Here is a 72,089-nt window from a genome sequence, read left to right on the forward strand (position 1 = left end):
TACACCACTAACGTAAGTTTTCTAAACTCGAGAGTGAGGAGAAAAAGAAAGAGAAAATCGAGAGTGATAAAAAGAAAGAGAAACCCAAGAGTGAGAAAGAGAAGAAATAGAAGAAAAAGAAAAAAAATTTGTCTTAGCCAAGGTAAAGTTAAAAAGGCATTTTTAGGTAATAAACCTATGCTGGTCATGATGTTTAAAGATGCGTATTTAAATCATTTAGCTAACCCTGAAGAGCTTATATTGCCAAGTTCTATATCTTCTCTTTTGCAGGAATCTGATGAAGTCTTTCCGTAAAGGATTCCTAGTGGTTTACCACCTATTCGAAGGATTGAACATCAAATAGATTTTATTCCAGAAGCTATAATTCCTAATAGGCCTTCATATAGAAGTAATCCCGAGGAGATAAAGGAACTACAAAGCCAGGTAAGTGAATTGCTTGGAAAATGATACATTAGAGAAAGCATGAGTCCATGTGTTGTACCTGTGTTATTAGTACTTAAGAAAGATGGTTCATGGTGTATGTGTGTAGATTGTAAAGCTATTAATAACATAACAATTAAGTATAGGCATCATTTTCCTAGATTAAATGATATGGCTGATGAATTACATGGTGCATGCATGTTTTCAAAAATTGAACTTAGGAGTGGGTATCATTAAATTAGAATGAAAGAGGGTAATGAGGAAAAAACCGCATTTAAGACAAAGTATGTTTGTATGAGTGGTTAGTAATACCTTTTGATTTAACTAATGCACCTAGCACTTTCATGAGATTAATGAACCATGTCATGCATCCATTCATTGGAAAATTTGTGGTTGTTTACTTTGATAATATTCTTGTATATGGTAGAAACTTGGATGATCATGTAGGACATCTTAGGTTAGTTTTAGAAATACTTAGGAAGGAAAGATTGTTTGCTAATCTTAAAAAGTGTGATTTTTGTACAGATGAGCTTGTACTTCTAGGATTTGTTGTAAGTACTATAGGAATTAAGGTTGACCAATCTAAGGTCAAATCAATCCAAGAGTGGCTGAAACCTACTAATATCACCCAGGTAAGGAGTTTTCATAGTCTAGCTAGCTTTTATAGGAGATTTATCAAAGATTTTATTACCATTGCAGCACCATTAATCGAAATTGTCAAGAAGAATGTGGGATTCTAATGGGTAGAAGCACAAGAGAATGCTTTTAATTTGTTGAAAGAAAAATTAACTAATGCTCCTGATGCGAATCCACCCGAGAGTGTTCGCCCGACAACCCGCTGGGGTGCTGACCCAATACAAATGAAGGTGGGACCGATCACTAGGGCCCAAGCCAAGAAGTTCAAGGACAATCTTGTTGTCTTCATACAAGTAATAAGTCATAGTCAAGAGGGGTTGGCCATATCTAAAGAACCAAGGCCTGTTTTACTCATGCAAGCAATAGAAGCCAAAACGGGCCCGAGTGGCGGTTTTGGTACATTTTGGAGTCCGGGAAGCATGAAATGGTTCCAATGCTTTATGGATTCAATACATATGCCTAAGAGGTCATGGGATCAAGTTAAAGCAACCTCAAATGCAATCAAAAAGGGCTTGTACGGACAGCATCAACAATTTGGCCGAATTTGATGTATTGCTTGCTGGCTTTACTGTATTAGCCTTTTCTTATTTTTCCAAGCATGGGCAACGTGTAGGACTTCATATTCAGTTTATTTGGCATCCTAAAAAGCATATAGAAGCTGATTTGAAGCTCAAAGAGGTCAAAGATTGATCAAAGTCAACTTGATTAAAAGGCTAGCATTTTTAGTTTCCTAATTTGTTTTTACTTTTTGTTTTAGGAAACTACCATTACTTTTTGGCTTTTATTTATTTATTTTCTGGACAAATAACTTTAGGAAGGTTTTTATTTTATTCTTTGCATTGTAAATTAATTAATTCCTAATTTAATATAAAGGAATTAATTAATCAAACTTAGATTAGGAAAGGAAGTATAATTTCGGCCAACTAGGTTTCTTTATGTGTGTGGCCGGTTTTTCCTTTGTTTTTAGGGTTTTATTTCATGGCTTTGTAGCCTATTTAAAGGTTTATTTTTCAATATGAATACAACTTTGAATTTGATTAAGAAAATACCTGTGAGATTAATTATCTCTTTGTTCTTCGAGAACACCTAAAACACCATTAAAGAATTGGTTGTTTTAGCTTGACTTATCAATAGGTTTTCCATCCCCTATTGTGGCGTCTACATTATACCAAGGTTTCTAACCATAGGTTGGTTAGGGGTTGAGGTCCATTCCATTAGAACTTGAACTTAATTAAGATTCGGGCTAATATAATACGGTTTTAGGAGCAGGTCGTCCTAGGTTCGTATTAGCTCCTTTATTGGTTTTACCAAATTTTTCTAAAACTTTTGAAATTGAATGTGATGATTCTGTTATAGGTATTGGAGCTGTATTGATGCAAGAAAGAAGATGTATAGCATACTTTAGTGAGAAGTTGAATGGAGCGGAATTGAATTATCCAACATATGATACAGAGATGTATACATTAGTCTAAGCTTTCAAGACATGGCAACATTACTTGATGCCGAAGGAATTTATGATTCACACAGATCATGAATCCTTGAAGTACATCAAAGGCCAAGGGAAGTTTAACCAAAACCATAGAAAATGAATTCATCTAGACTTTTCCTTATGTCATTCACTACAAGAAAGGTAAAATAAACATGGTAGCCGATGTATTATCCCGAAAGTATGTTTTATTTTCAATCTTAGATGCTAGATTGATTGTTTTGAACAATTAAAAGAAATTTATGAGCACGATAGAGACTTTGGTGAAATGTATAAAAATTTTGCTAAACATGGCTATAATAAATTCTATATCTTTAAGAGGTATTTGTTTTGGAAAAATCAACTTTGTGTGCCTTGTTGTAGCATTAGGGAATTGTTAGTTAGAGAATGTCACGGTGGGGGCTTAATGGGAAACTTTGGTGTTACAAAAAATTTGTCTATATTGCAAGAACATTTCTTTCCACCAAACATGAGGAGAGATGTAGAGAGGATGTGTGAAAGGTGTTTGACTTGTAAAAAGTCAGAATCCCAGCTTAAGCTGCATGACTTGTACATGCCTTTATCAATTCCTTCTCATTCGTGGGTTGATTTATCTATGGATTTTGTACTTGGTTTACCTAGGTCTTGGGTGGGCAAAGATTCAATTTTTGTGGTTGTTGATAGATTTTCTAAAATGGTACATTTTGATTGCATGTAATAAAATTGATGATGTATCTCATATAGCTAACTAATTCTTTAAGGAAGTGGTGAGACTTCAAGGTGATACAAACCTAGGACGACCTGCACCAAAACCCATATTATATTAGCCCGTATCTTTGCCTTTGAAGCTGCCTTGACTTGATTCCATGGCCTCTTAGAGATATGTATTGAATCCACAAAGTGTTGGAACCATTTCGTACTGGCCAAACTCCATAAATGCACTAAAACAGCTACGAGGGTCCGTAGCGGCTTCCACCACTTGTATGCTTAAAATAGGTCTTGGATCTTCAAGTATGGACAAGCCCTCTTGAGAATGAATTATCCCCTAGATAAAGGCTGCAAGGTTTTCCCTAAATCTCTTAGCTTGAGCCCTAGTAATCAGCCTGGTCTTCATCCGAATTGGGTCGGCATCCCAGCGGGTTGTAGGTTGTGCGGGTTCGGGCGGATTCGCATAATTCCCCTCCTCTTGAAAAGGATTTTTCCTCAAATCAAAATCATCACCTGCAGTAAAAGGAGACAAATCTGCAATATTAAATGTATCACTAACATTATACTCACCCAGCAAATCAAGTTTGTAAGCATTGTCATTTATCCGCTCCAAAACTTGAAAAGGTTCATCGCCACGCAGCATAAGCTTGGACTTTCTTTGCTCGGGAAACCTCTCCTTTCTTAGGTGCAACCAAACCCAATCTCCAGGTTCAAAGACAGCTTGTTTTCAGCCTTGGTTAGCATTCCTTTCATATTACTCGGTCCTCCTCTTAATATTTGCCTTAGTCTTTTCATGAATCTGCTTCAAAAAATCAGCTTTTTGTTTTCCATTTAGATTAGCACGTTCACTTAAAGGTAAAGGTGTTAAATCTAACAGAGTCAAAGGATTAAACCCATAAACAATTTCAAAAGGAGTAAATTTAGTGGCTGAATGCAAAAACCTATTATAAACAAATTCAACATGCGGCAAACATTCTGCCCAAGTTCTCAAATTTCTACTAATTAATGCTCTCAACAATGCAGACAAAGTTCTATTCACTACTTCGGTTTGTCCATCAGTTTGTGGATCACAAGTAGTTGAAAATAAATTTTTTGTACCTAAATTAGCCCCTAAAGTTTTTCAAAAATAACTTAAGAACTTAGCATCCCTATCCGAAACTATAGTCCTTGTCATTCCATGCAATCTCACAATTTCTTTGAAAAATAAATTTGCAACATCAAATGCATCATCAGTTTTATTACATGCAATAAAATGTGCCATCTTAGAAAATCTATCCACAACAACGAATATTGAATCCTTACCTATCCTTAACCTAGGCAAACCAAGAATAAAATCCATAGACAAATCTACCCAAGGATAAGAAGGAATCGGCAAAGGATGGTATAACCCGTGCGGTTTCAAGGTGGACTGGGTCTTTCGGCATTTCAAGCATCTTTCACATATTTTCTCCATATCCCTCTTCATGCTAGGCCAATAAAAATGTTCTTGCAGCAAGGATAAAATTTTAAAAACACCAAAATGACCCATTAAACCACCCCCATGACTTTCCCGAACGAGTAACTCCCTAATGCTACAATTAGGCACACAAAGTTTGTTTTCCCTAAACAAATACCCCTCAAATATGTAAAATTTATTGAATCTATGTTTCAAACAGGTTCTAAATATTACTCTAAATTCACTATCATACTCATAAAGTTCCTTTAATTGTTCAAAACTAAGCAATCTAGTATCTAAGGTTAAAAAGAGAACATACATTTGCGATAATGCATCGGCAACCACATTTCTTGTAGTGGATCACATATGGAAAGAACTCAATGAATTCAATCCACTTGGCATGCCTTCGATTGAGCTTTCCTTGACATTTAATATGCTTCAAAAGATTCATGATCTATATGAATCACAAATTCTTTTGGCATGAGATAGTGCTGCCACGTTTCCGAAGCCCTCACCAAAGCAAACATCTCCTTGTCATATGTTGGGTATTTTAGTGCAGCCATTTAATTTTTCACTAAAGTAGGCTATGGGCCTTCCTTCTTGCATTAATACAGCTCCAATACTGATGTGATTTTGCCTGAGGCCGCTCAACCGATAACCCGCTGGGGTGCTGACTCGACACGGATGAAGACTAGGCCAATCACAAGAGCTCAAATTAAGAGATTTAAGGACAACCTGGGAGTATTTATACAGGGGGTAATCAATCTCAATAGAGCTTGTCCATACTTGAAGATACAAAGCCTATTCTAAGCATCCAAGTGGTGGAAGCCGATACAGACTCGGGTGACGGTTTTGGTACATATTTGGAGTCCGGAAAGTATGAAATGGTTCCAATTCTTTATGGGTTCAATACATATGCCTAAGAGGTCATGGAATCAAGTTAAATCATCCTCAAATGCAATCAAAAAGGGCTTGTACGGACAGCATCAACAATTTGGCCGAATTTGCTGTATTGCTTGCTGGCTTTACTGTATTAGCCTTTTCTCATACTTCCAAGCAAGGGAAACGTGAGGAAATTCACAATAAGATTATTTGGCATCCCACAAAGACTATTGAAGCTGATTTGGAGTCCAATTGGATCAAAGAAGGGTCATTACCAACATAGCTGAAAATTACCTTTTTTAGTTTCCTAATTTATTTTTACTTTTTGTTTTAGGAAACTACCATTACTTTTAGGCTTTTATTTATTTATTTTCTGGAAAAATAAATTTAGGAAGGTTTTTATTTTATTCTTTCCATTGTAAATTAATTAATTCCTAATTTAATATAAAGGAATTAATTAATCAAACTTAGATTAGGAAAGGAAGTATAGTTTCAGCCAACTAGGTTTCTTTATGTGTGTGGCCGGTTTTTCCTTTGTTTTTAAGGTTTTATTTTGTGGATTTGTAGCCTATTTAAAGGCTTATTTTTCAATAATAATAAAACTTTGATTTGATTAAGAAAATACTTGTGAGATTAATTATCTCTTTGTTCTTTGAGAACACCTAAAACACCATTAGAGAATTGGTTGTTTTAGCTTGACTTATCAATAGGTTTTCCATCCCCTATTGTGGCATCTACATTATACCAAGGTTTCTAACCACAGATTGTGGTTAGGGGTTGAGGTCCATTCCATTAGAACTTGAACTTAATTGAGATCCGGGCTAATATAATACGGGTTTAGGAGCAGGTCGTCCTAGGTTCGTATCAAATACCTACACCCGAAGCATCACATTCAATTTCAAAAGTCGTAGAAAAATTTGGCAAAACTAGTAAAAGTGCATTACATAATTTTTCTTTCAACAAATTAAAAGATTTTTCTTGTACTTCCCCCCAATTAAAGCTAACATTCTTCTTCACTACTTCATTCAATGGTGCTGTGATGGTGCTAAAGTCCTTGACAAATCTTTGATAGAAACTTACCCAACCATAAAAGCTCCTAACTTGAGTGATAGAGGTTGGTATCAGCCACTCCTTGATCACTTGAACTTTAGATTGATCAACTTTGATTCCTATACCACTGACTACAAATCCTAGAAAAACAAGCTCATCTTTGCCAAATTCACACTTTTTCATGTTAACAAACAACCTTTCTTTCCTAAGAATATTTAAAACTTGCCTAAGATGTTCTATATGCTCATCTAAGTTTTGGCTATACACTAAAATATCATCAAAGTACACAACCACAAATTTACCAATAAATGGAAGCATAACATGATTCATAAGTCTCATAAAAGTACTAGGTGCATTAGTTAAACCAAAAGGCATGACTATCCATTCATACAACCCATATTTAGTCTTAAATTCATTCTTCCATTCATCACCTTCTTTCATCCTAATTTGATGGTGTCCACACCTAAGATCAATTTTGGTAAACATGCAAGTACCATGCAATTCATTAAGCATATCAGCTAATCTAGGAATTGGATGTCTATATTTAATCGTGATATTATCTATAGCCCTACAATCAACACACATTCTTCAACAACTATCTTTTTTAGGTACTAATAAAACAGGAACAGTACATGGACTCTGATGTGATTCCGTCCGAGCCCGCACAATCGACAACCTGCTGGGGTGCTGACTCGATACGGATGAAGACATGGCCAATCACTAAGGCTCAAGCTAAGATGTTTAGGGAAAAATTTGCCGCTTTTATCCAGGGGTAATTCATTCTCAAGAACACTTGTCCATACCCGAAGATCCAAGACCTATTTTAGGCATACAAGTGTTGGAAGCCGATACGGACCCGGGTAGCGGTTTTAGTGCATTTATGGAGTCCGGACAGCAAGGAATGGTTCTAACACTTCATAAACTCAAATAATATCATTAAAAGAACATGGAATCCAGCCAAGGTAGAATCAAAAGCATCTAAAAAGGACTTGTACGGACAGCATCTCAATTTCACCGAAAATGTGCTGTTTTGGTGCTGACTTTGACTTTTCTTCTTATTTGACTTATTCCAATCAAGAGGTAACGTGTGGGAATCATTATTAATCATATTTGGCATCCTAAATGGCATAGGGAAGTTGATTTGGAGCCCAAACAAGCTGAAGATTGGTCAAAGATACCTTAGTAGTCAAACTAATCAATTAGTTTTCTAATTTGTTTTTGACTTTTTGTTTTAGGAAATTAGTCTTTTATTTTGATTTTTATTTATTTATTTGCTGGACAAATAAGTTTAGAAAATTTATTATTTTATCATTTCAATTGTAAATTAATTAATTCCTAATTCAAAATAAAGGAATTAATTAATCCAAATTAGTTTAAGAAACTAGGAAAAATTAGGCACTTTCCTTTTCTCTACTTTCCTTTTCTTTACTTTCTTTTTCTCCACACTTTAAGTCCGGTTTTGAATTAAATTTTTTAGGATTTTTGCTTTGTAATCTTAGCCTATTTAAAGGCTTATTTTCAATGAGAAATCAAGCTTGAATTTTATACAGAAAATTATTTGTGAGATTGAATTCTTTTTGTTCTTTTGAACACCTAAAACACCATAAGTGAATGAGTGTTTTAGTTTGACTTATCAATAGGCCTTCCATCACCTATTGTGGAGTCTTCATTATATACCAAGGTTTCTAATCACAGGTTGGTTAGGGGTCAAGGTGACCATTAGAACTTGAACATAATTAGATCCGGGCTAATATAATAGGGGTTTAGGAGCAGGTTGTCCTAGGATCGTATCATTTGGTATCAGGTTTGATCTATCTTTATTTGCTTTATTTATTATTTTTTTTTTTTTGGTGTTAATCTGCAATTTTAGCATTAGGTTAAGGTTGCTTCTATCATCATACACGTTCTGCATCATTAAAAAAAAATAAAAAATTCATTCCTAGTTGAATTAGGTTTCCTAGTTTATCGTATTTTTGTTTCCTAGTTTATTGGTTGTTTTTCATCATTATTCTTGTTAATTTTGGCTTTTGTTGATTTTTCTTTCCTGTTTTAGTTTAAATATTTGCATTCATATATTCAAAAAAAAAAATTGAAGAGTGGGGTTTGCGGAATTAAAAAAAAAAAAATCGCATAATTTGAATTTTTGATTGGGAGGTCACGGGTTTGGTATTTGTTTTGGAGTTGGAATTGCAATTTTAGTAATTATTCTTGCTACTGCAGTTGTTTATGTTCGTGAGTGAAAAAAAAAAAAAAAGGTAAAGCGGAATTAAAAAAAAAAATTTCGGGTTTGTTGAATTTGGTGTTGAAATTTGAGTTTGAGATATTGTTTGATTTGGAGATTTGATTTGTGATATTTTGAGTTTCTAGATAATTATTCTGTTGGATATTTTAATTTTGGTGCTTAAATTATTTGGAGTAAAATTAGTTAAAGGATTTGATACAAAATTTGAATTACAAGAACAACAACCAACACTTTTCTATATTTTTGTTCTCTTTGATTCTTGTTCGTATTTGAATTTCTTTTTCTAGAATTTTATTCTTGAACTCATAATCTATTACCATCTGATCCAGTTCTTCAAAATTCCAAAGTTTTCTCATTAATTTGTTTTATTTTACCTAGAAAAGCCGAAAACTAGGTTTTGTTGAATTCCTTCGGTATTGCCTATTTTTTTTTTTGCTATTATTTTGTTGATAAGTTTAATTAAAACATACTTGTGATCTAATTACTTTTTTTTGGGTGTTTTAATTAGAACTTTGAGATAATTCATTGAGAGGAAAAAGGCAAGAGAGTTTGAGCACAAAAGAGGGTTAAAAGCCGAAACTAGTGTGCAAACACGAGTGTCGAGTTCTTAATTGAGTGAAACACGTGAGGAAGTGATATTTGGTGAGAATTTATTTTATTTTGCATTATTTATACTAACATTGCAGATTCAAGGGTGAGAAGAGGAGATCCACCTTTGAGAATTAATGAAGAAGAGTCTGTAGGATTCCATGGTGGTTCCCGAGCTTCGGGGAGTGGTGAACAAACAGACATGAGGGCTATCTTCGAGTAACTATAGTGGATGAATACTCAAATTGATCATTTAAATCAAAGGATTAATAGGTTAGAAACATCCCAAGGAGTACCGAATATAAAGATAGATGCTCATGGAGGCCGAGGTCGAGGTCGAGGAGGCCGTGGGCGACCAAGAGAGGAGTTTGAGGAGGAAAATGTCGGAGATGATTTTGAAGAAGGAATGGATGAAACACTTGCTGTCCAAGAGAGGCTAGGCCATGGGAGGCATAGGAGATAGGAAGTAGATGATGATCTTGGCAACATCAAGATAAACATTCCACCATTCATGAGTAAAAATTATCCGGAAGCTTACTTGGAGTGGGAGGAACAAATGGAGATGATCTTTGATTGCCACAACTATTCGGAAGCCAAGAAGGTGAAATTGGCAGCAATGGAATTTGGTCATTATACACTCCAATGGTGGACTAATGAGCAAAACGCCCGAAGAAGAATTGGTGATGACTTGATCAGTACATGGCGACAAATGAAAGGAGACATAAGGAAGCGATTCATACCATCACACTATCATAGGTTGCTGCATCAAATGTTTCAATCTTTATCTCAAGGAAGTAGGTTCATGGAGGATTGTTACAAGGAGATGGGGATGCTTATGATGAGGTTAAACATGAATGAGGATAGAGAAGCAACCATGGCAAGGTTTCTTGGTGGTTTGAATCTTGAAATAGCCAATAAACTAGAATTGCAACAATATGTGGAATTGGAGGAGACGTTGCATTTGGCTATTAAATTAGAGCATCAATTCAAGAGGAGGGGTGTAGGCTCACGGTTTGGAGGAGTTTCTAACAGTGGAAGATCAAATCCAAGTGCTTGGAGAAGTAATCCCATCTTTGAAGCAAGACAAAAACCAAAACTAGGTGAAGAAAGCTCCATTTGGCCAAAAAGGGAGTCCAAAGCCGAATCTGTCCAAGCACCTAAACATGAGGTAAAATCTGATCCTAAACCATCAAGATCTAGAGAAATTATTTGTTTTAAGTGCCAGGCACAAGGACACATCGCTAGGCAATGCCCGAATAGAAGGCTGATGGTGTTGAAAGGCAGTGGTGAGCTAGAATTGGAAAGTAAGGAAAGTGAAGATGAAGCCGAGCAAGAGGAGGAGGACTTAGAGGATGAGGCCAAAACTTTGAATGCATCCAATGCCAAATTAAACTTAGGTTTTAGAAGGGTACTTGCTATATACAAGGATGAGGACCATGTTCAAGGAGAAAACATCTTCCACACCCGATGTGAAATCCAAGGTAAAATTTGTTGTATAATTATTGATAGTGGGAGTTGTACAAATGTAATTAGTAACATTGTGGTTGATAAATTAGGCTTAACAACTATTAAACATCCAGAACCATATAGATTACAATGGTTTAATGATAGTGGTGAAATGAAAGTGAGTAAACAAGCCAAGGTAAAATTTAGCATAGATAAATATGTGGATGTTGTTTTGTATGATGTTATGCCTATCCATGCCGGACATATTCTATTAGGTAGACCATGGCAATTTGATGAAGATGCTACTCATTATGGTCGAGAGAGTTGTATTGTTTTTAGATTTAAAGGTAAGAAGGTCCAGCTGGAGCCATTGATCCCGAAGGAGGTTTTTAGAGATCAACTGCAAATGCAACAAAGAAGGGAAGCCGAAAGGTTCAAAGAGAAGGCTAGTATGGTACCAAGGGTTCCACCATCCATTCAAGAGGGGAAAGGTGAGCTTGCTATCCAAGGTAAGTCCTCTAAAACCCAGGTTGAGTGGAAAAATTTAAACAAATCCGAGAGTAAGAAAATTGGAGCAAAAGCCAAGAGTGATGCAAAATTCAATGAATTCGTGAGTGAGAAAGGAAAAGAAAGAAAAGAGAGGAAAAATAGAAATTTTTATCTTAGCTTTGGTGATGTTAATAAAGTAATTATGAATAAAAAATCATTGCTGGTCATGAATATTAAAGATACTTATTTAAAGATGTTTTTGTAGCATAGAACTTTATCTGCATTATTGAAAGCTTTACTTAGTGGAAATTTGAAAATTTGGGAGATATTATTTGCTAAAATTAAATAGTGTGATGAACTTGTATTCCTAGTATTTGTTGTGATAGAGTTTGACCCAGGAGATTTGTTTTGGTTTCAACCAAGGAAGGAGAGGTTTCCCGAACAAAGAAAGTCCAAGCTTATGCCACGAGGAGATGGATCTTTTCAAGTTTTGGAAAGGATCAAGGAAAACACCTACATGCTTGATTTACCGGGTGAGTATAGTATGAGTGCTACATCCAAAGATGCTGATTTGTTTCCTTTTGATGCAGGTGATGAACTATATTTGAGAACAAATTCTTTTCAAGAGGAGGGGAATGATATGATTTCGCCCGAGGCCACACAACCAACAACCCGTTGGGGTGCTAACTCGATACGGATGAAGACCGGACCAATCACTAGGGCTCAAGCTAATATTTTTAGGAAAAAATTTGCCACTTTTATCCAGGGGGTAATTCATTCTCAAGAACACTTGTCCATACCCGAAGATCCAAGACTTGTTTTGGGCATACAAGTGTTGGAAGCCAATACGGATCGGGTAGCAGTTTTAGTGCATTTATGGAGTCCGGGCAGTAAGGAATGGTTCTAACACTTTATGAAATCAAATAATATCATTAACATGGAATCCAGCCAAGGCATAATCAAAAGCATCTAAAAAGAACTTGTACGGACAGCATCTCAATTTGGCCGAAAATGTGCTGTTTTGGTGCTGACTTTGACTTTTCTTCTTGTTTGACTTATTTCAATCAAGAGGCAATGTGTGGAAATCATTATTAATCATATTTGGCATCCTAAATGGCATATGGAAGCTGATTTGGAGTCCAAACAAGTTGGAGATTGGTCAAAGATACCTTAGTAGTCAAACTAGTCAACTAGTTTCCTAATTTGATTTTGACTTTTTGTTTTAGGAAATTAGTCTTTTATTTTGATTTTTATTTATTTATTTGCTGGACAAATAAGTTTAGAAAATTTATTATTTTATCATTTCAATTGTAAATTAATTAATTCCTAATTCAAAATAAAGGAATTAATTAATCCAAATTAGTTTAAGAAACTAGGAAAAATTAGGCACTTTCCTTTTCTCTACTTTCCTTTTCTTTACTTTCTTTTTCTCCACACTTTAAGTCCGGTTTTGAATTAATTTTTTTAGGATTTTTGCTTTGTAATCTTAGCCTATTTAAAGGCTTATTTTCAATGAGAAATCAAGCTTGAAGTTTATACAAAAAATTATTTGTGAGATTAAATTCTCTTTGTTCTTTTGAACACCTAAAACACCATTAGTGAATGAGTATTTTAGTTTGACTTGTCAATAGGCCTTCCATCACCTATTGTGGCATCTTCATTATATACGAAGGTTTCTAATCACAAGTTGGTTAGGGGTCAAGGTGACCATTTGAATTTGAACATAATTAGATCTGGGCTAATATAATATGGGTTTAGGAGCAGGTCGTCATAGGTTCGTATCAGACTCATAATCCTTTATCAAGTAACTCGCTTACCTGCCTTTGTAGCTCTTTTGTTTCTTCAGGATTACTTCTATATGCAGGTCTATTTGGTATGGAAATCCCTGGAAGAAAGTCAATTTGATGTTCAATCTCTCTAATAGGTGGTAATCCATTTGGATTTTCATCCGGAAAGACATCTCCAAAATCTTGCAAAAGAGAAAGAATTGAACTTGGCAATTCAAGTTCTTCAAAGTTAGCTTGATCATTAAAATAATTACTTTTATACATCATGACTAGCAATATTTCTTACTCAAGATAGCTTTATTAATATCCCCAAAACTCAAATAAAAAATTTTATTTTTTCTTTCTTTTCTTTCTTTTCCTTTCTCTCTTTCGGCCTCCACACAACTTCCCTTTCTCTCGGGAGTCTCATAATGGCTCTCAAGTTTCTCCATTTTTCTCACCCCACATTTGGCTTTCTCATAATTTTTCCACTCAATTTGAGTCTTAGAAGACTTACCTTGAAAAGCAAGCTCGGACTTACCTTCTTGGATGGTTGGTGAAGCCGTTGGTGCCATACTAGCCTTTTCCTTGAGTTTTTCGGCTTTCCTCCTTTGTTGTATTTGTAATTGATCTCTATATACTTCCTTGGGAGTTAATGGCTCTAGTTTGAACTTCTTACCTTTAAATCTAAAAACAATACTATTTTCTCAACAATAATAAGTAGCATCTTTACCAAATTGACATGGTCTACCTAATAGAATATGTCTGGCATGCATAGGCACAACATCACACAAAACAACATCCACATATTTATCTATGCTAAATTTTACTTTGGCTTGTTTATTTACTTTCATCTCACCACTATCATTAAGCTATTGTAATCTATAAGGTTCTAGATGTTTAATAGTCGTTAAGCCTAATTTATCAACCACAATGTTACTAATCATATTTGTACAACTTCCACTATTAATAATCATACTACAAATCTTACCTTGGATTTCACATCGGGTGTGGAAGATGTTTTCTCTTTGAACTTGGTCCTCATCCTTGTATACAAGATGTACTCCCCTAGAAACCAAGTTTAATTTGGCATTGGATGCATGGAGTGTCTCGGCTTCATCTTTAAGTTCTTCCTCACCTTGTTCGGTCTCACACTCACTTTCTTCACTATCCAATTCTAGTTCACCATTACCTTTTAACACCATAATTCTTCTATTTGGGTATTGGCTAGCTATATGTCCTCATCCCTGGCACTTAAAACAAATAATTTCTCTAGATCTTGAAGGTTTAGGATCATATTTTACCTCATTCTTTGGTGCTTGGACATATTCGGCTTTGGACTCCCTTTATGGCCGATTAGAACTTTCGTCTCCCACTTTCGGCTTTAGCTTGTTTTCAAAGGTAGAATTGTTTCTCCAGCTACTTGGATTTGATCTTTCACTGTTGGAAACTCCTCCAAACTGTGAGCCTACACCCCTTCTCTTGAATTGATGCTCTAATTTAATAGCCACATTTAACATCTCCTCCAATTCCACATATTATTGCAATTCTAGTTGATTCGCGATATCACGATTCAAACCACTAAGAAACCTTGCCATGGTTGCTTCGCTATCTTCATTCATACTTAACCTCATCATAAGTATCTCCATCTCCTTGTAATAATCCTCCATGGACCTAGTTCATTGAGATAAAGATTGAAATCTTTGATGCAGCAACCTATGATAGTGTGATGGTACGAACCGCTTTCTCATGGCTCCTTTCATTTGTCGCCATGTAGTGATCAAGTCATCATCAACTGTCCTTTGGGTGTTTTGCTCATTGGTCCACCATTAGAGTGCATAATAATCAAATTCCATTACTGCCAAATTCACCTTCTTAACCTCCAAATAGTTGTGGCAATCTAAGATCATCTCCGGGTCATTTTTTCCCATGAAAGGTGGTATGTTTACCTTGATATTTCCAATATCATCATCTACCTTCTCTCTCCTATGCCTCCCACAGCCTAACCTCTCTTGGACATCAAGTGTTTCATCCATTCCTTCCTTGAAATCATCTTCAAAACTTTCCTCTTCAAACTCCTCTCTAAGTCGTCCATGGCCTCCTCCCATTCTAAGTAAGCCTCCGGGTCACTTTTCCCCATGAAATGTGGTATGTTTACCTTGATGTTTCCAATATCATCATCTACCTCCTCTCTCCTATGCCTCCCATGGTCTAGCCTCTCTTGGACAGCAAGTGTTTCATCCATTCCTTCCTTGAAATCATCTCCAAAATTTTCCTCTTCAAACTCCTCTCTAAGTCGTCCACGGCCTCCTCGACCTCGATCTCGACCTCCATGGAACTCTTGCCTCAAATTTGGTCCTCCATGAGATGTTTCTATTCTATCCATCCTCTAATTTATGTGGTCGAATTGAGCATTCATCCACTGCAATTGTTCCAAGACAGCCCTTATGTCCGTTTGCTCACCATTTCTCGTAGCGCACGAATCACCATGGAATCCTACAGATTCTTCTTCATTAATTCTTAGGGGTGGATCTCCTCTCCTCATCCTTGAATATGCCATGTTAGTATAAGTAATGCAAAATAAAATAAATGCTCACCAAAAGTCACTCCCTCACGTGTTTCACTCAATCAAGGTCTCAACACTCGTGTTTTCACACTAGTTTCAGCTTTTACCCTCTTTTAACCTCACACACTCTTGCTTTTTTCCACTCAATGAATTATCTCAAAGTTCTATTCAAAAAACCCACAAAACAGTGATTAGATCACAAGTATGTTTTAATTAAACTTATCAACAAAACAGTAACGAAAAGAAAATAATACCGAATGAATTAACAAAACCTAGTTTTCGGCTTTTCTAGGAAAAATAAGGCAAATCAACAAGAAACTTTTGGAATTAATAAGAACTGGACCAGACGGTAAGAAATTAAGTATTCAAGAATAAAAATTTAGAAAAAGAATTTCAAACATGAACAACAATCAATTCGAACAAAATTAAAGAATATTGTTGGTTGTTGTTCTTGTAATTATAGTTTTGTATCAAATCCTTTAACAAATTTTAATCCAAATAATTTAAGCACCCAAAATTTAAATATCCAGAAATAGAAATAACTGTCCAGAAACTCCAAATATTGAATAAATAATCAACAAAACAGCAGCTCCAAGAAATTTCCAACAACAAATTTCAACACCAAATTCAACAAACCGAAAATTATTCTTTTTTAATTTGGTTTTTTCTTCTCTTTTTTTTTTTTTTTAACTCACATAAGACAACTGAAGTAGCAAGAATCAACACCAAAATTGCAATTCCAACACCAAATAATCACCAAACCCGTGACCTCCCACATAAAATACAAATTGTGCAGTTTTTTTTTTTAATATCTGTTCGGCTTTTCTTTTTTTTTTTTTCTTTTTTTGAATATATGAATGCAAATATTTAAGACTAAAACAGTAAAGAAAAATCAATAAAATCCAAAATTAATAAGAACAATGATGAAAAACAACCAACAAACTAGGAAGCAAAAATACAGTAAAACTAGGAAATCCTAATTCAACTAGGAATGAATTTTTTTTTTTTAAATGCCAAACATGAATGATGATAGAAGCGACCTTAACCTAATGCTAAAATTGCAGATTAATACAAAAAACAAATAAAGCAAACAAAGATAGATCAAACCTGAATAAAATTTGGCTCTGATACTAAATGATACGAACCTAGGACGACCTATGCCTAAACCCGTATTATATTAGCCCAGATCTAATTATGTTCAAGTTCTAATGTTTACCTCAATCCCTAACCAACCTGTGATTGGAAACCTTGGTGTATCGAAGACGCCACAATAGGTGATAGAATTCCTATTGATAAGTCAAACTAAAACACTCACTCACTAATGGTGTTTTAGGTGTTCAAAAGAACAAAGAGAAATTCAATCTCACAAAATAAATTCTGAATATTATTAATGGTGTGTTCTTCCTCAAAAACAAGCATTTATATAGACTAAGAGAAAACAAAAATAAACCCTAATCTAATTTTGATTAATTAATTTTTTTATTTGGAATTAGCAATTAATTAATTTACAATGAAGAGAATAAAATAATAACTTTCCTAAACTTATTTTTCCAGCAAATAAAAAAATAACAACCAAAAAGTAAATGTAATTTTCTAAAACAAAAAGTAGAAACAAATTAGGAAACTAAAATACTAGCTTTCTGACTAAGTTGATTTTGACCAATCTTTGACCAACTTGAGCTCCAAATCAGGTTCCATATGCTTTTTAGGATGCCAAATAGGCTGATTATGAAGGCCCACATGTTTCCCTTGCTTGTAGGAAAGAGAAAAAGCCAATTCAGCAAAATACAGTAAAGCCAGCAGAAAATACAGCAAAAACCGGCCAAGCTTCCTCTTATGTTCACACCACCTGTTTGATTTCCTTTGAAGCTGCCTTGACTTGATTCCATGGCCTCTTAGAGATATGTATTGAATTCATAAAGTTTTGGAACCATTTCATGCTGCACGGACTCCATAAATGCACCAAAACCACTACACTGGTCCGTATAGGCTTTCACCACTTATATGCTCAAAACAGGTTTTGGATCATCAAGTATGGACAAGCCCTCTTGATAATGAATTACTCCTTGGATAAATTCAGCAAGGTTGTCCCTAAACTTCCTAGTTTGAGCTCTAGTAATCAGCTCGGTCTTCATCCGAATCAGGTTGGCACCCCAGCGGCTTGTCGGTTGTGCGGGTTCGGGCAGATTCACATCACAAGGTATGCCTAAAACTATTATTTCTGATAGGGATACTAAATTCCTAAGTTATTTTGGGAAAAAATTGTGGGCTAAGTTAGGCACTAAACTTTAATTTTCTACTACTTATCATACACAAACTGATGGTCAAACTGAAGTAGTGAATATAACTTTGTCTGCATTGTTAAGGGCATTAATTAGTAGAAATTTGAGAACATGGGAATAATGTTTGCCACATGTTGAGTTTGCTTATAATAGAACCATACATTCAGCTACTAAATATTCTCCATTTGAAATTGTTTATGGTTTTAATCCTTTAACTCCATTAGATTTAACACTTTTGCCTTTCAATGAACGTGCTAATCTAGATCCAAAACAAAAAGCTGAATATGTTAAGCAGATTCATGAGAAGACTAAAGCAAACATTGAAAGGATGACAGATCAATATGCTAAGATTGGTAATCAAGGCTGGATCAAAGTTGTATTTGAACCAGGAGATTGGGTTTGGTTGCACTTAAAAAATGAGATGTTTCTTGAACAATGCAACTCAAAGCTTATGCCTCGAGAAGATAGACCTTTTTAACGTTTTGAGAGGGTCAATGAAATGCCTACAAGCTTGATTGTCCAGGTGAGTATAACTTGAGTACTACATTTGAAGTTGCTGATTTATCTCCTTTTTCTGTAGGTGATGACTTTGATTTGATGATAAATAGCTTTCAAAATGAGAGGAATGATGAGAATCCACCTATATCCGCACAACCTACAACCCGCTGGGATGCTGATTTGTACAATTGAAGACCGTACCAATTACAATGGCACTAGAGATTCAAGGACAATTTGGGTAGCTTCATACAAGGTGTGATTAAGTCTCAAGAAGGTATGATTATACCCGAACATTCTAAGCCCGTGTTGAGCATTGAAGTTGTGAAGGTAGAAATGGACCTGGAAAGCTGTTTTAGTACATTTGTGGACTCTAGGCAGCAAGGGATGGATTTCTTGGCCTATTAATGTCAAGAGGTCATGAAATCATGCCAACGAAAAAGTAAGGCTGACCAAACACATCATTTGCGCATACACTTCAATAATGGTCGGTTTTACTTGTTTTGGCACTGGGAAGGTGGTTTCTTGTAATCCAAGCAAGCTTTGATATTTCCAATCAATAGCAACATGTGGAGACCAGTTCTAATCCTTTCAGGCTTCCTACAAGGTATATTGAATCTGATTTGGAGCTTAAATTGACTGATGATTGGACAAAGATAGCTTATTTGGAAAACTAGTCAACTACTTTCCAAATCTCAAATTTGATTTTTTGTTTTAGGAAATAGTCTTATATTTTTTATTTATTTAATTATTTACTGGTCAAATTTATTTAGGAAAGTTGATATTTTTATATTTGATTGTAAATTAATTAATTTCTTTTTGAAAACTAAGGAATTAATTAATACAATTTAAATTAGGAAAGTTAAAGTCATATTCGGCCACATCATTGTTTCAACATCATTTGACGGTTTTAACCTAGTTGATTTAGGGCTTTTGTTTTGTAAGTCTTATTTTTCAATGAAACACACACTACATTATTATTTAGAAAATTTATTTGTGAGAAGAATTCTCTTTGAATGCCTAAAACACCAAATAGAGATCGAGTGTTTTTATTTGACTTATAAATAGAACATCCATAACTATTGTAGCGTCTTCATCATATATCAAGGTTTCTAATCACAAGTTGATTAAGGGTTAAGGTGACCATTAGAATCTTAACTTAATTTCGATCCGGGTGAATATAATACGGTTTTAGGAGCAAGTTAATCTAGATTCATAACATTACCTTATCAAGAGAACGGGCAAACAAGATCAGAAAGTTTGAAATTGATGAATCGGTAATTCAATCGAATCGTGCGATTCATTGGGTAAAACGTGCAATTTACCTGTAGATCGATTCAAACAAACAATTTGTATCATTTGACATCCATCCCAATACAAAGGATCGTGAATCATTTGTTTTTAACAACGCCCCTAAGGTTGCATCCATTGGCCTTTTTGACCACATCTATCCACGTGTAGCTTCCCAATTCACACCTACTGAAATGCTAGCCTCTCAAACCATATTTGCCATGATGCAAACCATCTACACTGTACCTACTTGAGTGCAAGCATAAAAAGACAACTTGAATACAAAAGACAATTGATTCAAGATTACGTTTCTCCACTCGCCAGAAATCAAATCCAAACTGGGGGAGCAGCAAATTGTCCAAAAATGCCAATATCAAAAGAATGACTTTGGGATCTCTCAAGATAGATATTTCCTAGGGCAAAAGATTAAATGGAAAAGACTTTTGAAGCCAACATGGTCAAGATCAATGGCTAACCTAGGCCACTAAAAGGTGATGATGATGTTAATAATAATAATAATAATAATAATAACAATAGTATTAAATAAAAAATAAAACAATTTCCTTCTACTTTTGTTTTCCAACAAAAATTTAAAGTGAAGGATTGTTTGAACTATATATTTACCATTTTTTTATTATTATATTATTGTTTATAATTAAAGTGATTGAAGGTTTGAAAAAAGCTAGTTTATTCTCGGAGCAATTTAGGGCTTGAATAAGGCTAGATTCACATTGATTTTTATATTTGATTAAATTATTATTGTTGATTGGTGAGTAAAGATGGACAAAATTCAAATTGATTAATTGAGATGGAGAAAAGATGCTTTAAATGGAAGATTTTCACCATCATGGAAATTTGAATATACGAAGGTAAAATGAAAGTTTGCGTTATCAAAAGGAGATTTCAAAACTATAAAAAGAGCGTTAGGAGCAAGAAGAAGAGGATATGTCCACAAACACCAAACTCTAACTATGGAAGCTTTATTTTAATTACTCTCTACGATCACTCATATATTCATTTTCCTAATTTTTATTTTTCGAGCCAGACTTTATATTTTATTTATATTTTATTATTTTAACTTATTAAATACCATGTTAAAAAAAAATTAATTTGATTGTTCCTATGAATTAATAGACATTCTAATTCTTATCAAATTTATTTTTTGGACAATTTTTATTATTATATTTTCTTAATTTCTCTAATCAAATTTAGAATAGCACCCGGCCGCCCGCACACAAACAGAGACAATCCAAATTGTTTCATCTTTGCAAAAATACCAAACATCAGATTATAGCATGCTAATTGAAATTGTTTTCTATATTTATTTAGGTAAAAAGATTGGAACGGTAGAGGTTACGGACCCCGATGGACCCCACCCGCAGACGTTCATGGTACTCTATGATCTATTTTCTTGGTTAGAATCCAAATAGCTTACAAATCGTGGACGGTGGGAGTGCAATTTTTTCTAACCCACTGTACTTTTTTTTTTTTTTTTTTTTTTAACACATGCATTGGACACTTGGACTTTATCTGGTTAGACCAAGCCCAAAACCATAACCCTGATCCTGAATGCCTCCATTTTGTTTTAAGGTCGGGTAAAGGTGAGGTTTTAACTTTTACTGTGTCAACTATTTCGTTTCTAACCAAATGTTTCTCGTAATCCTTCAGCATTTAAAAAAAAAAAAAAAAAAAAAGGAAAAAAAATTGTTTCTCGTATTAACTAGAGTAAATAATTATATTGATAAATAAACAAACAAATGTTTCTCGTGTTAATGTTTCTGGTGGTAATTGTATCTTAGTACATATAAATTTAGTCAATGTTTTCATTAATAACTAATAGTAAGCCCAAGAGAGATACTTGTCTCTCCATTTGATTTGAAAATTGAATAGACTGATTGGGTGATGGAAATTTGGACAAGGAATAAAGGAGAGGAAGAACCTACCTTTTTTGAAACTTTGCGTGCTCGTTGGTGTTCTTTTCATGGTTAAAATCAAACAGTCAAAGGACAACTCAAGTTTCCTATTTTTAGTAAGTGAAACTGTGAACCAAAAAACTGTGACCACGAGGCCATTCCCTCGAAAATGCACATTTGTAATTATGGTTTTTACAGTAAAAAAAAAAAAAAAAAGGAAAAAGTTAAGAAACGAATCCACGACAAAAATAAAAATAATAACTGGCGGATTATGTCAGCATTTCAGAGCTTTTACATAAAATCAATGTTTAAGACTATTCCAAACAGTAAGTAAACAGCTATTCCCTTCACTCACCCATGTGGATGGTATGAATAATTTTCTGAGTGAGATTCTGCTGATGAGATAAGTATGTTGAACAGTTTCTATCATGAATGCATAGGAGATGATGGGGGGTGTGTGTGTGTTGGTGTTTTTTTTGGGGGGTGATTGTTTCAGTTTGCAGACTTTTTGCACTAAGTTTTGCAGGCCATGAGAAAAGGATGTTCTGAATAGTACCTATTTTCTTGTATTTGTATCTTTGTTAGACTCTATCTTTTTCCACCATAAACTTCTTACTCTCTCACATTTCTCAACCTTCTTCTAAGCATAAACATCAAAAACCTTTTCCAGAATTTATTTGTTTTCTCCAAATTTATGTCATTTTTCTTTTCATTTTCTTAAATTTATTAAAAAAATAAAAACCTTACTCTGAATTTAGCCCAATATAAAAATTGTCCTCTATATTAATATATCAACCATTTTCTTCAAAGAATATGCACATTTAGTAAAAAGAAAGAGGACAACGAAAAATAAATGAAGAAAATTTAGCTGGCAATTGCTATAATAATATATAATCAAGCTAATTAATTTATTGTTCCTACGGACAACGAAAAACAAATGACGAAAATTTAGCTGGCACTTGCTATAATAATATATAATCAAGCTAATTAATTTATTGTTCCTACCTTTAGGAAAAGGGTCCTAATGTGAGATAGGTGCTTACAAGAAAAAAGATCGTGGGATATGATTTCAATAGGCTGATGATGATTATGATGATTATGCAAGATTACAATCACTTTCAAGCAACTGAAAAAACAATCCCTCCTCTTTCTTTACCTCCAATGGCTTTCTAAGTTTTTCTTGGACCAATCACAATGAGACCCTTTCTCATGATTATATTGAAAAACTTTGAATTTTTTCTTCTTTTCCTCTGTTCTAGCTAATCTTTCATCTCATGTGGCTCCTACTCCAAGAAAGTCAATGAATGGAGGTGGAATAGTCTCAAAATGGTTGCCAACTCCATTCACTGCTATTGATGATGAAGGTTGATGATCACCGGCTGAGACTACAGGCATTGAAGCTGTGGACTCAGATAAACTATGAAGGATATGGTAGTTTGACTGTTGCATGGCGGGCACACATGGTGGATAATGAGCATGAATAACATCCATCTCTGATTCCTCATTTGATCTATCCCAAGCTCTGCTCTCACGGAGCATTCCCATCATTTCATCGCTCTTAGAACCTGCGCACGCACACTCACACACAAATGATATGCTAAAAAGAAAAGTTCAAAAACTGAAAAATAGAGGTACATTTTTCGAAATATAACCAATGAGAAACAGAAAAAGAAAACCCAAATTCACAAGAGGTTGAAGAGAGAGCATAGATTCATATGCGTGTACTAACCAGGGAAGAAATCAAAAGGAGTTTGCTGGGCAAAAATTCCACTGTTGGAAGGGACATTAACATGGTTACTTGACATTGGTTCTCCACCACTGATCATGTGGGGTGAACAATTCATACCATAACCAACCCCACCACCAACACCACCACCACCACCACTGAAGGTTGTTCCAAATGGATAAGAATTTACATTGCTCAAGCCTGACCCACTTGGAAGATTTGCACAGTAAGTCCCCGCCGCTCCTGAGGATGATTCTGCTCTTGGATTTGCTTCATCCATTCTTCTGTATACAGACTGACTCAGCTTCCTCCTTCTATATGCACTTGATTGTTCTCTATACTTCCTTGCCATTATAACATGCCAATGGTTTTTCACTGCATTATCTGTTCTTCCAGGGAAAAGCCTTGCTATCATTGCCCATTTGTTGCCATAGATTCTATGAGCTTGCATTAGTCTTTCTTCTTCTTCCTCTGTAAAAGCTCTCCTATTGATTCTTGGATCAAGCTGGTTAAACCATCTTAATCGACAGCTTTTACCTTTAAAAATTCATACAAAAAATTAAGGGGAAAGAGAAAAGAATTTACAGAGACAATATATATATATATATATATATTTATATATTCACAGACAGATTTTTTTTTTTTTTCCCTTTTTACCTGATCTTCCTTCTAACTTCTCTGCTATAAGGTTCCAGTTCTGAGGGCCATAAAGGGCTACAAGTTCTTTGAGCTTGGAATCCTCTGCTGGTCTCCAATGGCCTCTGGCACAGAGTTTTGAGTGCCCACAATCTGTTTCTTTCCCACAGACCATAGCATTTTCATTAGGGTTCACATCATCCTCGGGTTTGTTATTTATAGCGTCATTATTTTCCCCAATATCATCGCTGCAATCATCAGAGCCTTTACCTTCCAAAACCTCATTTTTATGGTGTTTTGAGGAAGGAAAAGGTAAACCCCAAAAAGATCTTCCATTTTTTTCGACTTCTGAAAGCTTCGAGATATTATAACTTTCATGAGAAGAAATAGAGGAAACTACTCCTCCGTAGTTTGGACTGAGAGAAAGAGAACCCATATCAGCGTAAACCATCCCCATCGAAGAGCAGTGCGAAGAAGAAGAAGAGGATGAGGTAGTGGAAGAGTAACAACATCTAAAGCCGTTTTGGTTTTCTGTTGCAAATATAACATAATTGTTGGCCATGCCTTCATTTTCTTTCTGACAGCTTGCTGATTATATTAGGAACTGTTACGAAGTCATATTATTGGCCGGAAAAGAAGGGGAGAAAATAAAAATGTTTTTGTAAAACAAAAACAAAAAAAAAAAAAATTTAAAAATTGACAAATAGTGAAGTGGAAGAAAATGGAAGGGCATTTGCAGTACGGGCAAGAGGAAAAACTTGAAACAGCAAAAACACAATGGCATTCAGAACAACCTAAAAGCCCTCTCTCTCTATCTCTCCCTCCCCCTCACTGACTCCTTAGGGATAGAAAGAGAAAGAGAGAGAGAGAGTGAGCTTTTAAGTTGTTACCAAACCTGACTGACCCTGACCCTTTTAATATTTTATCAAGTTCTTCGCATTTATTAATATATATATATATATTATTCTTGTTCCTTCTTTTGAACAAATCCCACAACGATCAGTCACACGTGTGAAAGTGAGGAAATCTTTCTCTTTCTCTTTTCCTCTCTCTTTTGAGGGGTTGAAGGTCTTAGGCTGTCTCTCTCTAAATTGACAAGAAAGACTCATAATGTGATGTGTGCTAGGTTGGGCTTGTGCAGAGCTAGACACCTTTCTTTTCAAGGAACAGAGAGAGAGAAAAAGAACGAGGAAGGTTTTTGACCTAATAGCCCCTGTGTTGTGTCCGACACCCAGTAAAATAAGCTTGCCTCCAATCTCTATCAGATCCCTGTCTTTAACTATAGTTTAGACTCTTTTACCTTGGGTTTCAGCTAACACCTAAAGTTGAACCAACAAACCAAAACACCCCCTTTTCCACCAACAATTTACTTTGATCTATTTCCCTTTCTTTTCCTTTCCTTTCCTTTCCGTTATGATTGCAATTAATTATTCACAGAGAAAAAAAAATTACAATTAATTATAACTGCCCGAAAAACCCCATTTAATTAACAATATTTTTTGCCATTTAATTAACAATCTTTTTTGCCAAAAAATAAATAACATTAATCTTGTTTCTTTTTTAAAATAAAATACTACTTAAATGAGATTGAAAATTTCCATTCAAACCCATTATCTAATTCTCTGTAGAATCAAAATATACCATGTTTAATAGTTCATAATCTTGATAGTCTTGTCAGGTGTATGGTAAAAAAAAATGGAAGGATTGGCGTACCTTTTAACCCCAAGTGTCGTGGACCATTTGTGCTTTGATAACACAATCAACATGTATATCCCATCCAATAGCATATGGAGTTATTAAAAATATATTCATGTTTTATCCAAAAATTTATACTCATGAGAATAGAGTGTTGGGAAATCGAAGACTCATATTTTTTGCCAAATTAATAGAAAAAAAAGAATAGACAGATCTTCAAATTTTTCATCCGCCCACAAATCTGATTATTAATCCAATTAAAAGAAGAGATAAGGCAAGTTTTATGAAAAGAAATATCTAGAAGCAGTACTCATATTTCTAATGTAATACCAAAAATAATGGTAGTAATAGTAAACATACACCCAAAACGCATATAATATTGTAAACCTTGGGGGTTCTAGTTTTCAGTTTTCAGAGTGACTGGAAAACCCAAAATTGCAAAAGTTACATTTATTGCTTTGTGCAGGTGTAACAGGAATGTACAATCTGTGGTGTGTAGAAGTAAACAGTTTGTGGGTCAAAAACTTTGAACACCTTGACCCCCTATTAGGGAAACACTCCCAACCAAATGACACCAACAATTCAATAGACCAGCACATGGTCAAGTTAGCTAATAAAAGGTATAGAGTTAGACCTTCACTTGGAGTCGCTATCTTTCCCAGCCTCTTCAAACTCTTAGACCATAAAATAAAAAGGGTCCCAACCAATGGAAGCAGGCAATTTTTCATGTCACTTTTTTTTTTTTTTTTTTTCATAGCCCTCATTATACTCTCTCTCTCTTCTTAAAACTTTTTTTTTGTTTTTTGGGTAACTTCTCTCTTTTTTGACACTTCCTGCAGTAAAAGCTGGTTCATATTCATGCCTTATCGATTTTCAGTTGCATGTTTGTGCACGTGAACATCCTCGGTGGAATTATTGAATAAAGGAACGAGTTTCTTGCCTATTTAAGTAGACATGTAAAATTCAAGCCAAAAATATATATATATATATATATATATATATAAATAGACATGTAAAAATGTAATTTAAACTTACTTCGCTTTTTTTTTTCTAATTATTGTTTTTGTGAAAATTTAGGATCTCCTTGTATAATTAAGCATAATTATTAATTTACAATTTAGAACTTTATAATTGTTATATAAAATTTAATTTGCACAATGATGTTGTTATTTATTTTGATGGATGTACTAGTCCACAACATTAAAATTAACCTTCCACCATGACCATTAATCCTTCTGATGAAGACATGACCAGGAGCACCCCAAGATGGAGTTCAGAGCCACTTCAAATCTCTATGGGACCAATAACCAGAGCATGAGCAAAGAGGTTTAAAGAAGCACTAAATAGTTTCATCCAAGAGGTGTTCACATCCCAAGGAAGCAAGTTTATTACTGAAGATGAACCAAAATTGGTCCATATGATTGGAACGGAGGATGCCAACATGAAAGAAAGCCTAACGCATGGAATCCAACAATATGGTGATGTGGCACGATTTGATGACATGGATAGTGATGTGGTATCATATGGTGATATGACACTTTTGCCACATGGAGGATGATATACGCCTACATGGCATTGGCTGAATTTTATAATTAGGAAATATTAGTTTTTAGTTTGTCTTGATTGGATTTTGGCATGTTGCCTATTTTATTTTCTGAATTTAGTTTTATTAGGTTTTTAAATTAGTTTCCTATTCTTATTAGGAAACTAGGAGATAAATTTGGTTTCCCAAACCTAACCACATTAGGTTTCTTAAACCTATCAAAATTAAGTTTCCTAAACCTAATTTTCGTCCATAATTATTTTTAGCAAATTTAGGAAAGTTTTGTAATTTATTTTGCCTATTTAAAGGCACACATATCATGAATAAAATTCAGATTACAATTTTGATTCAAAGTGAGAGTGATTCTCTTAGTTCTCTAAAAACTATATCGAACTTTTCAAGCTTTACTTGTGTAGTTCAAATTTGACTTATCAATAGGTTATTCCACATCCTATTGTGGCATCTTCACCATACCAAAGTTCTTACCTGAAATATAGGTAACGGGTTGAGGTCTTCCATTGAAAACTTGAATGATCCAAAGCTATCATTCAAGTCTCAACAATCCAATCAATTCCCTTGGCCACTGGTCTACCATAGGTTTTATTGAACAGATCCTAGATTTCAGACCAAGGTTCCAATTTGTTTGTTTTGCTTAGGTCCCAAGGCATGTGAATAAGTTGGCACACTTATTGTCATGTTGGGGACTTCTTAATTCCTTTACTAGGGTTATCCCCCCCCCCCCCCCCCCTAATTTATTACCTAATCAATTTTTTGAGGTGATGAATTAGGAGTGTGGCTTAGTTCCCACTAACTGATTCTTGGCATGGTGTTTTTTGTGTCATTGCACTCCCTTTTGGTTAATACAACAACCCCCTTCTCTCAGCCCAAAAAAAAAAAAAAAAAAAATTGTAAAATAGTCTCTTTCTATAAAGCTCTTACCATATCATTTTTGTATATATGAGTTCTGACATGTTTCTAACTAGTACCTACTTCTAGCTTTGAGACAAATTGGTAATGGATCGCTTAAACTCTAAATTATCATTAAATCAAATTGGAGGAGCTCAAACATAAATGTATATGTATATATATACAGTCTACTTCTGGTACAGATATCTGTATTTTATTAAAATAAAAACATGGCTTTAGACCATTGTTTTTAAAAAAACTGTCATTAATAATAATATTTTAGATGATGGTTTCTCTAAAAACCATCGTTAAAATGATTTCTGCATGTTACAATATGGACATCCACACTAGAAAATTCCCGTGTCTACATATCTGTAGAATTAGACTAAGATCGATTCTAACGTAATAATTTTAGCATTGGATTTTCTTTTAATATATTAAGATTTATAACAATGCTTTATTCATTAAATTATTTATGATTTTCAAACTGAATTTATGAAGTTGGACTTGGTTTAATTTTGAATTTATAAATATGATTTTTAATAATTTTATTCTGGTTGGTAAAGTTTTATTTTTACATGCCTGGGGTTTAAGGAAATGTTTTGATTACGATTTTAAAAGAGTTAGCTTACTAAAGTAATGTATGGCACCAAGAATCCAATGAGTTATAATTACAGATAATATTATAGACTGCATGCATATTCTATGTGATAAGAGAGGTATATGTTGAAAGGAGGGAGATATGCGTACTCATCCCCCACTTGGTTCATGTGATGAAAAAGGTGTATGTTGGACAAGAGAACGATATGTGTACATGTCTACCTGGTTTATGTGGTGTAAAAGGTGTATATTGAATAGGAAGGCAATATGCGTACTCATTCATTACCTTAATCACGTGATAAGAGTAGTATATGTTGGATAAGAAAGCAATATGTGTACTCATCCCATATCTTATCCATGTTATGGGAGAAATGTGTGTTTGATAAAAGGTGATATGCGTACTCATCCCTACATTATTAATATGAGAGAAATATATGCATGAATGGAGGGTGATATAGCGTATCCATCCTCTTCTTTAATCACGTGATAAGAAGAACTAATATATTTCGATCTAGTAGTTAATATGGCACACGAGGTTTTATATGAGTCTTAATTTTTATCTATAAAAGCTTATTATCGATGTATTAATGTTACTAATTAATTTAATTATGAGTTTAATGAAATTCACTTGAGCAAATGAATTATGCCAATGAAATGGTTTTGTATTAAATTTATTATCTCTAGCATACTATATTTGTAAGACCTATGAGCTTTTAAATATGCAAGGCAAGCAAAGACAAAAATTAGTAAATAATACATTAGGATGGATTGTGAGATGAACCTAGGACAACCTGCCTCTAAGCTCATATTATATTAGTCCGGATCTAATTATGTTCAAGTTCTAATGGTCACCTTGATCCCTAACCAACCTGTGATTAGAAAACTTGGTATATAATGAAGACGCTATAATAAGTGATGGAAAGACTATTGATAAGTCAAACTAAATCACTCATTCACTAATGGTGTTTTAGGTGTTCAAAAGAACAAAGTGAATTCAATCTCACAAATAATTTTCTGTATAAAATTCAAGCTTGATTTCTCATTGAAAATAAGTCTTTAAATAGGCTTTGAATGAACAAAATAAAACCTTAAAAGGATTAGGAAATTTCGGCCAACATAGAATCCAAATAGGAAATTGCCTAATTTCACATCCTTTCCCAATCTAATTTGGATTAATTAATTTTTTTATTTTGAATTAGAAATTAATTAATTCACAATGAAAATAATAAAAAAATAAATTTTCCTAAACTTCTTTTTCCAGCAAATAAATAAATAAAAACAAAAAATAAAGGTAATTTCCTAAAACAAAAAGTAGAAACAAATTAGGAAACTAGAATTCTAGCTTTTTGACTCAGTTGACTTTGACCAATCTTTGACCAATTTAAGGCCCAAATCAGCTTCCATATGCCTTGTAGGATGCCAAATAGGATTATTATGGAGTCCCATATGTTGTCCTTGCTTGGAGGAAAAAGAAAAAGCCAACTCAGTAAAATATAGTAAAGCTAGCAAATAATACAGCAAAACCTGGCCATTTTCTCTCTCATGCACACACCTCTTAAATGATCAGCAAAGCTTCGGTCTTGACCAACTCCCATGACTTCTTAGTGATATCAAGTGAATTCAAGAAGATTTAACCCCATTTTCCACTGCTCGAAATCCATAAATGCACCAAAACCGCTATCCGAGTCCGTATTGGCTTTCACCAATTATATGCTCAAAACAAACCTTGATACGAACCTAGGACGACCTGCTCCTAGCCCCGTATTATATTAGCCCGGATCTAATTATGTTCAAGTTCTAAAGGTCACCTTGACCCCTAACCAACTTATGGTTAGAAACCTTAATATATAATGAAAACGCCACAATAAGTGATGGATGTCCTATTGATAAGTCAAAACTAAAATACTCATTCACTAATGGTGTTTCAGGTGTTCAAAGAGAACAAAGAGAATTCAAGCTTACAAATAATTTTCTGTATAAAATTCAAGCTTCATTCTTATTGAAAAATAAGCCTTTAAATAGGCTACAAAGTCATGAAATAAACCCTAAAAAACAAAGGAAAAACCGACCATACAAAGTGGTTTCCTATGGTGGCCGAAATTCTCACTCATTTCCTAATCTAATTTGGATTAATTAATTCTTTTATTTTGAATTAGGAATTAATTAATTTACAATGAAAACAATAAAATAATAAATTTTCTAAACTTATTTCTCTAGAAAATAAATAAATAAAAACAAAAAAGTAATGGTAATTTCCTAAAACAAAAAGTAGAATCAAATTAGGAAACTAAAATACTAGCTTTTTGACTAAGTTGACTTTGACCAATCTTTAACCTCTTTAAGCTCCAAATCAGCTTCTATATGCTTTGTAGGATGCCAAATAAGCTTATTATGGAGTCTCACACGTTGCCCTTGCTTGGAGGAAAGAGAAAATGCCAACTCAATAAAATACAGTAAAGCCAGCAAGCAATACAACAAATTCAGCCAAATTGTTGATGCTGTCCGTACAAGTCCTTTTTGATTGCCTTTGAAGCTTCTTTGACTTGATTCCATGATCTCTTAGACATATGTATTTTTCCCATGAAACATTGGAACCATTTCATGCTGTCCGGAGTCCATATTTGCACGAAAATAGCTCCCCGGATCCGTAATGGCTTCCACCACTTGGATGCTTTAAACAGGCTTTATATCTTCAAATATTGACAAGCCCTTTTGACAATTAATTACTCCCTATATAAATGCTCCCAGGTTGTCCTTAAATCTCTTGGCTTAAGCCTTAATTATTGGCCCGGTCTTCATTCGTATAGGGTCAGCACCTCAGCGGGTTATCGGTTGTGCGGGCACGAGCGGATTCGCATCACCTTGTATCTTCGGGTATGGACAAGCTCTTTTGAGAATGAATTACCCCTAGATAAAGTCAGCAAGGTTTTCCTTAAACCTCTTAGCTTGAGCCCTAGTGATCGGCCCGGTCTTCATCCGTATCGGATCAGCACCCCAGCAAGTTGTCGGTTGTGCAGGTTTAAGCGGACTCACATCATTCCCCTCCTCTTGAAAAGAATTTGTCCTCAAATCAAGATCATCACCTGAAACAAAAGGAGATAAATGAGTAACATTAAATGTGGCACTAACATTATACTCACCTATTAAATCAAGTCTGTAGGTATTCTCGTTAATCCACTACAAAACTTGAAAAAGTTCATCCACGCATGGCATAAGCTTTGAATTTCTTTGTTTTAGAAACCTTTTCTTTCGTAATTGCAACCAAATCAAATCTCCTCGGTCAAACACTATCATAACAAAATCTAAAAATACATACTCATTATGGCAAAAGTTACACTTTTTAAAGTTAGCAAATAATTTCTTCCTAATTTTCAAATTGTCACAAAGTAAAACTCTCAACAATGCATATAGAGTTCCAAAGAACAAAAGCATCTTTAAATAAGCATCTTTATAATTCATGATCAGCAATGGTTTCTTACTTAAGATATCCATATTAACATCTCCAAAACTCAAATAAAATTTTTTACTTTTCCTCTCTTTTCTTTCTTTTCATTTCTTTCTCTCGGCCACCTCACATTCTTCCTCTCTCTCGGGTTTCTCACTAAGTCTCTCAACTTTCTCTATTTTTTTAACTCCACTTTCAGCTTTCTCATGATTTTTCCATTCAATTTGTGTTTTAGAATGCTTACCTTGGACAGCATGTTCGGACTTTCCTTCTTGGATGGATGGTGAAGCCGTAGGTGCCATACTAGCTTTCTCTTTAAGCTTTTCGGTCTTCTTCCTTTGTTGTATTTGTAATTAATCTCTATATACCTTTATGGGAGTTAATGGCTCTAGCTTAACCTTTTACCTTTAAATCTAAAAACAATACAATTCTCTTGACCATAATGAGTAGCATCTTTATCAATTGCTATGGTCTACCTTATAAAATATGTCCAGCATGCATAGGCACAACATCACACAAAACAATATCCACATATTTATCTATGCTAAATTTTACCTTGACTTGTTTATTCACTTTTATTTCACCACTATCATTAAGCCATTGTAATCTATATGGTTCGCGATGTTTAATAGTTATTAAGCCTAATTTATCAACCACAATGTTACTAATTACACTTGTACAACTTCTACTATCAATAATCATACTACAAATCTTACTTGGATTTCACATCAGGTTTGGAAGATATTTGCCCTTTGAAATTGATCCTCATCCTTGTATACAGCAAGTACTCTCCTAGAAAACAAGTTTAATTCAGCATTGGATGCATGGATTGTCTCGACTTCATCTTCAAGTTCTTCTTCCTCTTACTCTGTTTCATCTCCACTTTCCTCACTTTCTGATTCTAGCTCACCATTACCTTTTAACACCATGATTCTTCTATTCGGGTATTGGCTAGCGATGTGTCCTCGACCCTGGCACTTAAAACAAATAATTTCTCTAGATCTTGAAGGTTTAGGATCAGATTTTATCTCATTCTTTGGTGCTTGGACAAATTCAGCTTTGGACTCCCTTTTTGGCTGATTTGAACTTTCTTCTCCAACTTTTGGCTTTGGCTTGTTTTCAAAGGTAGGATTGTTTCTCTAGCTACTTGTATTTGATCTTCCACTGTTGGAAACACCTCCAAAATGTGAGCCTACACCCCTCCTCTTGAATTGATGCTCTAGTTTAATTGTCACATGCAACATCTCCTCCAATTCCACATATTATTGCAATTCTAGTTGATTGGCTATTTCACAATTCAAACCACTAAGAAACCTTGCCATGATTGCTTCTCTATCTTCATTCATACTTAACCTTATCATAAGCATCTCCATCTCCTTGTAATAATCCTCCACGGTCCTAGTTCCTTGAAATAAAGATTGAAATCTTTGATGCATCAACCTATGATAGTGTGATGGTACAAACCACTTTCTCATGGCTCCTTTCATTTGTCGCCATGTAATGATCAAGTCATCACCAACTCTTATTCGGATGTTTTGCTCAGTGGTCCACCATTGGAGTGCATAATGACCAAATTCCATTATTGCCAATTTCACTTTCCTAGCCTCCGAATAGTTATGGCAATTGAAGATCATCTCCATACGCTTCTCCCATTCCAAGTAAGCCTCCAGATCACTTTTCCCAATGAAAGGTGGTATGTTTACTTTGATGTTGCCAAGATCATCATCTACCTCCTCTCTCCTATGCCTCCCATGGCCTAGCCTCTCTTGGATAGTAAGTGTTTCATCTATTCCTTTCTTGAAATCATCTCCAAAATTTCCCTCTTCAAACTCCTTTCTAAGTCATCCATGGCCTCCTCGACCTTGACCTCGACCTCCATGGAACTATTGCCTCAAATTTGGTCCACCATGAGATGTTTCTATTCTATCCATCATTTGATTTATGTGGTCAAATTGAGCATTCATCCACTGCAATTGTTCCAAGATAGCCCTCATGTATGTTTGCTCACCATTCCCCGTAGCTCGGAAATCACCATGGAATCCAAAGGATTCTTCTTCATTAATTCTTAGTGGTGGATCTCCTCTTCTCAAACTTGAATCTGCCATGTTAGTATAAATAATGCAATATAAAATAAATTCTCACAAAATATCACTCCCTCACGTGTTTCACTCCATCAAGGTCTCAACACTCGTTTTTTCACACTAGTTTCGGTTTTTACCCTCTTTTAAGCTCACACATTCTTGCCTTTTTCACTCAATGAATTATCTCAAAGTTCTAATTAAAAAAATCCACAAAAATGCAATTAGATCACAAGTATGTTTTAATTGAACTTATCAACAAAACAGTAGCAAAAAGAAAGCAATATCGAATGAATTAACAAAACCTAGTTTTTGGCTTTTCTAGGTAAAATAAGGCAAATCAACAAGAAACTTTTGGAATTAATAAGAACTGGACTAGATGGTAAGAAATTAATAATCCAAGAATGAAATTTCAGAGAAAGAAATTCAAACTCAAACAAGAATCAATTTGAACAAAATTAAAGAGTAGTGTTGGTTGTTGTTATTGTAATTCTAGTTTTGTATCAATCCCTTTAACTAATCTTAATCCAAATAATTTAAGCATCCAAAATTCAAATATCCAGCAACAAAATAATTCTCCAGCAACTCCAAATATTGAATAAATAATTAACAGATCAGCAGCTCCATAAAACTTCCAGCAACAAATTTCAACTCCAAATTCAACAAACCGAATTTTTTTTTTGTTATATTCAGCTTTTTCTTCTTTTATTTTTTTATTTTTTTAATTTTTTTTTTACTCACAGAACATAAGACAACTGCAGTAGCAAGAATCAACACCGAAATTGCAATTCCAACACCAAAAAATCACCAAACCCTTGACCTCCCAAACAAAATACAAATTGTGCAGTTTATATATATATATATATATATATATGTTGCTGCAAACCCCTCTTGTTTTTTTTAAATATATGAATGCAAATATTTAAGACTAAAACAGTAAAGAACAATCAACAAAAACCAAAATTAACAAGAACAATTATGAAAAACAACCAACAAACTAGGAAGGAAAAATACGGTAAAACTAGGAAATCCTAATTCAACTAGGAATGAATTTTATTTTTTTTAAAATATGCAGAACGTGTATGATGATAGAAGCAACCTTAACCTAATGCTAAAATTGCAGAATAACACAAAAACAAATAATGCAAATAAAGATAGATCAAACCTGAACAAAATTTGGGTCTGATACCAAATGATACAAACCTAGGATGAATTGTGCCTAAACCTGTATTATATTATCCCGGATCTAATTATGTTCAAGTTCTAATGGTCACCTTGACCCCTAACCAACCTGTGATTAGAAACCTTGGTATATAATGAAGACACCATAATAGGTGATGGAAGGTCTATTGATAAGTCAAACTAAAACACTCATTCACTAATGGTGTTTTACGTGTTCAAAAGAATAAAGAGAATTCAATCTCACAGATAATTTTCTGTATAAAATTTAAGCTTGATTTCTCATTGAAATAATTTTTTAAATAGGCTTGAATGAACAAAATAAAACCCTAAAAGGATTAGAAAATTTCAGCCAACATAGAATCCAATTAGGAAATTGTCTAATTTCACATCCTTTCCTAATCTAATTTGGATTAATTAATTCCCTTATTTTGAATTAGGATTTAATTAATTTACAATAAAAATAATAAAATAATAAATTTCCTAAAATTATTTGTCTAGAAAATAAATAAATAAAAACCAAAAGTAAAAGTAATTTCCTAAAACAAAAAATAAAAATCAAATTAGGAAACTAGAATACTAACTTTTTGATTAAGTTGATTTTGACCAATCTTTGACCAATTTAAGCCCCAAATCAGCTTCCACATGCCTTATAGGATACCAAATAGGATCATTATGGAGTCCCACACATTGCCCTTGCTTGGAGGAAAGAGAAAAAGCCAATTCAGCAAAATATAGTAAAGCGAGCAAATAATACAGCAAAACCTGACCATTTTCTCTTTCATGCGCACACCTCTTAAATGATCAGCAAAGCTTCGGTCTTGGCCAGCTCCCATGACTTCTTAGTGGTATCAAGTAAATTCAAGAAGGTTTGACCCAATTTCCCATTGCCCGAAATCCATGAACGCACCAAAACCGCTACCTGAGTCCATATCGGCTTTCACCAATTGTATGCTCAAAACAGGCTTTGTATCTTCTGGTATGGACAAGCCCTTTTGAGAATGAATTACTCTCTGGATAAAGGCTGCAAGGTTTTCTTTAAACCTTTTAGCTTGAGCCCTAGTGATCGGCCCAGTCTTCATCCATATCGGGTCAGCACCCTAGCGGGTTGTCGGTTGTGCGGGTTTAAGCAGATTCGCATTAGATTGTGACCATCAGGAGTGAAGCAATGTGATGCTGCCAAGATAAGTGTGGGTGTGTGTGAAGCATTAACAGACTACCTTACTATAAAAGCCACCTAGTATCCAATCTTACATCATTTTGGTATGGAACAATAATGGTTTAAATGTAAAATAAAAACTCTATTAATAATTAAGACCTTTTCATAATGATTGGTTGTAAGGTTCAAAAGAACTCTGAACTTAAACATACTTCAATGGGAGCAATCATAAGATGAGTGACTTCTAAGGAAGAATGAACAAAATCCCATACTGTCTAGGGTGCGATGAATAAATAGGGAATAATATCGAAGGAAAGAAAGTGGTAGGGCATTACAAATAGTATCTAAGCTTGTACTTGACAAAAAATGTGCGAATGAGGATTTTGGATCCCTAAAAAGTGTAGTGTAAGATTTTTTAGGCTTGAAGGATGCAAGCAAGATAGGTGATAAGTGAATGATACACTTGGTTAATTGTGACAACAAAGGGTAAATCAATGTGACGTTGCCAAGATCAGTATGGACAGATGCGAGACACTAACAAGCTACTTTATGACAAATGTTACCTAATGTCCAATCCGACATTGGCCTAATATGGAAAGATGATAATTCAAATATAAAATAGACACTCTCTTAATAATCGAGAACATTTCAGGGTGATTGGCTTCAGGATTCAAAAAAACTCTAAAGTTAAACGTACCTGATTGTAAGAAAACATAAAATGAGTAACCTATTAGGAAATTTGAACAAAACCTGATACCGTCTAGAATGCAATGAGTAAATAGGGGAAAATAGTGGTGGAGAGAAAGTGGCTAAGTGTTACAAATAATATCAGAGCCTATACCTAGCTAAAAGTATACCAATGAGGACGTTAAGCTCCAAAGAGGGTGTATTTGCAAGACTTGTGAATCCTAAAGAATGTGAGTTAAAAAGGAGCAAGATCAATGAATAATAATACATTGGGGTGGATTTTGATGATCAAGGGTGAACCAGTGTGATGGTGTCAGGGTTAGTGTGGGTGGGTGCTTCCCAATAGCTGTCTACCTTACAAGCAAAGGCTATCTGATGTCCAATCTCACATCATTCTAGTATGGAACGATGAAGTTTAAATGTAAAGTAGACACTTTCTTAACACCCAAGTCTTTTTTAAAGCGATTACCTTCAAGGTTTGAAAGAACTCTAGAGTTAAATGTGCTCCAAGAGAAACAATTCTAGGATGAATAATCTTTTAGGAAGTCTGAATAAAATCTTATACCATTTGAAGTGCGGATAATATCAGTGGAGAGAAAGTGGCAAGGCGTTGAATTGTTTTTATTAATATTAATTGTTGGATCTTAAATGACCTGGTATGCCAGTTATATTTGATTTTTCATATCTTACTATGATGGTTATCTATGTTTATTGATTAACTCATTTCAATTATTCTTATTGATTAACTCATTTCAATTATTCTTATCTCATTGATGACTTTTTTGGTTATGTTTAACTGCTTTTAAATGAATTATCTATGTCCAACTATAGTGTTATATTGGAAATTCTATCCACAATTTTGTGTATGTTTGTTAATTTTAGGATTATAGATTAGGTTTTATGAAATTGTTTCAAAAGGAAAACTTTTCAAAATAGTAATAATGCAACGTGTTGAGAGAATGATTTTCTAAGAATAAATTATTATTTTCTTATAGCACCAAACCACTCATTAAGATATCCTTATATCACATTTTATTAATTTTTAAATTTGTTCATCTAGATCCAACTAGTTAGCAAATAATCTACCTCTCGCAGCACTTGACCGCCTTTGTATCTCCGATAGCAGCAACAATATTTAACTTTTCATTATATATTATAATTTTTATCTAGACTTATTCGTATCATTTATATAATCTATATTTATAATTATTCTTAATATTGTAAGACTTGTGAGCTCTAAGGGATATTAGGCGAGAATGGATAAATAAATAATACATTGGGATGGAATGTGATAACTAGTGAAGGTTCAGTATGAGGTTTCCAGGATAAGTGTGGACAGGTACGGGGTATTGGTAGGTTACCTTATTGGCAAAGTTAACTGATATTCAATCAATATGGTTTATGTGTGGAACGGTAATGGTTCAAATGCAAAGTAGATACTTTCTTAATAATCGAGGCCTTTTCAAAGAGATTGGATTCAAATTCTAATGAACTGTGCAGTTAAGCGTACTCCAATAGGAGCAATTTACAAGGGGTGATCTCTTAAAAAGTTTGAACAAAAGACCTTATGGTATGGACACAATAATGATCCTAGTATGTATGCGTAGTAATGTATGTGATATGATGGGAATTTGCATGTTGTTGTGGCTTATTCTATATATATTGAGGCATTATTTTGTATTACATATGTTGGTTATCCATGGTTCGGATGAGATTCCCATAAGGATCACACATGGGAGCTTTCCTAGCCAAGATCACCAGGGATCCTAGGAGGGTTTTCATGCTACATCCTATTATAAAGTGAAGTTAGCTCAGTTAGCAAATTATTCACATTTACACCAAGGAAATGTTATGATTCAAAACACTGAAGTTGGAAAAAAAAACTGTCAATGATAAAAAAAAAAAAATTATATGAATCCGTATTTATACATATATAATTTTAATTCATTAGAGTTTAATTTACACATATAAAACTTTAATTAATTGATTAGATTTATGAAAACTGTTAAAGCTGATAAAAGAGAATCTTATTATGAAACTATCAATTTAACCATCAAATAATTTGATGTAAAACCATATATTTATATATATACTTTTTTACGAAAGAAAACTTCTATACGTGCTTGCAAAGACTCACACAAAATGTTGTTTATATATATATATATATATATATAGAGGAAGTCTAGCATCCGATCGGTCCTGATGCTTCATTTCCAAATAAAAAAGGTGCCAAAATGCTGCAGCCCTTTCGTTGTCCACAATAATCACGGACGGCTCCAATTTTCTACAATTTCTCAATTTTTTTCTTCTCTCTCTGTGTCTCTCTCTCTAAACAATTTCTCAATTGTTTTCTTTTGTCTCTATCTGAACAATTTCTCAATTTTTTTCCATTCTCTCTCTCTCTCTCTGATTTTTAGTTAATAAGTGCCTAAAGTATTTACGAAATATGTGTTTGCAGTGGGCTCTCATGACACTTCTAGACCCAACTTGTGGCATGAAGAATCTTATGCACATTGGTTATGCTGGTGAACCTGCATCTGCTTTTTGGTAACTAGAAAGAGAAGTATAGATTGCAAAATGACTAGATTACCTTCATTCGTCTCCATCTCGGTCACGTGTGCCCATGTTTGCACGTGTGAGGGATGGTCTGAGGGTCCCGCATCCATAGAAGAATTATTGGGAAAGACTGCCTGAAATGAAAACTTAGGATGCCCTCCGTGTTACTCACTTAGACTGAGGTCATGCATGCTTTGTCATTTTAGAATCGACCCGATCACCAACAGGAAAAAACCCAGTTGGGGAAGATAACAAACTTACCGTTTGGCTTACCTCGTCTTTTCCATTTGGACTTTCTAAGAGACAAATTCACTAGAATGGTCAAATTAGTACTTAGATTGAAAACACTGCCTCTAACCAAGGATAGCTATGCATAACGTATGGATGATATCATAAACTCATTAACAGCATTAATACTTAATTAATTGCACTAAACATAAACCATACATAAATTACACATTAAATTGCACTACGCAAAAAATGATATCTAGCGATACTCATTTAGCGACGCTACGAAACAAATGCGTCTGAAAAAATAAAAACGCGACTTTGAGGTTAATGCGTCAGTAAAAAATCAATAAATATACGACACATCCAAGAACTGTCGACCTCAAAAGATCGCTAAAAACAAAAAACGCGCGACACGTCCATTAAGGGTCGCTAAATGTGGGGTTGACTAGAGTTTCCATTAATACTGCATGTATATTTTATTTGAATTGTATTATACGTTTAAATGGTATTCATGAAAAATGAATACCAACCACCAATCTATGTTTACATAATAATAAAATTTAATTATACAATATTGTTGTTCAATTATATAATTTTTCTTATATAGCTTAATTTTCCAAATCTCTTAAATAGTATTCTTTTATTTCAACTACAAATAATCAGTAAAAATATTGGAACAACATAACTAAGCTGGTTTTTTTTTTTTTTTTAATAGAGGTAACAGGTGACGTACAATCCAAATTGTACGTCGCCTATTACCTTCCCTTTACTTTTTAATTTTTTTTAAGTTCTTTTAAACAATCTAATTTTATTTCAACAATAAATAACCAATAAAAATATTAGAGTAACAAAACTGAGATTTTTGTTTTTTAATATATAGTTAACAAGCGATGCACTATTTTAGATTGTGCGTCGTCTGTTCACTCCTACCTTTTTTTTTTTTTAGTTCTTTTAATCAATCTAATTTTATCTCAACAACAATTAAGTAGTAAAAATATTATAATAACATAACCGAGCTATTTTTTTATTTATTTTTTATTATATATGTTACAAGCAACGCACTAATTAGATTGTGCGTCGCCTGTTCTCTTCCCTTTACTTTCTAATTTTTTTTAGTTTTTTTAAACAATTTAATTTTATTTCAACAACAAATAACCAGTAAAAATATTAGACTGATAAAAACTAGCTTTTTTTTATATAGTTAACAGCCGACGCACTATATAGATTGTGCGTCGCTTGTTCTCTCCTTCCTTTTTTTTTTTTTTTTAGTTCTTTTAATTAATCTAATTTTAATTCAACAATAAATAACCCATAAAAATATTAGAGCAACATAACTGAAATGTTTTTTTATTTATTTATTTATTTGTTATATGTGTAACAGGCTATGCACCAATAAGATTGTGCGTCGCCTGTTCTTTCTTCACTTTTTTTTTTTTAAATCTTTTAATCAATCTAATTTTATTTCAATAATAAATAACCAATAAAAATATTAGTGTACCAAAACTGAGCCCTTTTTTTTTATGTATAGTTAACAAGCGACGCACTAATAAGATTGTGTGTCACCTGTTCTCTCTTCACTTTTTTTTTTTTATCTTTTAATCAATCTAATTATATTTCAATAATAAATAACCAGTAAAAATATTAGTGGGCCAAAACTGAGCTTTTTTTGTTTGTTTTTTTTTTTATATACTTAACAGGCGACGAACTATTTAGATTGTGTGTCGTCTGTTCTCTCCTCACCTTTTTTTTTTTTAGATCTTTTAATCAATATAATTTTATTTCAACAACAAATAATCAGTGAAAATATTAGAGCGCCAACAGTGAGCTTTTTTTTTTTTTTTAATATAGTTAACAGGCGACGCACTATTTAGATTGTGCGTCGCCCGTTCTCTTTTTAAGTTTTTTTAGTTCTTTTTTTATATTGTTAATAGGCGACGAACTATTTAGAATTTGCGTCACCTGTTCTCTCCTCATCTTTTCTTTTTTAGTTTTTTTAATAAATATAAATTTATATCAATAATAAATAACCAGTAAAAATATTAGAGCGCAAAAACTGAGTTTTTTTTTTTTTTAATATATAGTTAACAGGTGATGCACCATTCTTCAACAAATGCGTTGCCTTTTCTTTTTTTCTTTCCATTTTTTCGTTTAAATATTTAGAAACCTATAAAAAAAAAATCAAAATAGGATAATGACAAGAATTGAACCCAGGACCTCCTACACTCTCAAAAAATCACCACACCACCAAGCCAAATGACTTGTATGTACTAATATAATAAAAACTAGCTAATATAGTGTTAGGCGATGCATTATTTAAGGAATGCGTCGCCACATAGATGAACAGGCGATGCATTCTTCAACAAGTGCATCGTCGTCAAAATAGGACCATAACAAGAATTGAATCCAAGACCTCCTACACTCTCAAGAAATCACCACACCCCCAAGCTAAATGACTTATATGTACTACTTCGACAAAAATTAGTTAATATAGTGTTAGGCGAAGTATTATTTAAAGAATGCATCGTCAAATAGATGAACAGGTGACGCATTACTCAACAAATACATCAACTTTTCATTTTTTTTTTATTTTTTTTTGTTTAAATATTTATAAACCCATAATATAGTATTAGGCAACGCATTATTTAAAGAATACATCGCCAAATAGATGAACAGGCAACTCATTACTCAACAAATGCATCACCTTTTCATTTTTTTTTTCAATTTTTTTGTTTAAACATTTATAAACCCATAAAAAAATAAAATTAAAATATGGCCATAACAAGAATTGAACCCAAGACCTCCTAGACTCTCAAGAAATCACCACACCACCAGGCCAAATGACTTGTATGTACTAGTACAACAAAAGCTAGCACGCTAAATATAGTTTTAGGCGACGCAGTCTTTTAAGAAAGAGTCGCTAAATAGATGAAAAGGCGACGCATTTGTCAACAACTGCGTCTATGTTTCACCCAACCAATTTTTAACTTTTTTTCAGTTTGAAAGTTGTTTTTAGTAATTTTTTAATTTGTAGATAAGTAATCAACAAAACTAATTAAAAATTTAAAAAAATATGGAATAGGCGACGCGTTTTAATGGAATTATGTCGCCTGTTCCTTCAATTATTTTTTATTTATTTTTTTAAAAAAAAACAAATTTAATAGATTTTCAATTTTTAAAAACAAGTAAACTATCATTGACCACAAACACATGAAAGTTAAGCTCATTTAACATACTTATGTAGATAAATTGGTCAATAAATGCTTGTTGAATTAGAATTCTATATTCGATACCCTATCTCAAATTTGGTCTTGAGATATTTTGTATCTCGTCTATACACATATATGTAAATAACTGAGAAGAGCATTTACAAAACTATTTTCTATTTTTATATCAATGGAATTTATGTTCATTGGATTGCTACATGAATATATTTGTAGATGAACAATTAAAAAATTATTTAAAGATTATAAAGAAAATATAAAAAATGAAACAGGCGATGCTTTTCTACCATAATGCATCGCTTGATCCCAAAATTCAAGAATAGGCGACCCTTCTTGAAGAGAATGTGTCGCCTATTCTCTCAATTAAAAAAAACAAAAATTTTGAAAGACATGCAAATTTTGTAACGAATAAATGTGTACTTGAAAAACAGAAAAATAAACGGCAATCTTCAATATTTTGCTTCGCATTTTTAAGAAATATTTTCAGTTTTTATTTGTAGATGAAAAGTCAAAAATTAATCAAAGAAAAAAAAATGTGCGTTTTTGCCATTTTTGAAAATTTTTGGTGCGTTTTAAAATGTTTACGCGCTCATGTGAATCCCTTTTTCTTTTTTAAAACTACATCAAGTACACTACCTAATAGATATTAGATTTGGAAGCAATCTAAGAGAGACTTGAAGAGTGAGATATTTCGGGTTTCATTTTTCATTTGCCTATGTTGTCGTTGGCCGGGAAGCTAGATTTCTCTGTGTCGCCCTCGTGATTTTCTGGGTTTCTTCTTTTTTTGTCTCCGTCGTTTAGGTGAGTTTCTTTTTTCTTTGTGGTTGGTGGAGACATGAGGTGGAATGTTTTTTTTCTTTTTCTTTTTTTCATTTTAACTGCAGGTTATGTTCGTTGAGTTTTATTAATCTTACTTTTGTAGAAATTTTGTTTGTGATATTGCTTGACATTGTTTTGCTAAGTCCAACAAGTATTTTATGTTGAAGATCAACTTGATTCAAGATGGTCTATTGTTTTAACTTCACCACAACATTGTACTTTTGTTGAAGAAGATATTCTTGGAGATACTACAATGGCTCACAATCCATTTGTCATATAGTTGCCAAGTATCGACTTTTCCATATATTTTCCGACATCAGTGGAAATCTAATTCCCTGGATCCACACTTTTCTACTTTACAATAAATATCCAAAAAAAAAAAAAAATTATCACTTTCCTAAGGGAATTAAATTTCCACTAATTTTACTTTTATCCAAACATGCCGTTAATACATAATAATTCAATATGTGTATCTGCATATATATGTGTGTGCGCGCGGAGGCTCAACATTGTAGAAAGGAATTTGACAAATATTTTTAAAAAATTGGATAGGGGTTATCCAAGGGATAAAAACTGTTTTATTTTTTGCATGGATTATAATTTTTAAAAACTAATTACTTTTAATTATTAAAGATAAGAATCTATTTTCTATTTACTATTGAATAATAAAAATCTGAAGCTACAATGATTTGTTAAAAATGTTGGTTAAATCTGTTTGCATATAGGAAAGACTCCTGTTTTGGTAAAATAAGAATATATAAGGAGTTGACAGTTTTAGATAAGCCCCCTAAACAATATGGACAAAAAAATAAACAAATTATGGTAAACTAGTATAATAGGGCCAAAAGGACAAGAAATGGAGTTTAAAGCAGTTAGGGGTGTTCTGTCACATGATGTGAAACTGAGATCAAATTGTTGTTGAATTACCAAACCAAGAAACAAAGCTGTTTGAGAGGAGTGGGTGTGGGAACCATATGCATATATATTGTGTGTGTTTTGGTATTTATATGTATATGATAGATAGAAAGTGAGGTTTTCTTCTAGACAAGGAATGGATTTGCCTCAAAACACCCCAAGCTCATGCTTTAGAGTTGGTTATATAATTGACCAAAAAAAAGAAAATATGAAACTACATGCCTTTGGAATGACCATGTAATGTGAGATACATGTCACGACATGGCTGGTTGGTTGGTTGGTTGCAGGGCTATAATCAATTTTTGTTAGCCTGAAATGCATGAAAAGGAAGAGGTTACAAAAGGATGTGATATATGGGCGATATGGCCCACCATATAAATCATAGGACTGTTCCGTAAGATTCTGTTGGGGTTGTTCCCTTTGGAACCAGAAACCAAAGTTGGTGTGCCTCTATTTCTACTTTCTCCTCTCTGAGCTTCCAAGAGAGAAAACAAAAATTATTAGTAAAAGTTGAATCTTTTTTTTTTTTTTTTTTTTGGCTTAAATAACATTTAAAAATTGGATTTGAGAAGGCAAAAAAATATGAAGTTTACCCCTGTTTGGCAGTGTTTTCATGTTTTTGATTTCTTTTTTATTTGAGGGATCAAATATATCAAAATTATAAATAACTACTACCTACCATAGTTATTTGAGGTAACAAAAGGAAAAATATTGGTCAAAACAAATGTCATTTTTATAAACAGTTTTAAATAGCTTTAAATTTGGTGTTTATATGTTCTTTTATATGTATTTAATTATGTAGTTTTTATTTAAGTTTATAGTTAGTTAGATGATAAGTATGAACAAAATATACGCAACGCTAAAGAAAATTTTAAAATAAAAAATTAAAAAACATAAACAAAGAAGTACATAATTAATTGTTTAACGCATAAATATAGGTACCTAGAAGCACCAAAGCATCTAATCCTTTGGCTTTTATTTCGCCTATCTACGTTGGATGCCAAGCATGAAAGTCGGTTAGCTTTGTCTTTGGGCACAACAGTAGACTGGACTAACCTTTTACCCATGGCATGTGACCTATTAATTGTTCTTGTAGGGATTTTTTAGAACTGGACTTAAAAGGAAAAAAGATGGAAAAGTGGGTTTTTTCATTTTTCATTTATTATTTATTTTTGTTATTTTGGTTGTAACATTTCAGTTGTTCATTAATCTGCCTAGATTGGAGAGACTGCCTTGATCTCATTCGAATTTCGTGTTGCAGCTTCACATGTATGTACCCGCTCCAAACTCGTGAAGGATGTCATTTACACTCTATCTAGAAAACCCAAAAGAATCAAATTGGAATTAAAAATAATAATAGATAAATAAATATAGTGGCAAAGTAAACATGTTAAAATTTTGGAAATTATTTATAAACTATAGCTGTGACTACGGGATTTTCCCAGTTAATTTGCTGAAGACTGATATAGTTCAAGACTTTAAGTAAATATTAATTTGTTTCAAAAGAAGGAATTGAATTATATACATATATATAATTTTTTAATGATATGGAAACTGTAAAATTGTTATATGCGTATATTAGAAAGAATGTTGACTTTGTAAAAATTTATCGTTTTTTAATATGTTTATGAAACATTGACAATAATTTTTGTAAAAATGATCATTTTTTAAAAACGATGCGACTCACTAATATATATATATATATATTCAATTAAAAATGTACTAGTTTTGATACAATGAGTAATGGAAAATTGGGCACAAACATTGAATAATGAGGTCAATGTTATTGAAGGAAACTGTTCCAAATGATCTCAGTTTTTATCAGTCTACTGTATAGGTTTTATATACGTGTAAATGTTTAAAGACCTAAGTCTTCCTGATGTTGAAGGACGGAAAAACCTGCAAAAACATAAATGCATGCTTCACTTACCCCACCAGAGGAATAACAAAATGCTGTGCCTCATTCATATTCTAGGATGGAGAGCAACTGTATCCTTTCAGTTGCGAGCCCCAGCAAAGCATATATATGACAAACAAGGGAGCAAAAATACAAGGAAGAAGATGAACAAAATCAAGATATATGTATATATACCCAAAAAAAATATATATATATTTATAGTGCTGATGATGTCCGTACCATAAAACCAAACCTATGGTTAAAAATGCTGAACTATCATATATTATAAAAAATTGATATATATTATTTATGTGTGCCATATTCAACGAGGCATATATGCTTAATTGAGAATACAATACCTCAAGTGCCAATTAATTTTTATAGCGAATTACAAAATTATTTGCAATCAAATCACTAGATCTCTTAATATTATAGATATTTTGAAAATCTATGAAGAAATAACTCATTAATGAGAAATTCAGAATCAAATCCTCTCCAATATTAAGTAAATTAGAAACTTGAGCATAATTAATTATTTATTTATTAGCTAGTTGTGGTCCAGCATGATCTGAAAATGACTACTGGTTCTCTTTCATGTCGAAAAGGACACCTTTTTTTTATCTCAGTAAGGGATTCTCGCAAGTTTCAGTAGCTGAAAACCAACTACGAGATTTCACACACTTTCAAAGCTGAGGACTGCTCTTTTGGGAACATTGAAAACTGAAAAAAACTTAAATATGTAGCTAAAAAGGACTTACACAAGCTTTACCTAATTAATCAAGTGGAAAGTTATGAAAAGGATGGAAGTTTCATTTTCCCAATATGGGTTTCTGGTATGTAAGATTGGTTTTGCAAAATCACTTATAATTGTTGGGCAAATTTAATTTAGACTCTCTCAATTTTACTATAATTATATTTAGATTTTCAGTTTTTAGAAAATTATCCTTAGCCTTTTTTAGTTTTCAATATATATCAAAACTAATCTATATGACAGTTTTTATCAAATTTTACCTATTAGTGTTAACAATTAAAGACCAAATAAGTTAAAAATGAATATTTGTAATTGAAATAACGTTGTGAAAGTATAATATTTTACCCTTATTTGTTAGAGCACTTTGATATACAAAATAGTTATTTTGCATAACGTATGAATACCTATTCATGGAAATTAAAAGTAAAAATAAAAATAGTTATGTATTGATATGTTAGATTATTATATCAAATTAGTTTTAATGTTTACCATTTATAGATATTTTTTTTCTCCCAACAAAATATTAAATTTGGTAAAAATCAAAATCAAAATCAAAATTTTATAATTATTTATGTATTTTTAGTATAGAATAATCCATATAGATTTAAATATATTTTAAATATGATAAATATGTTTATTGAAATATTAATTTTCAAATGTTAAAATGAATTTTAATTCTTTGAAATAGTAAAATATGCATTCCTATGAGATAAATATTTTCGAATTAAAAATATATCTAACAAAAAAATAAATAATTATGGTATTTTTACATTTATTTTATATAACCAATGTATCTTTAAAATTAATTTATAAAAAAAATTAATAAATTAATCTATTTTGATAAATATAAAAAAATTTTAAAAAAGTCTATAATAATTTATCAAAATCATTAAACCTGATTAAATATAACTAAGAAAAAAACTGAAAAAGTGCAAATAAAATTTTCTCAAATTTTGAACTACTTAATTCAAGGTTAATTTTCTAAAGGGTACATTTAGAATCTGCTCCGATATTTTTTTTTTCGCAACTTTTTCAAAGAAAAACATTTTACAAAAATTAGATTTTATTGGTCTTAATTAAGTTGTACCCGAAAATTATTCAAATATGTTTAGAAACTATTTTTGAAAATTATAAACTGGAAGTAGCATTTCCAAAGCGTGCCATGAACCTAATACATTTTGAACAGTGGCAGCGTTATGTCCAGAATTCCAGATCTACTCGCAGGGTAACCGGCGGATGCCTCACCTACTTCTATTTTGTGCAATATGATTTTGATTGATTAGACATGTTCATATCATAATTTGTGATGATTAGACAATACATAATATCCATCACAATTTTTTACCAATTGAACGGTTTGATCAGGTCCAGAGCCAGTGCTGTGATAGTCATGACTTTGTAATAGTGGATAGGAATTCAGAGAAGGGAAAGAGTAATGAAGTACTGGTGGGTACCATTCAAACCCCATGCATTTTTATTTTTTATGGAAGAGAATTTTATTTATTTATTTTTTTGGTTATGTTTCATGCATACATACATATGCATGGATATAATGAAAAATTAATGCTTTTCGAGACAAAATAATTGTAAATCTTTGAACATTAAATAATATAGAAATGCAATAAGACTAATAAATCAATATTGTGCAACAAATAAGAGTATTTCAGATATTGGACCATAATGTATTAAGTTGGAATATACATGACCAATATCCATGTATCCATATTTACCAAAAAGAGAAGAAAAAAAAATCCATGTATCCATGCAGTGCATATAGGGGGATCATAATGTTGATGATGGTAGTTGCATGCATGCAGTGCATCCATTTGCCTGGTGTTCTGTGTCTATAGCAACAGATCCCTCTGAAAATGTAGCATGCAGAGATACCCCAGTCCAAGACCAAAGCTATAGCTACAATATGGTACTATACAGTATACACATACCTATGCATATATATTATTACCCAAAAAAAAGACTATGCATATATAATTATATGCACAAGCTATGTATTATTAACCCCATCATTCATAAACCAGCTGAAGTCAGCAATACATTAATAATGGTTATAATATTAATAATTTGGAAGAGTGAGAGAGAAGAAAGTGCCACGTAGTGTCTAGAAAACTGACTTTCCGTGAATTATCCAAACAAGGGGTAGGATCTAAAGGATGATAATGCCACATATAGATAATAAAAGTAGAGGAGAGACTGTCATAAACCCCCTATAACAGTCAGTAACCTAACTGAAACAAGAAGAAATAAAAAAAAAAAAAATCAGAAACCCTAAAAATAGATGACCTCGTTGCAAATTCAGTACCCTATATGGAAAATAAAGGTTGGTTAATTTTTCCACACTTTCCCATGATATTTCTAGGATGTACACAAGTCATTGAAAATGGATGGTTTAGGAGCCAGAGCGGGTGAAAAGTTTGCTTGTGAGTCCAATTTTTTTAAATAAATATATAAATTTAATATTTATATTTTTCTATTTGAATCTGATCAAATAGTACTGAGAGAATCCAGGGAAATATCAGAGGTACAGATAGGAAAAAGCCAGATGTATGAGGGGTAGATTTGGGAATCTAAGGTGTTTTTGCACAGTATTTATGGGGGGTGTAAGAAGTTAAGTAACTGTACAAAAGTTTGACAAGAAGAAAAAAGAGAGAAGAAAGGACAGGGGTGTTGATTTTGTTTGAGATTTTCTTTCATTGATTGGGGAAGGGACACGGCTTTGTTAACATAGAGGAATTGTCTGTGCCCAATTTTTTTAGGCTTTTCTTTTTTTTTTTAATTTATTGAGCTCCAAATTTTCCTTGTTTCTCTCTACAGTTTTCAAACTCTCTTTTTGTTTTTTTTTTTTTTGGTCCTCGCACTCTCCTCTGTGTCTGAGCAAGGTGAACAAGTGATTGTACCAGTCCACGTGCGTAGACCCCTATGCGCTGTTCCAAAGAAACAGAGCAGGCCCAACGGTTCATGGTCCTTTTGGACACCGTACCATAAAAGCCTGTCATTATATATATATATATATATATATATATTGACAAGAATACATGTCTGCAGCCAAGGCTTGCTTTTTAAATTTTCAAAACTCTCTAACAATATGTATTTTATTATATTTTATAAAAAAAATTTTAATTAATTAATATTTTATAAAAAATGAAATTTTTGATAATAAATATTAAAGATGGTTGTATTTTATATTTGAATTCGAATATTAAAATATTATTTATTATTGTTAATGATTAATTTTTAATAAATTTTATATATTAAATTATTATTATTAATTTTTTTAAATTTTAAAATAAAAATTAATAAAATTAAATATTTTAATTAAAATTTTATATATTTTTATAATGATCATTATCAACTAGCAATAGTAAATAATAAAATTCCTAATTATTATATTTTTGAAAGTTAAAATTATTCTTAATTGAATTAAAACAGATTTTCCTATCACACTTATTATATACGTATAAACATCTTTTCTTTGGTTTTTTAATAATCAAATGTTCTCGATTTCTCCAATTTATTACTTTTCGAAATAAAGTTTAGGGCTAATTTTTTATGATTTATAATTTTTTTTATCACCTTTTATATTTGAAATATATAATTTTTTAATTGTAGATATAAATAATTTATCAAAGTTAATTTTATTTCAGTTAAAAATATATTTGGCGAATTATTTTGAACAAAATTTTCTATTTTAGAAAATTAAAAAATTATAATGTAAAACACGATTATGTATTTTACTGTTATTTTTGAAAATAATTTTCAAAATCCAAAACATTGAAAAAGAATAGAAAATACTTTTTATTTTTATTTATTTTTTATGTCTTGTTTCAACTTTAATACAACAAAACTCGTTTGAACCTATTGAATCGGCCAATAAGTAATAAGGATATGAAATCTGTTCAAACAGAATGGAATTCGAAATTCGCCATCTAAGATAGAAACCAGAAATGCCAAAAAGACCACTTACTAGGAGGAAATTTCTAATACTGCCGAGTCCCATATGTGAAAAGGAAATGTAGACTCAGAAAATATTGTAAATTTTTAATTTTTCTCATACTAGCGACTTGGCTCTCTCTTGTAGATAATCTATCCAGTTCTTTGACTTTCAGTAATGTCAGTATTTTATGAGCAACAAATAAAAATTATCTAACAAAAACCTGTAAATTCATCGCTCATAATAGATAACAGAGACTCTTGCCCTTTTCCTCTCTCTTAAACATGCGGGAAAAAGAGATTGAACCAATAAAGTCACTTTCTAAACTGGGAAAAATCGTGTGGGGATCTCCGACATTTTCATGTGCATTAATCTTGGTAGTAATCTGCAGGAGACGTGGGGATGAATATTTTTCATTTATCCAGTTACACCTAATAAATTAATCAGCATTCTATCAAAAAAAAATAAAAATAAAAATAAATTAATCAGCATTCTAATTTATACACATTTTGATGTGACACTTTAATGTCTGATAATTGGGAGGTGTGGTAGGGTCAATCTCTTCTTCAATGACCAAATAAGTCATTTTATTTCATTTTCCCTGTGTTTTGGTGGATAAAATAAAGGCCCCTCTTGGCCTGTCTCTCTGAAAACTAAAACAGGAACCCCACTGGCAACTTTATGTCCTGTGCACCCATTTCACCACGAAGACACTCCTCCCTCCCCCTCCCCTCCATCAATAGACTCTCTCTCTCTCTCTCTCTCTCTCTCTCTCTCTCTCTCTCTCTAAGCCTTTCCTCTGGAATTATGAAAGTACGATTTTACCCTCTCAGACAAAGGAATGAATTATACCAATGACTGTACGGACATATAAGCATCAATAATGGGGCCCACCGTCAGGGCTTTTATTAATTGCACACACTCGAAAACAACATGCCTCGTTTTTAGTGAAAAAATTTGTTACCGATGATGTAGTGCTAATAAATCATTTGTAATGCAACATTTAATAAATATTTTTATAGAATGTATATTTATAAATCATTTCATTTAGCTTGTATGTGATTGTTGATTGTTTATTAGATTATCTTTTTAAATGTCCCCCAAAAGAAAAAAATTCCCGTTCTGGTTGTACACTTCAGCACATCGTTCGGTCCTAAACCATAGGGGCCTGGGGTTTGTTTAATGCCGTTGTTCGGAGCCTCTACTCGTAATCATATCATGTCCCAACCAAGCTCAGAAAAAAATAATTTTTTGCTTACAAAAACCCATGTCCTGATTGGTCATTTCAAAGAATAAAAAAGGGCAATTAGTCTCAAATCTGTGTCAGGATAATCTCCTCAATATGATAAGCATTGCGTCAGTTTTCAGAATGTCAGAGAGGCCTATGCTAACTGATTAACCCTAAAGTGGTTTGTCACTTTGTTGCTTTATATAGACTGACTTGATACATTTTCTATGTAAGTACTCTTCATTTGCCATGCAAGGTAAACTCCATTAGTCCACTGGTCCTCACTCTGTAGCCACCTCCTCCGATCAAATGCACAAAAATATTACTTCAAATTTTTGAATTCCACCCTGTACTAAAATGGGTTTCGATCTTTTAATATTTTGCAGCAACAAATTTTTTCATATCCTGTATTTGTAGCAATTTGGTATATTGAAGGAAGAAAATAAAATGGATAAATGATTTTGATTTGAGATTTTGAAAACATTCAACAATTAGCATATATTGTTAGATTTTATTTAAAATCATATTTTGTTTTCTGAAAAATAAATAATAGAAATTAAGCTTTTCTATCTCTTAAAACATTTTGGAGATTATACATACGACTTAGTTATTACCAATATATATATATATATATATGACTTAGTTAGTTATTACCCATACCTTATTTAGTCAAACTTTTTCTTGTAAACATTGGGTTAGTTTATTAACATTAGATAAAATTTCTAACATATATCTTAACATTTTTTTTTCCCTTATACCCACATAGTGTTTTTTTTTTATTTATTATTTTTTTTGAAAGGTCTCAACCGTAAGAGATGGGATATGTTTTTTTTTTTTTGGTATCCCTAGACCTTTTTTATCTATGAGATTCGAACCCGCACATTCGTAGGCACAGATAAAGTACTTAACCACTAGAGCTACCATTATAGCCCACGTTAAAAGCGTTGGATTTATGCTCCAGACGCAATCTAAACCGTTGATCAAGAACCTTAATTAATGATACCCGTTAAATCCCAAACTAGCTACTAAAGTGGTAGAGTCCATTAAATTAATTGTTTAGAAACAAATGTGGCCCATCTATTGGGCCCAAGGCAATTAGGAAACCCTAGAGGCTAGGGTATAGAGTCTATAAATAGATTGCTTTCTAAAGAGCCTGTACGATAGAGTTTCTGTAGTTTTGTTTTACAGATACTGAAAACCTTAGTGGTAAACCAAAATAGAAAATAAAACCTTTGAGACTTCTTGTTCTAGTAATTAGGTGTGTCCACACACAGATCTGTTGGAATTAGAATAGCTTGGAAGGTCTTGAACAAAAGGTTAGTAAGAATTTAATGGACAATGACATAATTTATCACATGCTTTATTCAATCTCGATAAGGCTTCCGCTGTATGCATGATTACAACAATTAGTATCAGAGCTTTGATTGAATCGGTAGGTGATAAATTGAATCCATTTTTTTTACTGTTTTATTTTCATGTATATGCGATGCATATTAGATATATGGCACGTAGAATTCTATTATTCATGTTATTTATAATTTTTTTGTATTATGAATTAGTTATTTGGTTTTGGCCTTAATTCATGGTAGATTTTTGCTTGTATTTATTTTAGGACGTAACAAAGAGACTAATCATAAGATTAGATTTCCTCATTGATTGTTTATTTATTTATTTTTCCTGCATTTTTTTGAATTTTTATATGAAAATTTAGGGTTATTGGAAAAATATATAAAAGTACTCAAGAAAAACTATATACATGTTGATATTCATCATTTTTCGTGCCAATTGAAGCTATGTTTTGACAAACGAACACTAGAAGCAAATACAGGACATGGAGGAGGATCAGTTGGAGGAGGACCGCCACTGGAGGCTGCTACATGCATCCACACGTGCCACCCACAGTGGCTGTGATTGGGTTTCACACGCCTAATTTCAACGGGTGCGTGGGGGCACATGTAGAATTGGAATTGGATGATTTTGGATCAATTGATTCCTTATGCGGTGATCTACCTCCTTGCAAAATTTCGTGATGATCCGAGTTTTGTGTGGCAATTGGCAGTGATTTTGGTGCTCGGGATCAATAGGGGACATATTAGGGTTTTGTGTTTTTTGGGGCTAAAATCCCTAAAAACCAATTCTAATTTGGCTCACACCCCATAGACTTGTAAGACCTAAAGAAAAGAAGAAGTACGAGCCATATATCAAGTTGGACTTCTGGATCCTTTTGGGCTTATAATTTTCTTTTCTAGGAAACTATGGATTATGGCCTATTAATTATTCTATGCTTATAATTGTTTAAATTATATGAATATAACATGTGATATATGCTTAAGATGCCATTTAGAATATGTGTTACCATATAATTGCATCATGATATGTACATGTGCATAATAATACTTGTTTTATCTAGCTAATATTATTATGGAAAATCCTAATTAATTAATGTAAAATATTAAATGGGCAAAGGTTAAAAATTAATTTAATTAATTTGAAACCTACGGGCTCCATTAAGGGTCCAATGATAAAATAGTTATGTGGTGCCCAAATGGATAAGCATGACCGCATTTTATTGGATTGGATCTAAAATAATTTCGAAATTTTAATGAGTTTGTACAATCCAACGTTGACAATGCTTAAATATTAAAGATAATTTTGAAATTAAATTAATAATTATTACATTCAATTTTGATAACATTAATAATCCTCCCAACGAGGCTCTGCTAGTGTTATTCAAAGACCAAAGATTATTGAAACAATAGTTGATTTCTAAAATCAATTCTGAATGATGTGTTTTTGTGTACTATGAGAAGGCTCAATCTAAAGAGATAGATTTTTAAGGAGTCTTTGACTCATCTTACCTTTTCTGGTAGCTGACTTGGTATGACACTATACATATCGGGTTCAAAAAGTTTTAATTTTTTAAATCAATTTTGATTGGTATGTATTTGTGTTATCTAAGAAAGCATTGTCTAAGGAAGTAGGTTTTTAAGGAGCTGAGACCCACCTTACCTTTCCTGAATGTTAACTTAGTAGGACACTAAAACATACCATGTCAAAGTTTAATTTATGATAAATGTCTTGCCCAACATAAGTATTTGTAATGAAAATTAAATTATTGTTACAATAAACATTAATAATAGGGAGTTTAAGAAATCTACATATTTATATGCTTGTTGTGTTGATTACGTGTTAATATGTGTGCATTTGTAATTTTTAGAAAATGTCATTCTTTAATCCTCTAGCTACAATTTTGAGTCAAAAACCATTGGATGAAAATAACTACGACCTATGGAAAACCAATCTTTATATTGTCCTTAATTTTGAGAGAATAAAATTCATTACAGCAACTCCGAAACCCCATGAGCCCGTTGCTAATGCTTCAGAGGAAACTAAAAAGCAATTTGTAGATTGGCAATGGGCAAATATGATAGCTTGCTATTATATTCTTGCCAACATTGCAGAACATCTACAGAAGCAACTTGATAATCTCGAGTGTGTATTAGAAATAGTTCAGACTCTAGATGAGATGTTTGCTAAAAGTAACAGTACTACTAGACAAGCAGCCATCAGGGCACTAATGAACAGTCGAATGATTGCAGGAAATGTACAAGACAATTGTCTAAAGATAATGGCACACATCAGTACTGCGAAAATGATGGAGGCTAAGCTGGAACAAGAGATGAAGATTGACATAATCTTGGAATCTCTACGGATAGATTTAGTCTGTTCAAAATAAACTATAATATGAACAAACTGAAGCTTACACTTGTTAAATTGATGCATGAGCTTGAGAATGCTGAAAGGTCTCTTGAGAAGCAAGGAAGTACATATCATGCTGAAAGTTCCTCAAAACCTAAAGGGAAACCTAAGGGTGGAAAAAAGACCAAGAAGCATAAGGAAATGGATCCAGCTATCAAACCAGCTGCAATGAAGAAGCCGAAAGGCAAGTACTTCAAGTACGATCAGAAAGGTCACTGGAAGAAGGATTGTCTAAATCATGTATCGGTAGTCTAAATGTTGTTAAAGCTTATTTAGTGGAGAATTACAATGATAAATGGATAATTGACTCAGGAGCCACTAACCATACTCTTTGCAGTGGTTCAAACAAAGCAGCCCATTCAGTAAAGGACAAAGAAGCTTGAAGTTGGGAAACCGGAAATATGTCTCCGTAAGGGCAATAGAGCTAGTAGAGTTATGTTGTGATAATAAAATTTTAAGTTTATCAAATTGGTTTAGACAATCCTATCTGTGAGGGGAAGATTTTAAAAGGAATTTGGTTTCTATCAATTGTTTAAATGAACATGGTTTAACAGTGTAGTTTAATTCCTCAGTTTCAACAAAGAGTAATAATACTTTTATTTGCTCTGAATTATTGATGAATTGTCTATATTTTTTAACTCCTTTGTCTTATAATATTAATACCATCGAAAATACTAGTGATGAGCAACTTTCTTTATCTAAGAAAAGGAAGGTTTCAAATGAAACCTATCTGTGACATTTGCGATTGGATCATATTAATTATAGTAGAATTCATGGTTTGGTTAAAAGTGGAATTTTAAATTCATTAATCTTTGAACCTATACCAGTATGTGAATCATGTTTAGAAGGTCAAATGGTAAAGAGGCCTTTCAAGGCCAAAGGAAATCGTGCCACCATACGATTGGAATTGATACATACTGATGTATGTGGACCAATGAGCTTTCAAACCAAAGGAGGGTATAAGTATTTCATCACATTTACTGATGACTACTCAAGATATGGTTGTGTTTACCTAATGCGCCATGAATATGAAGCTTTTGATAAATTTTGAGAGTATAATGTTGAGGCAAAAAAGCAATTAGGTGTCCATAACAAGTAGCTCCGGTTTGACCAAGGTGGTGAATACTTGTATGAAGAGTTTAAGTCTTACTTGACTAAAGAGAAGATAATTTCTCAATTATCATCTCCTCGAATGTCTCAGTAAAATAGAATCTCTGAAAAGAGAAATAAAATATTTTTAGATATAGTGAGGTCGATGCTTAGTTATTCATCATTAATTGAATTATTCTAAGGATATGCCTTAGAAACAACAGTATACATACTAAAATTGGTTTCATCTAAATATGTTTCAAAGACACTCACAGTATTATGGAAAGGGCACAACCCAGTTTAAACCATATTTCGATTTGGGGTGCCCCGACACATGTTTTAGCATACAAATCTCAAAAATTGGATTCTCGTATAGAAATGTATATGATTATTGGCTACCCAAAGGGAATAAGAAGTATAATATTTTTTAATCCAAAGGAAAAGAAAGTGATAGTAAGTACTCATACCGCTTTCTTATAATAGGATTATATAAACAATTTTAAACCTAAGAGTAAAATAGCTCTTAAAGAGTTTGACTAAGTTTGAGAACCACCATAAACTCCTAGATTTCCACCCCTGTTTCCTGGTAATGTTCAGTGAGGGGAAGATGTATAAAATGTACCTGAAAATGAATAAACATAGGAAAAAGCTCAATACCAAATTCAAGAAGCTCAAGAATAAGCATATAATGAAGAGATTGGTGATCCACCTAAACCATGAAATTTGGATCCTTCTGTGCATGTACAACAACTAATGCAGTAAACTCATAGTGGAAAAATAATACGTAAACCTACAAGTTATGCCTTATTAGTTGAGACTTATCAGGTTGTTTTGGATAATCCTGATGATGATCCTACCACATACAAAGAGGTATTGGAGGATGTTGATGTACAAGAGTGGAGAAAGACCATGGATCGTGAGATGGAATCTATGGATTCTAACTCAGTTTGGTCTTTTGTAGAAGCACCTAAAAGGGTAAAACCCATCACATGCAAGTGGATCTATAAGAGAAAGAAAGGACCATATGGGAAGGTTGAAACATTCAAAGCTAGAATGGTGGCAAAAGGTTTGATACGAACCTAGGACGACCTGCTCCTAAACCCGTATTATATTAGCCCGAATCTTTAATTAAGTTCAAGTTCTAATGGAATGGACCTCAACCCCTAACCAACCTGTGGTTAGAAACCTTGGTATAATGTAGACGCCACAATAGGGGATGAAAAACCTATTGATAAGTCAAGCTAGAACAACCAATTCTCCAATGGTGTTTTAGGTGTTCTCAAAGAACAAAGAGATAATTAATCTCACATGTATTTTCTTAATCAAATAAAAGTTTTCTTTCTTATTGAAAAATAAGCCTTTAAATAGGCTGCAAAGCCATGAAATAAAACCCTAAAAACAAAAGAAAACCAGCCACCACACATAAAGAAACCTAGTTGGCTGAAACTATACTTCCTTTCCTAATCTAAGTTTGATTAATTAATTCCTTTATATTAAATTAGGAATTAATTAATTTACAATGGAAAGAATAAAATAAAAACCTTGAAAGAATAAAATAAAAACCTTCCTAAAGTTATTTTTCCAGAAAATAAATAAATAAAAGCCAAAAAGTAATGGTAGTTTCCTAAAACAAAAAGTAAAAACAAATTAGGAAACTAAAAATGCTAGCCTTTTTGATCAAGTTGACTTTGATCAATCTTTGACCTCTTTGAGCTTCAAATCAGCTTCTAGATGCTTTTTAGGATGCCAAATAAGCTGAATATGAAGTCCCACACGTTGCCCATGCTTGGAAAAATAAGAAAAGGCTAAAACAATCAAATACAGTAAAGCCAGCAAGCAATACAGCAAATTCGGCCAAATTGTTGATGCTGTCCGTACAAGCCCTTTTTGATTGCATTTGAGGCTGCTTTAACTTGATTCCATGACCTCTTAGGCATATGTATTGAACCCATAAAGCATTGGAACCATTTCATGCTTCCCGGACTCCAAAAATGTATCAAAACCGTCACCCGGGTCCGTATCGGCTTCCACCACTTGGATGCTTCGAATAAGCTTTGTATCTTCAAGTATGGACAAGCTCTGTTGAGATTGATTACCCTATGTATAAATACTCCCAGTTTGCCCTTAAATCTCTTAATTTGAGCTCTTGTGATTGGCCTAGTCTTCATCCGTGTTGAGTCAGCACCCCAGCGGGTTATCGGTGGAGTGGGCTCGGGCGGAATCACATCATTCCCCTCCTCTTGAAAAGGATTTGTCCTCAAATCAAGATCATCACCTGCAGCAAAAGGAGTTAAATCAGCAACATTAAATGCAGCACTCATGTTATACTCACCTAGTAAATCAAGCTTGTAGGCATTCTTGTTATTGGGCTCCAAAACTTGAAAAAGTCCATCCATAGGCGGCATGAGCTTTGACTTTCTTTGTTTAGGAAACCTTTCCTTTTGTAAGTGCAACCAAACCAATTCTCCTGGGTCAAACACTATTACAACAAAATCTAGAAATACATGCTCATTATGGTAAAAATTACACTTTTTAAAGTTAGCAAACAATATTTCCCAAATTTTCAAATTGCCACTAAGTAAAGCTCTCAACAATGCAGATAAAGTTCTATACAATAAAGACATCTTTAAATAAGTATCTTTAAAATTCATGGTTAGCAATGATTTCTTATTCATAATTACTTTATTAACATCACCAAAGCTAAGATAAAAATTTATATTTTTCCTTTCTTGTCTTCCTTTTCCTTTCTCACTTAATGCCATCTCACCTTCCTCACTCTCAGCTTTTGCACCAAATTTTTCACTCTTGGTTTTATTAAAATCTTTCCACACAACCTGAGTATTAGAAGACTTACCTTGGATAGCAAGCTCACCTTTTCCCTCTTGATTGGATGGTAGTCCACTTGGAATTTCATTTAGGAAGACATCTCCAAATTCCTTCAAAAGAGAAATCATTGAACTTGGCAATTCAAGTTCTTCAAAGTTAGTTTGATCATTAAAATAATTTTCTTTATAAATCATGACCAGTAAAGGTTTCTTACACTCAATAACCTTATTAATATCCCCTAAACTCAAATAAAAATTGCTACTTGACCTTTCTTTTCTTTCTTTTTCTTTTTCTCTCTTGGATTGGTGCAAACCTTTGGATTTCCCTTCCTTCTCCAAGCTCTTGGGTTTGCCACTTTCTTTCCCCTCTCTTTCGGTTTTTCCTTGATCTTTTCACTCAATATGAGTCTTAGAAACCTTACCTTGATCAGCAACCTCATTCTTACCTTCTTGAAAGGATGGTGAAGCCGTTGGTGCCATACTTGCTTTTTCCTTGAGCTTTTCAGCTTCTCTCCTTTGTTGCATTTGTAATTGGTCTTTGTAAACCTCTTTAGGAGATAATAGTTCTAGCTTGACCTTCTTTCCTTTAAACCTGAAAACAATACTATTTTCTCGACCAAAATGAGTAGCATCTTTATCAAATTGCCATGGCCTACCTAATAGTATATGTCCAGCAATCATGGGTACAATATCACATAAGACTACATCCTCATATCTACCTATACTAAATTTCACTTTGGCTTGTTTGTTTACCTTCATCTCAACACTATCATTAAGCCATTGTAATCTATATGGTTCAGGATGTTTTATTGTTTTTAAGCCCAATTTATCAACTACAAGGTTACTTATTACATTAGTACAACTTTTACTATCAATAATCATACTACAAATCTTACCTTGAATTTCACATCGGGTGTGGAAGATGTTCTCTCTTTGAATTTCATCCTCATCTTTGTATGCAGCAAGTACTCTCCTAGAAAGCAAGTTTAATTCAGCATTGGATGCTTGCAAGGTTTCGAGTTCATCCTCCAAGTCCTCCTCCTCTTGCTTGGCTTCATCCTGACTTTCTTCACTTTCCGATTCTAGCTCGTCATTGCCCTTTAACACCATGATTCTTCTATTCGGGCATTGGCTAGCAATGTGTCCTCCTCTTTGGCACTCAAAACACATAACATCATGAGTTCTAAAAGGTTTAGGATCTAATTTTACCTCATTCTTTGGTGCTTGGACAGATTTGATTCTAGTCTCCTTCCTTGGCCAGTTTGAACTTTCTTCTTTGACTTTCGGCTTTGGCTTGCTTTCATAGATGGGATTGTTCCTCCAGCTACTTGAATTGGACCTTCCACTGTTGGAAACACCTCCAAACCATGATCTTACACCCCTCCTCTTGAATTGATGCTCTAATTTAATAGCCACATACAACATCTCCTCCAATTCCACATATTGTTGCAATTCTAGTTGATTGGCTATTTCACGATTCAAACCACCAAGAAACCTTGCCATGGTTGCTTCCCTATCTTCATTCAAGTTCAATCTCATCATAAGCATCTCCATCTCCTTGTAATAATCCTCCACGGATCCATGTCCTTGAGATAAAGATTGAAGTCTTTGATGTAGCAACCTATGATAGTGTGATGGTATGAATCGCTTCCTCATGGCTCCTTTCATTTGTCGCCATGTAGTAATCAAGTCATCACCAACCCTCCTTCGGGTGTTTTGCTCATTGGTCCACCATTGGAGTGCATAATGGCCAAACTCCATTGCTGCCAATTTCACCTTCTTAGCCTCTGAATAATTATGGCGGTCAAATATCATCTCCATCTTTTCTTCCCACTCCAAATATGCTTCGGGGTCACTTTTTCCCATGAATGGTGGGATGTTGATCCTGATATTGCTAAGATTGCCATCTGTTTCTTCCCTCCTATATCTTCCATGGCCAGCTCTATCTTGGACAGCAAAAGTTTCGTCCATACCTTCCTCAAAGTCTCCACCGAATGGCTTCTCATCAAATTCCTCTCTGTGTCTCTCGCGACCTCCTCGTCCTCGGTCTCGTCCTCCATGGAATTCTTGCCTATTTCTTGTGTTTGGAATTCCTTGAGAACCTTCTAGCCTTCCCATCCTTTGATTCACATGCTCAACTTGAGCACTAACCCACTGTATTGACTCCAAAACAGCTTTCATGTCCACTTGGTCTCCACTCCCGGTAGCTCGGGCATCGCCATGGAATGCTACGGACTCTTCCTCATTGATCCTCAAGGGTGGATCCCCTCTTCTTATTCTAGAATCTGCCATGTTAGTAAAATGCTGCAAAAATAAAATAAATCCTCACAATATTCACTCCCTCATGTGTTTCACTCAAACAAGGTCTCGACACTCGTGTTTGCACACTAGTTTCGGCTTTTACCCTCTTTTAAGCTCACACACTCTTGCCTTTTTCCACTCAATGAATTATCTCAAAGTTCTAATTAAAACACCCATAAAATAGCAATTAGATCACTAGTATGTTTTAATTAAACTTATCAACAAACAGTAAGCAAAAAGTAGGCAGTACCGAAAGAATCGAACAAATCCTAATGTTTTCGGCTTTCTAAACAAGAAAACACAAAATAATGGGAAAACGTTGGAATTTTTGAAAACTGCACCAGATGGTAGTAGATTATGAGTTCAAGAATAAAATTCCAGAAAAAGAAATTCAAATACGAACAAGAATCAAAGAGAACAAAAATATAGAAAAGTGTTGGTTGTTGTTCATGTAATTCAAGTTTTGTATCAATTCCTTTAACTAATTTTAATCCAAAAAATTTAAACACCCAAAATCCAAATATCCAGCAGCAAAAAATAATTTCCCAGCAACTCAAATATTGAATAAATAATCAAAAAACCAGCAGCTCCAACAAATTTCCAGCAAACAAATCAAACTCCAACAAACTGAAATATTTTTCTTTTTTTCCTTTTTTTTTTTTTATTCGGCTTTACTTCTTTTTTTTTTTTTTTTCTTTTTCACTCACAGAACATAAACAACTGCAGTAGCAAGAATAATTACCAAAATTGCAATTCCAACTCCAAAACAAACACCTAACCCATGACCTCCAAACAAACACAAATGTGCAGTTTTTTTTTTTTTTTTTTTTTTTTTTTTTTTTTTTTAATGTTGCCGCAAACTCTTTTTTTTTTCTTTTTTTTTTTTTTGAATATATGAATGCAAATTTCTAAGACTAAAACAGCAAAGGAAAATCAACAAAAACCAAAATTATCAAGAACAATGATAAAAGACAACCAACAAATTAGGAAACAAAAATACGATAAAACTAGGAAACCTAATTCAACTAGGAATGAAATTTTTTTTTTTTTTATAAGATGCAGAACGTGTATGGGATGGATGCAACCTTAACCTAATGTTAAAATTGCAGAATAACACAAAACAAATAAAATAAATAAGGATAGATCAAACCTGAACAAAACTTAGCTCTGATACCAAATGATACGAACCTAGGACGACCTGCTCCTAAACCCGTATTATATTAGCCCGAATCTTTAATTAAGTTCAAGTTCTAATGGAATGGACCTCAACCCCTAACCAACCTGTGGTTAGAAACCTTGGTATAATGTAGACGCCACAATAGGGGATGAAAAACCTATTGATAAGTCAAGCTAGAACAACCAATTCTCCAATGGTGTTTTAGGTGTTCTCAAAGAACAAAGAGATAATTAATCTCACATGTATTTTCTTAATCAAATAAAAGTTTTCTTTCTTATTGAAAAATAAGCCTTTAAATAGGCTGCAAAGCCATGAAATAAAACCCTAAAAACAAAAGAAAACCAGCCACCACACATAAAGAAACCTAGTTGGCTGAAACTATACTTCCTTTCCTAATCTAAGTTTGATTAATTAATTCCTTTATATTAAATTAGGAATTAATTAATTTACAATGGAAAGAATAAAATAAAAACCTTGAAAGAATAAAATAAAAACCTTCCTAAAGTTATTTTTCCAGAAAATAAATAAATAAAAGCCAAAAAGTAATGGTAGTTTCCTAAAACAAAAAGTAAAAACAAATTAGGAAACTAAAAATGCTAGCCTTTTTGATCAAGTTGACTTTGATCAATCTTTGACCTCTTTGAGCTTCAAATCAGCTTCTAGATGCTTTTTAGGATGCCAAATAAGCTGAATATGAAGTCCCACACGTTGCCCATGCTTGGAAAAATAAGAAAAGGCTAAAACAATCAAATACAGTAAAGCCAGCAAGCAATACAGCAAATTCGGCCAAATTGTTGATGCTGTCCGTACAAGCCCTTTTTGATTGCATTTGAGGCTGCTTTAACTTGATTCCATGACCTCTTAGGCATATGTATTGAACCCATAAAGCATTGGAACCATTTCATGCTTCCCGGACTCCAAAAATGTACCAAAACCGTCACCCGGGTCCGTATCGGCTTCCACCACTTGGATGCTTCGAATAAGCTTTGTATCTTCAAGTATGGACAAGCTCTATTGAGATTGATTACCCTATGTATAAATACTCCCAGGTTGCCCTTAAATCTCTTAATTTGAGCTCTTGTGATTGGCCTAGTCTTCATCCGTGTCGAGTCAGCACCCCAGCGGGTTATCGGTGGAGCGGGCTCGGGCGGAATCACATCAAGGTTATACCCAGAAAGAGAACATAGATTATGATGAAACTTTTCACCAGTAGCCATGCTTAAATTTGTCTGGATTCTCATAGCTATAACAGTAGCTCTTGATTATTAGATTTGGCTAATGGATGTCAAAACAGCTTTTGTAAATTGGGAGCTGGAATAGGACATTTATATGCAGCACTGATGGGGTTCATAATGAAAGGTCAAGAACACATGGTTTGCAAGTTATATAGGTCTATTTATTGACTTGAGCAAGCATCCAGGTCATGGAACATCAAGCTTGATCAAGTTATCAAAACATATGGTTTTGAGAAAAAGCCTTGATAAACCATGTGTATATAAAAAGATTTAAGGTATAGTGGTATTCTTTCTGGTTCTTTACGTAGATGACATTCTGTTAATCATAAACTTTGAGAAAGTATTGTCACATGTAATGGGTTATGTGAAAGAACAGTTTGATATGAAGGACTTAGGTGAAGCTAACTATATTCTAGGAATCAAACTTTTATGAGACTGGAAGAATAAGATGTTAGCTCTATTTCAAGCTTCCTATATTGACAAAATAGTGACCAGGTTCAGCATGAAAAATTCCAAAAGGGGATTTCTACCTTTTAGACATGGAATTCATCTTTCTAAGGAGGAATCACCAGAAACTCCCGAAATGAAAGAACTCATGAATAAGAAACATTATGCTTTGACTGTTGCAGTGTATTGTATGCCATGTTATGTACCAAGCTAGATATCTGCTATGCAGTGGGAGTCATAAGCCGATATCAATCAGATCCCGGAGTAGAATACTAGATTGCAATGAAGCATATACTCAAGTATTTAAAGAGAACGAGGGGTTATATGTTGGTGTATTCCAGTGGGAGTCTTAAAATCTTGGTTATACGAACTCTGATTTTCAAGAGGATATTGACTCTAGTAAATCAACATTAGGATATGTGTTTAACCTAAATGGAGGAGCCATTTGTTGGAGAAGTTTTAAACAGACTTGTGTTGCTGACTTCACAACTAAAGCTGCATATGTGTCTGCATCTGAAACTGGAAAGGAAGTTGTATGACTTAAAAAATTCCTTTTGGATCTTTATGTGATACTAAATGTAGACCGGTCCATCAGGATATGTGTTTACCCTAAATGGAGGAGCCATTTGTTAGAGAAGTTTTAAACAGACTTGTGTTGCTGACTCCACAACTGAAGCTGAATATGTGGCTGTATCTGAAATTGCAAAGGAAGCTGTATGACTTAAGAAATTCCTTTTGGATCTTCATGTGATACCAAATGTAGATGGGCTCATTACCTTTTACTATGATAATAGTGGGGCAGTAGTACAGTCCAAAGAACCTAGGTCTTACAAAAAGCAGAAACATATATTAAGAAAATACCATTTGATCCGTGATTTCATTGATAGAGGAGATATAGTGGTTACTGAAATAGCATCTGCGGAGAACCTAGCATACCTTTTACTAAGACTCTTCCTGAACATGTGTTTGAGAAGCATGTAAATTGTATGGGTCTTAAAAGGGTCTCTGGTTTACTTTGGAGTAAGTAGGAGTTTATTACATTTATGCTCTAGGAGCAAGACTAATTATAATTTCACTTTTTGATTTGTTGGTATGAATTTCTTGAATTTTTATGCACGCATTGTTTTACGTATAAGATCCAGATTAATTATGTAGTATATGATCATATGGATATGTCCATTGAAGAAATGATCATAGATTCTCATAATTAATAAATTGTCTCACATTTGTTAAGTAAAGTTGGATACTTTATTTAAACTGCAATATTTTATGAAATAATGTCTTGGTTATTATAAACTATTGGAATGAATTATGGTCATTTTGAGAGGATCAAAAGAGATTTGATTAAGGATAAACTTCTATGAAAGAAATTAAATCTCAGGCAATATTAGTTATGTTATTTTTCTTAATGCTACGTATATTATAAATAGGTAATTAAGTGACTATGATTTTTAAAGTTATCAATAAGTGAGGTCTATTTGAATGGCCAATATCTTCATGATTTGGGAATTATGGTCTTTTGATTACTAAGTATTTATGAAATATACAAAATAGAATTTATATGAAATATCCTCTTGCCATGTTTCAGCACTCGAATATTGAAAGTCACTGGTTAGTGCATTGGATCCATTAGAGAAACTGATAAGTCGAGAGAATTAATAATTAATTGATTGATAGAAACTATTATCAATTAATTATTGATGTTTTACAAAGGAAAAATATATTTAATATATACAATATTAATTTTGGAGTTCACATCTGGGTTTTTAGTAGAGTAGCGCCAGATAAGATCACGGTACTAGATTTGCTCCTAAGCAAGTAGGAGATTGTTGGATTTATGCTCCAGAAGCAATCTAAACCATTGATCAAGAGCCTTAATTGATAATGGTTGTTGGATCCCCAAGCTATTTAATAAAGTGATATAGCCCACTAAACTAACTATTTAGAGACAAGTGTGACCTATTTATTGGGCCCAAAGCAATTAGGAAACCCTGGAGGCTAGGGTTTGGAGTTTATAAATAAACTGCTTTTTAAAGAGTCTCAACGACAAAATTTTTGCATTTTTGTTTTCCAAATATTGAAAACCTTAGTGGTAAACTAAAACAGAAAATAAAACCTTTGAGCATTCTTATTTCTAGTAACTAGGTGTGCTCACACGGTTTTGTTAGAACTAGAAGAGCTTGGAGGATCTTGCGCAAAAGGTTAATAAAAATTTAATGGATAATGACATAATTTATTACATGCTTTATTCAATCTCGATCAGACTTTTACTGTGTGCATGATTACAACAAAAGGATAGTTCAACTAGGAACTATGTTGACATGTTTATTAGACTTGTTTCTGTAGTCAATATTAATCTCTCTTTTTTTTTTTTTTTCTTTTTTTTTTTTTTTTTAGCTTTGCTAATGTATATATTAATATAAAGTTTATTTAGAATGATACCCCTGAATTTTAGGATTTGTTAAAAGTTGTCCTCTAATTTCTAAAACTGGCTGCTATACCTTTATATTGGCTAAACATTGCATTAGTATCCCTATCCATACTCTTTGTTTATCTTTATTGTTTAAGCTTATCGTGTGCCGTGCATATGGGTTTTTAATATCTAAAACAAGGATATTTGTGTCATTTATTCTCTATTATCTCTTTATTAACAAAACAAATAAATAAATAAATAAAATCTCTTTCAAAAGGAAAATAATAATAAAAGACCATATTTATTCCAAATAATAGAAGCAAAATGTCAATTTTATTTACTTATTTATTTTTTCCACTCCTTACTCTTCTCTATTCAAAAGTGATTAAAATCTCTTTTACCCATTGCTTAAATATTGAAGACATGAAGGCTGCAATGGCAAAGGAGATGAGGAAGAAGATGATGATGTTAATGATGATGAGTAGGAGGAATCTGAAGGTCCATGAGAATGGGTTACAATTGTAAAGTTTATGCTGAATCTCTTGCTAGAGGTGAAGGGCCGGAGTATCAATGGTTTTTTTATTTTTATTTTTTATGAAAAATCAAGTGGATTTGATTTATATAAGGAAGATGGTTGTTAAGGCAGGGAAGGGAATTAGATCTCAACTTCCATCATGGAGGAGGCTGATAGATCAAAATTTTAATTTTTAATCTAATCATATTAGATCATATTTTTTAAATATTATTTTTCTTTCTTGTTCTTGAGATCATATTCTAATCAGGTTGGTTTTTTTCAATTGAATTTAGGTTTTTGGCAAATCAATTATATGGGTATAGAATTGTTTCTTTATGGGTAATAGTTGCAATATTTTGTGTTCTACTAGGATGAATTCTATTTGCATGTGTTAGATGTTAATGGATTAATGTGTTTCAAGAGGAAGAGGAATAGGAAGATAGAAATGATACGAACCTAGGTCGATTTGCTCTTAAATCCATATTATATTAGCCCAAATCTTAATTATGTTAAGCTTCTAATGGAAATCTTAACCCCTAATCAACTTGTGATTAGAAATCTTGGTATATGATAAAGACACCACAATAGGTGATGGATGTCCTATTGATAAGTCAAACTAAAACACTCGATCTTTATTCGATGTTTTAGGTGTTCAAAAACTATGAAAATTGAATAGTTTCCATTCTTAGACCTAGGTTAACCAAGAACAAAATCCATAGATAAATCAACCCATGGATGGAATGGAATCAGCAATGGAAGATACAAACAATGGAGCTATAATCTTGACTTGGAATTTCGGCATTTCAAACATCTCTCACATATTCTTTCCATATCTCTCTTCATGTTAAGCTAATAAAAATGTTCTTGTAGTAAGGATAAAGTTTTTACAACTCCAAAATGACCCATTAAACCCCCCACCATGACCTTCCCTAACTAGTAACTCTCTAATGCCACAATTAGGTACACAAAGTTGATTTTTCCTAAACAAATATCCCTAAAAAAATGTAGAATTTATTATAACCATGCTTAGCACAATTTTTAAATATTTCATCAAAGTCACTATCATGCTCATAAAGTTCTTTCAATTGTTCTAAGGTAGAAAACAATACATACCTTATAATGCATCGGCTACTCATTTTCCTTCCTTTTTTGTAGCGGATAACATAAAGAAAAGTCTCGATGAATTCAATCTACTTCCCATGCCTTCGGTTGAGCTTCCTTTGGCCTTTAATGTGCTTCAATGATTCATGATTCATGTGAATCATAAATTCCTTCAGCATTAAGTAATGTTGCTATGTCTTCAAAGCTCTCATCAAAGCATACATCTCTTTGTCAGAGGTTGGATAGTTTAGTGCAGCTCCACTTAAATTCTCACTAAAGAATGCAATGGATCTTCCTTCTTGCATCAAAACAGCTCCAATACTTACACCCGAAGCATTACATTCAATTTCAAAAGTTTTAAAAAAATTAGGTAAAACTAATAAAGGAGCATTAGTTAATTTTTTTTTCAACAAATTAAAGGACTTCTCTTGTGCTTCACCCTATTTGAATCTAATAGTCTTCTTTACAACTTCGATCAATGGTGCTAAAATCCTTGACAAATCTTTGCTAGAAACTAGTCAAACCATGAAAACTCCTCACTTGAGTGATTGATGTAGGTTTCGAATACCCTTGATTGGTCAACTTTACTTCCTGCAGCACTTACAACAAATCCTAGGAAAATAAGTTCATTTTGGCAAAATCATACTTTTTAATGTTAGCAAATAATCTTTCCTTTCTAAGTACTCTAAAACTAACCTAAGATGTCTTACATGATCGTCTAAATTTCTAATATATACAAGAATATTATCAGAATAAACAACCACAAATTTTCCAATGAATGGATGCATAACATGGTTCATTAATCTCATGAAAGTGCTAGGTGCATTAGTTAAACTAAAAGGCATTACTAACCACTCCTATAATCCATATTTAGTTTTAAATGCGATTTTCCATTCATCCCCCTCTTTTATCCTAATTTGATGATACCTACACCTAAGATCAATTTTAGAAAACATGTATGCACTATATAATTCATCTAGCATATCATCTAATATAGGAATATGATGCTTATACTTAATGGTTATATTATTTATGGCCTTACAATCTATACGCATGTTCCATGATCCATCTTTCTTAGGTACTAATAAAATAGGGACAACACATGGATTCATGCTTTCACGAATATAACATTTTTCAAGCAATTCACTTACTTGATTTTGTAGTCCCTTTGTCTCCTCGGGATTGCTTCTATATGCAGGCCTATTAGGAATTGTAGCTCCAGTAATAAAACCAATTTGATGTTTAATCCCTCAAATAGGTGGTAAACCACTAGGAATCTCCTCCGGGAAGACATCAATAAATTCCTGCAAAAGGAAAGAAATAGAACTTAGCAATTCAAGCTTTTCAGGTTTAACTTGATCATTTTGGTGAACATCTTTATAAATCATGACTAGAAATGATTTATTACTCGAAGTTGCGTTTTTAACCTCACCTAGGCTAAGATAAAAAATTTTTCTTTTTCTTTTCTTTCCTCTTTGGGACTTTTCTTTGTCTCTCACGCTCTTGGCTTTTTCAATTTGTTTCTCTCTCTCTTGTCTTTCTCTCTCTTACTTCCCTTATTCTCGGGTTTAAAACACTTACCTTGATGTGGATGTTCAGCCTTCCCCTATTGGATAGATGGTGAATCCATGGGTGCCATGCTTAACTTCTCCTTGAGCCACTTCCTCCTTTGTTACATTTGTAATTGGTCTTTAAATACCTCCTTTAGAGTTAATGGCTTAAGCTTAATCTTCTTACCTTTGGATCGGAACATAATGGCATTCTCTCTTCCATAATATATGGTGTCTTTATCAAATTCCCATGGCCTTCCCAATAAATGTGACCAGCATGCATGGGCACAACATCACATAATATAACATTCACATATTTATCAATGCTAAACTTTACCTTGCCTTGTTTATTTGCTTTCATCTCACTACTATCATTAAGCCACTGTAATCTATAAGGTTTGGGACGTTTAATGGTTGTTAATCCTAAGTTCTCAACCACCACATCCCTAATTACATTAGCATAACTTCCACTATCAATTATCATGCTACAAATATTACCTTGAATTTCACATCTGGTGTGGAAGATGTTTTCTCTTTGGATTTGATCCTCATCTTTGTACACAGTCAAGACTTCTTTGCTACCAAACTCAATTCGGCCTTTGTAGCTTTGAGAGTCTCGGCTTCATCTTGTTCTTCATCCTCAATTACTTCATCTACAAGTTCAGCTTCTTTCTCAGATTCTTCATTTTCGAACTCTAACTCCCCATTGCCTTTCAGCGCCATAATTCTTCAGTTTGGGTATTGGTTGGTAATATGTCCTCTTCCTTAGCACTTAAAACAAACAATA

General features: G+C 33.2%; 2 protein-coding genes across 2 annotated transcripts; one reads left to right on the forward strand and one right to left on the reverse strand.

Moving 5' to 3' along the window:
• Nucleotides 1-22,518: 22,518 nt before the first annotated feature.
• On the reverse strand, nucleotides 22,519-24,960 carry LOC107428943 (transcription factor CSA). The gene is made up of 3 exons (XM_016039546.4): nucleotides 24,057-24,960; nucleotides 23,403-23,936; nucleotides 22,519-23,238 (listed from the first exon to the last, which is right to left on the reverse strand). The coding sequence occupies exons 1-3, from the start codon at nucleotides 24,595-24,597 to the stop codon at nucleotides 22,946-22,948; spliced, it is 1,368 nt and encodes a 455-aa protein (XP_015895032.3). The 5' UTR covers nucleotides 24,598-24,960; the 3' UTR covers nucleotides 22,519-22,945.
• A 31,151-nt stretch (nucleotides 24,961-56,111) lies between these two features.
• On the forward strand, nucleotides 56,112-56,627 carry LOC107428915 (uncharacterized). The gene has a single exon (XM_016039515.2). The coding sequence runs from the start codon at nucleotides 56,112-56,114 to the stop codon at nucleotides 56,625-56,627; it is 516 nt and encodes a 171-aa protein (XP_015895001.2).
• The last annotated feature ends 15,462 nt before the right edge of the window (nucleotides 56,628-72,089 follow it).

The sequence above is a fragment of the Ziziphus jujuba genome, chromosome 12, assembly GCF_031755915.1.
Source record: "Ziziphus jujuba cultivar Dongzao chromosome 12, ASM3175591v1".
NCBI classification, from domain to species: Eukaryota; Viridiplantae; Streptophyta; class Magnoliopsida; order Rosales; family Rhamnaceae; genus Ziziphus; species Ziziphus jujuba.

Bases quoted from the DNA above. Each gene is read 5' to 3' on its own strand.
- LOC107428943 (XM_016039546.4), bottom strand. From the start codon at position 24,597: ATGGCCAACAATTATGTTATATTTGCAACAGAAAACCAAAACGGCTTT. The intron at 23,937-24,056 runs GTAAAAAGGGAA...GAATTTTTAAAG, and splicing joins GAAGTTAGAAGGAAGATCAG to GTAAAAGCTGTCGATTAAGA. The intron at 23,239-23,402 runs GTTAGTACACGC...GTGCGTGCGCAG, and splicing joins TCCTTTTGATTTCTTCCCTG to GTTCTAAGAGCGATGAAATG.
- LOC107428915 (XM_016039515.2), top strand. From the start codon at position 56,112: ATGTCATTCTTTAATCCTCTAGCTACAATTTTGAGTCAAAAACCATTG.